The sequence below is a fragment of the Neophocaena asiaeorientalis genome, unplaced genomic scaffold, assembly GCF_003031525.2.
Source record: "Neophocaena asiaeorientalis asiaeorientalis breed wild unplaced genomic scaffold, Neophocaena_asiaeorientalis_V1.1 scaffold239, whole genome shotgun sequence".
Classification (NCBI taxonomy): domain Eukaryota; kingdom Metazoa; phylum Chordata; class Mammalia; order Artiodactyla; family Phocoenidae; genus Neophocaena; species Neophocaena asiaeorientalis.
Window position 1 is genome coordinate 37,418 of NW_020175103.1, and position 70,325 is coordinate 107,742.

Sequence of the window (70,325 nt, forward strand, 5' to 3'; positions counted from 1 at the left end):
GGATGGAGCAGCCCTTGAGCTGCTGAATAATTTTTAGGAATTGAACAGAGGTGGCTGGCAGGGTCTTGTACTACGTGTGGGGCCATCCCTTTTTTGTGAGCTCCTTTGTTTCTATGTCCTGAATGAGTGTGTCAAATGAATCTTCTCAGAGGACGGTGTCATCAGTGTAATATCATACCTGTTCTTCTGGAGAAGGGTAGATGCAGTTAAAGTCTTGCTTTCAAAGATTGTGTGCAAAGGCAAAGTACCCCACGGTACACCACGCAGGGGCACCAAGGGGTTGCACCTGGTAACACTTTCAACAACTAGGTTCTGTGGGAGGCCAGCTTTGTAGTATCAAGAAGCTGAGTGACCCCTGGTTCTTACAGGAGGATGTGATTGGCTTGTTTCAATAATTCTTCAGGCTGTCAGGAACCTGACACCACTCACCACTCAGGGTTAAGCAGGAACTGTGCCTGGTCCCTTTGATAAGGAGGGTTGTTTGGCTAGGGCCCTTATCCACAAGAACAGAGTGGGGAGGGGAACTTGCAGTTAGGCCATTCAGGGCTCCCCCAATTTTACCCAATGTCAAGGCAGCATATAATATTAAGCTCATTATAATTTTATAATATTAATTACATAATTTTAAGCCTTATACCACATCATGCAAAACATTTTTATCAGTCACAACATTCTAAGAGCTCAATTCCCAGGAGTTGGCCAAAGGTCAGTCATGAAAACAGGCCCTTCTTGGGAATGTGCAGGGTTTGAGCAACTCAGGCCTGCTGAGTTAACCTTTCCATCACAGATACTTACTCCAATATGGATTTGCCTTTTGTGACTGGTTCACTTCTCCCAGCTTTACAACTGTAACCTTGCAGAATGCCTTGTCCATCACCATGGTATGCTATACAGCATCACATCTGACAAGTGACATATTTTGCAGCAAAGGAAATGTGGAAATGGACTTATGCCCGTGGACTTCACTGATCTTAACACATGTCCCATCACCTAGAAGAAGCTGGCTTCATAAAATTGTGCAATGACTTACTTTGAGGCTCACTTACAGCACCAACTGGAAGATGACCCCCTAGGAGGTTAGGGTGCTATCCCAAAGGAAGCAATACGTGCATTAAACCGGTGGCCAACTGTATTCATTTCCTACTGGTGCTGTAACAAATTACCACAAAGCAGTCTGCAGGGGCCTTAAACTAACCCTACCCCCACTCCACACAACCACAACCACATGCCCTAGAAAACAGCCTACAGAATCACAAGCAAATGTAAGTTCCTGATATGACTTCCCTAACAGTCTCCCTTTACTCCCAGAACCATTCCCCGTGCACACCTTAGATAAGGCAGGTGCCCCAGGTCCTGCTTCTCTCTCTGTCTGCACTCTCTCTTAAACTTCCTCTGTGGCCCCTTGAGGCATGCTACGTACCTCCTCCAGCGTTGAGCCATGCTCACCATCTAGCACTCTGTGATCTACTTAACAGATGTTAATTTAACAGTCATAACGATGAGTCTTATGGGACGAAAATCAAGATGTCAGTAGAGCTGGTTTCTTCTGGAGGCTCTGAGGGGAGGATCCGTTGTCCTCGCCTTTTTCAGATTCGGATGGCCAGATTCCTTGGCTTGTGGTTCCTTCCCCTGTCTTCGAAGTACATCACTCCACTTTTTTATTTCTTCTTTTCTGTAGTCTAATTTCATTCTGCCTCCCTCTTATAAGAACACTTGCGAGCACATTTAAGGCCCACCTGGATAATCTAGGATAATCTCATCATCTCAAGATTCTTAACTTAATCACATCTACAAAATTCCATTTGTCATATAAGAAAATATTCACAGGTTCTGGGGATTAGGGTATGAGTATCTTTGAAACCCATTATTCAACCTACCCACACTGTACCCTCTGGCACCCCAAAATTCATGTCCATCCCCAGTGCAAGATATATTCACCCCATCTCAGCCATACTGAAAGTCTCAGCCCATTACAGCATGAACTCAAGTTAAAAATCTCATGTATATATCATCAATTCAGAAGACCCAAATCTCATCATCTAAATCATTAAACCAGGTATCAGTGATCTCTGGGTATGATTCATCCTGGGGCAAAATTCTACTCCAACCATGGACCTGTGAATCTAGAAAACAAGTTATCCTTCTCTCAAAATTCAGTGCTGGGACAGGTATATGAAACAGCTGTGTTTCCTATTCCAAAAGGGAAAAAGTGGAAGGAAGAAAGGAGTCACTGGTCTGAAGCAATGTTAAAAGCAGCAGGGAAAATTCCATTTGGTTTCAAGGCCCAGAAATAATTCTGTGGCTGGCAGCTCCATGCTCTGGGCCTAAGGCTCTGCCCTCAGAGTCATCCTTCCTTTTTCTGGAAGGCTAGCACATACCTGCAACTGAGTAGTTTTTGCAGCCTGTTTCTTGCTTGGGAAAAGGTCTCTGGTGCTTGGCCTCCCACTGTGGACTGTGGAGGCTCATACAAGGAGGTGGCCGCTTACTCCTGCAGATGCTGGTATTACTACTGGGGGTGGACAAATTACAACCGCTCCTGGCCTTTGGAACGCAGCCTTGGACCTTGCTAACACCTACTTTTCTATAGTCCTCCAAACAGGATCAGTTTTTCTTTCTTTAGCAAGTCATGCAATATATTTTTGCTATACTTCCACAGGGGCTTTAAAGTATCGTTCAATACGCCATCAATGAGTTGAATAAAGCTCAGCACAAGGTAAGCCACTGATATTATGCGGATAGCAATCCCCAGTGAAGAAACTGTTCAGCTCACACTGCATACCTGGCTAAGGCTGGGTGGGCCTCGAGTGAGGATAAAATTCAGGGCTCTGTATCTTCCTTGGGAGCCATTCAGACAGAGCCCAAAGAGACCCTCCACAACCCGGAAAAGATAAACTGTTAGCCTTACAACCTCCAACTGCAAAGAAAAATTGCCCTCACCCTCCTGCCAGTATCTGATTAACCTTTGGATATTGGGGGCAGCACTTTCCCGGACTTTGTACCAAATTCCCAGACAAGAAACAAAATTTGAAGGGGACTCTGGTAGCAGGAAGTCACAAAATCATCCGAGCAACTGTAAAGAAGTCCTGCCGTTGGTCTCCCTGCCTTTTCAGGACTCACAGAGCAATGGGCGTCTGTGACCAAGCTCCCCAGCGTCTCTGGCACAAGATTCTTCCAGCACCTGCCAGCCCCTGGGCTTTGGACTTTATGAACTTTCTCCCTGCGGAGCAGGACAGCCCTTTGCACAGCAGCTGCCAGCTGTTCCTGGTCCAGAAGGAAGGCTGATCCTCTGGTCAAAGGGAAAGTTGTCACTCTCCAACTAGGCATCCTCATTCTGCTATGGGGTCTACTGTGGTGGGAGTATAGATAATTTTTTTGTTTTTTAATCTTCCTTGGTTTATTAATTTTCTTTGTTTAAAACTTTTTGAATAGTAAGGGACTCACATGATTCACATAATCAAAGAGTATAAATATATAACCACAAAAATAACAGGGTTTATGGGGAAAATAGGGTTTTGGGAGACAACTCAGAATCTATACTTCTTTGTAAACTTAACACTAACAAAACAATCAATAACAATCCAAATAAAAACACTAGCATTGTTTTTAAAAGACTTGTTAAATAGCTAATAGATACAGATTATGATATGAGGTAAAGGACTTTACTGTTATTGAAAAAAAAAGTAAAGATATGTTGAGAGGGTAAGGAAAGACGGAAGCTGGTGGTTTATGGAAACAAGGCAGGGGTTCGTCACCAACGGAAGTTGCAGGATAAGCAGTTGAGACTTTGCACAAAAGTAGGTGTTGACGATGGGTGGCTTTGGCTCATTGTTTTGTGTTTGTTTCTTTTGCACTGGCCTTGTTTGGTTGTCTCGCTACCTTCTTTCTTTTATTGAAAAGCAGCTTACAGAGTTCCAAATACAACCTTGTGCCACGGAGCAAAGACTGCACCAAAATCATCATTTTCTATCACTGCAAATGGGTCCCATTTCTACTTAAAGCAGAAGACACCTAGGAAAGCTCTTGTAGGGCAGCCTAATGACATTTTTCTTCCACACTTCTGAGGGGAGCATCAGCAAAAAAATTTGTTGCCACTCCTGTGTAGAATCGTACTGCAGCAGCATTTACTAGTCTCGTCCTCAAAACATTCATGAAGGGACTTCCCTGGTGGTCCAGCGGTTAAGACTCCACGCTGCCAATGCAGGGGGCCTGGGTTCCATCCTGGTCAGGGAACTGGATCTCGCATGCAGCAACGAAAATCCCACATGCTGCAATGAAGATCCTGTATGCTGCAGCTAAGACCCGGCACAGCCAAATAAATAAGGAAATATTTTTTTTAAAAATTCATGAGGGCTTCCCTGGTGGCGCAGTGGTTGGGAGTCTGCCTCCCGATGCGGGGGACATGGGTTTGTGTCCCGGTCTGGGAAGATCCCACATGCTGCAGGGTGCCCCGCAACGGGAGAGGCCACGACAGTGAGAGGCCCGTGTACCGCAAAAAAAAAAAAATTCATGAAGATCGGGGTAATTATTTAATAAGTACTTCAAGATAGAGAATGTGTCCATACTGAGTGGAGAGGAAGGAGGTGGGGTGAATGGCATTGTCTATAGCATCATATTCCCGCAGCTTGCTCTGTTCAATTACATTTGCTACTTTGCATTCAGCTGCTGCTACTCAGAGCAAAACATTCACACACTGGGACAGTTGCATGCGACACAATGCAGCTTCCGCATTATGCTGACACCATTTCCTTATTTATACATTTGTCTGAAGAAGCGTTCATTGCCACAGTAGAGACAGTGAAGGCTCTTGCTCCCAATCCCGCCCACCATCTGCCTAGTTCAAGCCTCATCCCCAAACAGGGAACCACCTTCTTTAGTTTCTTGTGTACCTTCCAGTTTATGAAAATATCAAGAGATTCTTGGTTCCCTCCTCTTTTTTTTTTTTTAAACACAAAACTAGCCTATTATACACAATGTTTTTCACCTTGCTCTTTCCACTTGCAATATATCTTGGAGAGCTTACCAAAAGTACACAGAGAACCCCTGCATTGTGATTAGTTTTTCATTGCATGGTGTTCCTCTGTGTGTGTGTGTGTGTGTGTGTGTGTGTGTGTGTGTGTAAAATTTTAGCCAGTCCAAAATTGATGGATGCATGGATTATTCCCAATCTTTTGGTAAAGACAAACTGCAATGAACAAAATTGTACAATTTTTTTGCATGTGTATAAGCATATCTGTAGGATGAATGCCAACAAATGGAATTGTGGAATTGCAGAGTTTAAGAGTATATACACCTACAATTTTGACACACATTGCCAATTGTTTTTCAAAAGGTTTGTCCTAAGTTGGATTCTACAAGCAATAAATGAAAGGGCCTGTTTCTTCACAGTCTTGCCAATCAAGTGTATGCCAAACTTTTGGATTTTTGCTATTCTGACAGGTGCAAAATAAAATCCCTGTGTAGTTATTTGCTCCTTCTTTATTATGAGTGAGGTTGAGCATTTTTTCATGTTGAAGGCTATTTTGTTTCCCTTTCTGTGTGAACTGTCCATAGGGATCCTTTATCAACATGTAACATAACAAATATTTAATTTATTTATTTTGTCCATTATTTGTCTTCCCCCAGTAGAATGTAAGCCCCCCTGAAATTTTTGTCTCTCTTGTTCTGCTGGAGCCCCAGCATCTATAAAAGTACTTAGCACAAAGTAGGTGCTCAATAAGTATTGGAGGATGAATAAATGGATAAAGAGCATATGCAATAGATGATCCTGGGATAATCAGATAACCATCAAGAAAAGAGAAACAAATCCATATCTGGCTCCAAACATAAAAATGAATTAATCCAGGTATACTGAAGGCTTAAATTTGAAACACAAGACTTTTAAGTGTTAATAAAATAATACTGGAGATTAACTATGTGATCTCGGGACAGGCAGAATTTATTAAACTAGACCCAGAGTCCACAACATAAAGAATGATAAATTCGGCTACTTTAGAATGAAGAACTTCTCTTCATCAAAAGACACCATCAAGACAAGCCAGAAAGTCTGAGAAGATATGTGTAACACATACAATCAACAAAGAATTAGTCCCCAGAATATATGAAAAAACAAATATCTCCCATAAATCCACAAGATAAATTTAAAAACAGCCCAATAGAAAAATGGATAAAAGACATAAGAGGCATTATACAGAAGGAGACATACAAATGGCAAAAAAAAGAAGAAGGAAAAATGAAAGATTCTCATCCTCATTAATAATTAGGCAAATGGAAACTAAAACTAAAATGAGATAACATTTCACACACATCAGACTGGCAAAGAGTTGAAAGTCTGACAATACCAAGTGATGCTGAGGATGTGGTTCAATTGCAACTTCATCTGCCAGTGGAGGAACAGTAAGAAATAAAACCCCTGGGGGATAGTCTTGCCTCACTTAGTAACACGACATATATGCACATTCTAAGACTCAGAAATTCTACTCTTGGTCACATACCCTAAAAAGTCTTGCAGGTGTGTGCCAGGATACATGTATGAGAATGTTTATAGCAGCATTACCCATAATAGCAAAAAGATGGAGACAAACCAAATTCCAGGAACAGTAGAGTGGAGAAGAAAAAAATGTAGACTGTTCATATTTGAAATACTACACAGCAGTGAAAATGAATGAGCCAAAGCTAAATGCATCAAGATGGTGGATCTCAAAAACAAAGACAACGAGTCACAGGAAACACACAGTGTGATTCCATGTATATAATGTCCGAAAACTGACAAAACTAGGTAATGTACTGTTTAGGGATATCTACATGTGTAAAACAATTGCAAAGAAAAGCTAATGACTATCACAGAAAAGCACATTGACGCTTACCTCTAGAGGAGAGAGGGAGTGATACATCCGTTAGGCGCACACAGTGAAAGATGATGGAAATCTGATTTCCTAGAATGAGAGATGAGTGCAAATGTCTACTTTATTATCTTCTTCTTATTTTAAAACATATACATGCATTATATGTACTCCTTCTAACAGATGATATATTTTGGTATACTTCACAGTCTTTGGGAGGAAGGAAAAGAAATGTAGCAATCAAGTACAAACAAGATTTCCAGTCATGGGAGCAGAGAAATGGAGGGAGGGGTTGGCTAAGCAAAAATCCTTGAAAGACTTATGGTATCAAGGAATTATTTTTTTAAATGAGGGATATTATAATATGTGTGTATGCTTATGAGACTAAGTCAGTGAAAAGGTAAAAAGTGATGATACAGGAGGTGGGACATCACGGAGGCATAGTCTTCGAGAAAACAGAAGGGATGGGATCTGGCCTTGTTAGCGAAGGTGCCAACGAGGCTCACTGGACAGGAGGGAAGTCTAGGTGGTTCTGCCACAGTAGAACTTGCTGGAAATATGATGTCTAGAGTTTCCTGGAAATCTGCCCTCTGGAACTTCCCAGAAATCCACCCTCTTGGGTGCAGGAGAAAGCTGTTCACACCAGGGTGAACAATACAAAATCTCCCGAGGGGTTGCTGCTGGCGCTGTTTGTTGATGACCACCATGCATGGCAGAAGCTGGATGGTAGGGAGATTTCCTGTGCTTCAGGAGCTGGTGCTGGAAAAGCCGGGCGCTAGCTTTAGGAGCCTGGCAAGGAGCATACCAGAACCAGGAAGCAAAAATCGTTTTTCCTGTAATGACTCTCTAGTGCCCTCTAGTGACAAAGCTCAGTGCCTGCTGGCAAAGGAAAAATATTTAAATGGCTCAGGTGCATTTCGGAGCTGAGAAACAATAAATACATAACCAATCCCGTGAGGAAAGAGTAATCAGGATGACAATATCTGAACCTTCCATCAAACTTCCCATCACTCAAAGTGGGGTGGAGATCATATATTTCTTCGTGTGATGCAATAGGTACACAGCAGCACTTATGGAATATTTCTTGCCTTAAAAAATGGGACTTGAGGGACTTTACTGGTGGTCCAGTTGTTAAGAATCTGCCTTCCAATGCAGGGGACTCTGGTTCGATCCCTGGTTGGGGAACTAAGATCCCACATGCTGCACGGCAACTAAGCCTGGGTGCCGCTACTACTGAGCCCAGGCCCGTGAGCCACAACTAGAGAGAAGACCGCGCGCTGCAACGAAAGATCCCACGTGCCGCAACTAAGACGGAGCGCAGCCAAATAAATAAATAAATAAATATGGCACCCAAATCTGATAAAGCCTCTAGATCTAACTACCAGTTACAAGAAATACAGGGGATAGAGAAACAAGTTAATTGACACTATGAGGAAACCAGGCAAATCCAAAATGTAGAACATTTTACAGGATAAATGAACAGTTTTCTCCAACATATTAATAGTATAAAACTAAAGGGAGGGTGGATTGCTATAGATAAGAAAAGGATTAAAAGACATAATAATAAAATGCAATGTATTGTCAAAGTATAATTTTCAAAAACTTAAAAACAGTGGTCTTAGACAAATATAAAGAGCATTTATCAAGGAAGTATTAACAAGGGGACCAGTAAAAAAGAACTATTTCAAAGAGATTAAAAAAAACTTAATATACATGGGCACTGGACATACATCTTTTATATCTCTACTGACTAATATTCATGTACATTGTTATTGACCAAGAATCATTTGTATCTATATTATTTTTCTATAAATTCACATCTACCCTTAAAGAATATGCTAAATACCCTAAAATAATAAGTCAAAGTAAAACCTCCCTAGAGAATGAGATAATTCTTTCATGGGCCTGTTGGAAAATGCTCCAGTGTTACACAGAAAGGACACACAGTCATCATTTTGTCTATGTCCAAGTTTGGGATTTTCTTTTTCTTAATAGTATGGACTTTGTTTGCATCTGGATTCATACAACTCAAATGCAAAAAGACATCTTTAAGAAAATCAAGGAATTTGAATATGGTCTGGGTACTAAATGATATTATGAAAATATTGAATAATTAAATGAATAATTTTGCTTGGTGCAGTAATGGCTTTTTGGTTATGTAAGCAAAGTCCCTATCTGTTAGAAAAGCATGTGGAAGTATTTACAAGTAAAGTAAAACATGTCTGTGATTTGCTTTAAAATACTCCAGTTAAAAAAGAAAGTGGGGGGAGGGAATAGGTGAAACAAAACAACATGTTAATAACTGTTGAGGCCAAGTGGTTCACGATATTTTCTCTACTTTTGTGTAGGTTTGAAAAATTCCATAATAATTTTTAAAAATGTAATGATAGTATTCTGCTTCACACTCTGGGGTAACTGCACCTTCACCACATAAGGTTTAGAATTCTTAGTTTTAAAGTTAAAAGTTGAATTTCTCATTGTTTACTATACAGCATATTTTCACTAACTTTTGAACAAAAAGACGTTTATATAAACATCCCTAAAGTTGGAATATAAAGTATTTTAAAGAACAACTCAAGTCGTATAAGAGATTGGCTCAGCCTATGCCTTCTTTCTGTTTAAAACCCGGCAGTCAATGCTGTTAGCATTCAAAATGCCTTTCTTTTTCCTTTTGAAAGGGACGGTGAAGCCTGTTATTTTTTTAGCCCATAGCCAGGTCTTAGCACAAAAGCAGTCGGTTCTTAGTAGCATACATTTATTTCTTTGTTAAACCTTTGCTAGAAAACAGACATATAGGCTTAAAACCAGTTTAGCTCATGTAACTTTTAGCTTTTCCTTTAGAGACAGTCATTTATTCTGGCCCTGATAACAAGGTATCCTTCATATGAAAGATTCAAACAAATTCTTTGCCTCTTTACCAGTGGGAGCTTCATATTTTTAAGTATTTTTGTTTAGAGGCCTCTTTCCAAGCACTCTAACATTCTCCAGACCTTGAGATTTCTGAAAGCCATATTTTAACTCAATAAATATGGTAAATAGTAGGAACATACCTAACTAAATTTTCTTGCTTGATCTAAGATTCTCATTTCAAATGCAAGTAATTATATCCTTTGGGCTAGTCAATACTTATAGACAGTTTCAAAGGTTTTACATGTATTATCTCATTTAAGCCTCACAATGATTCTATGAAGTGGATATAATTATTATCTCTTATTTTTCAGAGAAAGAACCTGTGGCACATAGAGGCTGAGCAACTCTGCAGAATCACAAAGAAAGTGGCAGAGAGGAGGATCCCAGCCCATGCAGAGCCAAGCAGAGACTTGACTTGACTTTAGCCAAGCTAAACTCCTAACCAGCCCCATATGATGCTCTGGTCTCCAGCTGGTATGAACACTGGGCTGGAGGGCTGGAGGAAGGAATTTTGGCTCTGCCCTCAGAAACTTGGGGCAGTGAGTCTGAGCACCCAGTAGCTATAGGGGCGGATACCACTGTGTGCGACTACAAAACTGCCTTTGACTGTACAAAGCAAGCCTTTGTCACCATTGCCCTTATTTGGGCTTGAGAAGCCACATCAACCAAGGTGTAGTGTGGTGGGAGAGGGGAGTGCATAACTGACACTGCAGCCAAGCAGGGTCATAGGGCTTTAGAAAGCTTCTAGAAATGCCCAAGCAGAGCCCATTCATTCAATATACATTTATTGAATGACAGTCATGTGCAGGGGAGACAGGTGATGTCTCCACCCTCATGGGGCTTACATTGCTCAGGGGTGGGTGGCGAGTGGGGAGTATAAACACATTGACAAAGAAATGAACAAGATGCTTTGGAATGATGGAAAATGTATGACAAAAGTGAAGCAGACTGGATGGTGGAGGAAGGCCTTTCTGAGATGTCAAGGGAGCAGAGACATGACTGACAAGAAGGGGGCAGCCATGCCAGGGGCTAGGGCAGGGAGTTTCAAGACCAGAGGGGTTGAAGCACAGGGACTTAGGGAGAAGTGGCAAGAGGGAAGTCAGAGTGATAATCAGGGTGGTTATGTCAGCCCCGCAGGCCCTGCAGAGGCCTTCCTGTCTCTCTAAGTGGGCTGGGAAGTTATCAGAGAATTTCAAGCAGGGGAAAGGACCTCTGTGGCTGGAGGATGCACGAATGGCCTGTGGGTGGGGCAAGTACCTCCTAGAGACAAGGAGGGGACAAATTAGTAGCACGAAATCATTTAAGGAGCATTTAAAACATTTCCTCCAAAACACCAACTAAAAGAGTAGGTAGCTGGAGGGCCTATGTGCTGAACGCGGTGACTCTCCCGCTGGCCCAGGGAGACTGGGCGATTTTCATGCGGCGGTGCCTGGGACACGGCAACGACTACACAGGAGTCGAGCGAGCGGCCAGGGACGCTTGGCGTCGTCGGCTTCCCGGGCCCCAGGTGGCGTGGACGCTCGGGAGCCTCAAGGAAATCTCCCCACCGAGGATCCTGGGAACCTGAGTGTCCGTCCACTTTTCGGGCTGTGTGGTTTCTGAATCCAACGCCGAAGAGGGAAACAGCCCAGGCCCTAAACTTGGGATCTCTGTCGAATGGGGACAAAAATGCCTGACTGGTTTAAAGATATTTTATGTAAAGCGCCTCATCGTAAGCGCCTCGGAAATTGTAGTTAATTTCTGCAAATAGCCCCCTGAGACTATCTGCTTGGTAAGATTCTGCCTGGTCCAGGAAGCAAATTTAGGCCACGTTGCGGGCAGAGTCATATTTAATGTTGAGCACCTGGCAAACTCGCTTCGCCGCCTAGTGCCCTCCGACCCTCGTCCAGACCGCGGCGGGAATTGGGAAAGGAGGGATTCTGGGGTCCCAGAATCCTACGGAGATGTCTCATTAGGCCTCAAAATTCGACTCCCTTCCACCCCGTAGAGCGGGAGCACGCACCACGCACCAAACTCCGGCTGCGGCAGCCGCTAAGCCTCAGCTCCGCAAGATTTGTTTCCCTTTCTCAGCCCCTGCTGCCCCACCCACCGCTGCGGCCCAGGGATTTGCCCAGTGATCAGTGACGAAGAGGGAACTAAGGCTCCCATTGGGAGGCGGCGTTCGGCAGGGACCAATCCGGGCGCTGGTCCGGGGGAAATCTCGGTGGAGGGCTCCAAAGAACCCGGAGATTACCGGGCGGGGACGCGCCGTCGCGCTGGGTGCTGGCGGAGGAGAGCGACCCGGAACTGACCGTCGCGGGAAAGAAGCGACACCAGCCCGGGATTTGCGGCTCGGAGCCGGGGACCGGTGAGTAAGGGGCGCCCGGTGAGAAATGCAGCAAAGCAGCAGTCACACACGCGCCCCGGGGTCCGGGCAACCGAACGCGGCCGCGCGAGCGGAACGAGGCCGGGCCGCCAGGCCGGCTTGGGAGAAGGGTGAAGTTCGCGGCGTCCTCCCTCCCGGCCTAATCCTCCTGCTTGCTTGGGCCACCATTCGCTCCCTCCTCTTGGGTCTTCCTCGCTTTCCCATGTCCAGCTCAGGCACCCATCCATTCTTGTCTCCAGAGCCAGAAGTAAGCGGGGCCCAGATGACGGTCTCGTCTATTGGAGCCGCGTAGAGTGCCAGTCAGGCTCCAGGACCAGAGCCATGGTGTTTTGTTGTTGTTTTTTGTTTTTTAATTGGTCAGAATAAACCGGTTTAGCCACGTATACTTGGAGCTGTGCATTCACTTCCTCCTCCAGCCCATTAGCACATCAGCATTTTCCCTGCTGCTTTTCACCCTGTATGGCCTTAGAAAAGTGTGTAAATTTGCCTTTGTGGAGCTTATGAGAGGCAAACACTTCCAAATTCCCAGTACATTCCAGATTTTGACACCACGCCGCTTTGTGTGCACTTCCAGAGAATGATATTCGTTCGTGCATGCAACAAATATCAGTGTCAGGAACCGTGCCTGGGCTAAAAGTCAATCCCTAGAGTTACTCACCCCCCAAGCTTAAAAGAATCAGCTTTTTTAAAAAATAGACTTTATTTTGTATATTCCTCAAACTGCAATTCCGTATTTTTGAAAAAAGACTATTTTTAAGAACAGTTTTAGATTTATAGAAAAATCGTGAAGCTAGTACAGAGTTCCATATACCCCAAACCTTGTCCCCATTTATTTATTAACACCTTATATTAATATGGAACATTTGTTAACAATTAATGAACTTGTATCGATACATTATTATTGGCCTGCATCCATAATGTATTCAGATTTCCTTAGTTTTTACCTAAGTAGTTTTTCTGTTTCATTATCCCACCCAGGTTACCATATTCCAGTTAGCTTTCATTATGCTCCGCGTGGCTGAGGCAGTTTGTCAGACTTTGTTTTTTGTTTTGCTTTGTTTTGTTTTTTTTGTGGTACGCGGGCCTCTCACTGCTGTGGCCTCTCCCGTTGCGGAGCACAGGCTCCGGACGTGCAGGCCCAGCGACCATGGCTCACGGGCCCAGCCGCTCCGCGGCATGTGGGATCTTCCCGGACCGTGGCACGAACCCGTGTCCCCTGCATCGGCAGGCGGACTCTCAACCACTGCGCCACCAGGGAAGCCCCTCAGACTTTGTTTTTGATGATCTTGAGAGTTTTGAGGAATACCCCCCATGTGTATTATAGGATGCCCCTCTACTGGAATTTGTCTGTTGTTTTTCTCCTGAGTCTGGGCTTATGGGTTATTGGGAGGAAAACCACAGAGGTAGATTGCCGTTTTCATCACTTCACATCAAGGGAACATGCTTTATAACTTGATGCTGATCTTGATTACCTGGCTGAGAAGTCAGGCTTCTCCACTGTAAAGTTACTCTTCCTCCCCTCCCTGCCCTGAGCCCCACCCCCACCCCCTTCCATACTGTACTCTTTGGAAAGTAGTCAAACTGTGTGCAGCCCTGACCTAAGGAATGGGATTATCTTCTGCCTCCTTAAGGGCAACTCCATACGTATATTATCTGGAATTCTTCTGTGTGGGAGATTTGTCTCTTTTGCCTTATTTAATCACTTATTCAATCATTTATTTGTATCAGTATGGACTCATGGATATTTATTTTATACTTAGGGTTATAATTCAGTACTACTTTGTTTTGTTACAACTTTAGCCTTTGTGAGTTCTTTTAAGTTGGCTCCTGTGCTCTTTTCTAGCATGTATTTTTATAGAGTTTTTTGCTGTTGAAAACACTTTCACTTATGTGACCTCGATTGAAGTTCAAAACAGCCTGGCGAACTTGACAAGATGTTATTCTTACCTTGTAAAGCAGTAAGGAAACTGAGGCCCAGGGGCAGTAGGTGACTTCTTAGATGTCACTTCCCCCAAAGGGAGTGATAGGCTGGGCTCAGACTTGGGTGACCACTGCAGAAGACACTGCGAGCTGCAGAGGAGAGCCCGTAGTTGGAATTGAGGCTTCTTGGGGTGACTTCAGACTTATACCCCCCAGGATCAGAATAGGAGATGACATGGAGAATGGGAAGAAATTGGTTTTGGAAAACAAAGGCTTAATTTGGCTGGCATCCAGGATGAATTAAAACTTGCCAACTTGGTAAAATGCAGTGACCTTTCCCCCCAAACTGTATGTGCAGAGGGAGGAGATCTGGGTAATGTTTGTGGCCAAGAATGTCTAATCTGAGGGGAGCCCTTGGAGCCTCCTGCTGAAGCGAGATTGCAAAGTGGGAAGGGGAGTGTGGTGAGGGGGAGAATGAAGAAGATATGGGGCTCTGGAATCATGGGATAACATTTAGCCTCACAAACATTTACAGACTTTGTGCCCGATACTGGAGATACGAAAAGATCAGTGAGACGTGACCCTTGGGTTCACATCCTGATTGGAAGAAAGATGGGTAAAAATATCAATTAGGAAGTGGTATGATAGTGCTATAATAGAAATGTAGTATCTGCAGGAGCTACCCGAGGGAGGGAATTCATTCAGCTCAGAGGTGGGATGGGCACAGGAAGGACCTCACAGATAAGGGGGCATATCTGATTCAGGCTTTCAAGGTTGAGCTGGGACTGAGAAGCTCATGTACAAGAGCAAGGGATGGGGAGAGGGGACGGTGAAGAAGGGGCTGTCTTTCCAGTTCAGTGTCTCTAGCGTTAGGATTCAAGGCTGGATGGGTAAGTGGGGGGCAGATTATAGGGGGCCTGTGTGCCCTGCTGTGCAGCTTTGACCTCAGGAGCTTTGAAGCAGGAGGGTGACAGGATGAGTTCCATGTGTTAGAGGACCCTGGCAGCACTTTGTACGAGATATGCTACATTTCACCACATCTAAGATGTCATCAATTATTTTATTTCCACATAGAAAAAATATCTTGCCAGCTAAATTATGGCATGCCATTTATCACATTTCAGAGATGCAAACATGTAATGACATGGGTGTCTCAAATTTGATTAAAGTAGTAACTTCCTAGCTGGTGGTTTAGGGCCCTCCTTCCTCTGGGGAATGAATGGTTAGACTGTCTCCATCTCACTAACCCATAGATTTTGAGTTCACTGACTCCATTCATGATCTTGAAGAAACTAAATTTGATAAACAGTTTTTTTCCTGCCAGATAACCAATTGTCAAAACAAACAAACAAAACAATAAAACTGGGATACCTGATCCAAAGATATCTATGGTTATTCTGCTTTGGTGGCTCTTGATCACAGCAGTGACTTTATGTTGTGCAGTAAATATTCTGGTGTGCTTGCCAAACCTTTATTTCAATTTGTCCTGTGAATTGCCTGGATGTTACCTCCTATTACCCCTATTACTTCATGGTGATATTGAGACCCAGAAAGGTCAAGAATCTAGCCCTGGGCTGCACAGCAGAGTAGCTGAGGCTGGGTGATAATCCGGGTTTTCATCCTAACCCAGGACTCTTCACTTTAGGCTTTGGTTAGAATGACAGCTGGGGTGGAAGATTGTCTGCCTGCTCCTCACTCACAATGGAGCAGGTTGGAGATCTGTTATGTCCTGGCAGGTTATATTCTACCTGTGGGGCCCAGAGAGAACAGAATTGCCACTTAGTATCTACCTTTGCCCAATGCTTTGTCTAGATGAAGAGGCTGATTTTTCTGCATGGGCTCTTTGTATATTTCAGCCTAGTAACCATCAATAACTTCCTCTGCTGTATCTGGCAGGAATTTGGGGTGGGGATGGGGGAGGGCAGATGATAGACAAGTCCAAGCTGGCTGGGCAGAAAGGGCACTTATTGCCTCCAGTGACAGAAAAGTTCAAGGTTAGGCTAGCTTCAGGCACAGCTCCATACTGGTTTCACCCGATGCCATCAGGACCTGGTTTCTTTCACTTCATCCCTGGGTTGGCTTCATTCCTCAAACAGGCTAACCCTCTGGCTAGCCGCTCTAGCAGCTTCAAACCGTTTGACCTCACTTCTTGCAAGTTCTAGAGAAAAAGTTCTCAAGAATCTTTTTTCCCCCGTGACTCAACTAGGCCTCCTTGTGACTGGCTGCAGTTGAGTCATGTTCTCAACCCTGAAGCAAGCACTGTGGCCAGGGGGGCTTACGACTCTTTCTCTTGTTCCACCTTTGAGCTGGGGGGAGAGTGCTGCCCCAAGCACATGATCCCCAGAAAGGAACTGGGTAAAGTTAGCAGAGGAAGGAAGAATGGAAGCTGGTGGACCCCTTCCTGCAAAAGATAAACATTTACAGCACTTACTAGTTGGATCAAGGGACAATCTGATCTGCTGCTTTAGGGCTGATTCCCTGGCCTGTTACTGGGCCTTTCTTCATGCTGTTTCTTTTTATTATTTGTTTAAAGCATTAAACATACATACACACAATGGGATTCTATTTCCCGTTCACCAGATTGGCAATTTTTTTTTTTTTTAGAGTGTGAAGCATCTATTACGTATTTAATTTTTTTTTTAAATTGAGGTATAATCGACATATAACATTACATTAGTTTCAGGTGTACAACATAATGATTTGATATTTGTATATATTGCAAAATGATCACAATAGTCCTGTCTGTCACCATGTATAGTTACAAAGTTTTTTCTTCTTGTGTTAAGAGCTTTTAAGATCTACTCTCCTAGCTACTTTCAAATATGCAATTCAGTATTATTACCTATAGTCACCATGGCAGAAATTTAAAAGATGAGAATATCAGGTATTGGTGAGGCTGGAGCAACATGGGCACTCGGAGCCTGCTAGTGGGGACACGCGGTGGTACAACAGTTTGGAAACAGTTTGGCCTGATGTAGGTAAGTTGGGGATGCATCCTGCTTGCCTGGGTGTACTAGGGCATGTGAGCAGAAATGTTCACAGAGCAGTGTTTGTAATTGTCCCAAACTGGAAACAACTCAGGGGCCATAAGAAGTAGACTACATCAGGGGTTCCCTGGCGGTCCAGTGGTGAGGACTCAGCACTTCAACTGCCGAGGGCCAGAGTTCGATCCCTGGTTGGGGAACTAAGATCCTGCAAGCCGCATGGCGTGGCCAAAAAACAAAATTGGCTACATTAGAAGTAAAATTATACAGTCATAAAGCAATAAAAATGAACAAGATCGGCTCATAATCGTGTGAGTGAACCTCACACACTTGACGTAGATAGTCTCCCCCCCACCCACCCCGCCCCCCCAAATGCAGTATGATTCCATTCATTTGAAATGCTCAAAACCAGGAAAAATAAACTGTTTTGTTCAAGGATGCATACCTAGTGTAAAACGAAAGAAGAGGGAAGGAGCAATTATCACCATTATAATCACAGCCATTTCTCGGGACACAGCTTTTTCTTCTCTCCTGGTTTCTGTACGTTCCTGGAGCCAAACCTTGGATACCATGACTGGGGGTGTGCTGGTGATTGCAGCCCACTGTTCTGCAGGGAATCTGAAGAAATCACTTCTGTCTAGTACTTTCTCATCTTGCTGGAGGGCAAGGACAAGTGGCTGAGATTTCTTGCACTCGTTCAGCAGATACTTAGGAAGCATTTTGTGGGCATCAGACGCTCTGTGCCTGTGCTTTATTCACTTCCTCAGCCAGTTTTTCATGTTTCCTCTGTCAGGCATTGTGCTAGATTCTGGGGATAAGGCGGACACAGTCTCTGTCCAATGCAGTGGGAAAAGCTGGTGTTAAATAAGTAATTATAATAATAAGTAGGGACTCAACGATTGCATAGAAGTATCCAGTGCAGTGTGGCGTGCTGGGGGGCTGTATAAGGGAGAGAGCATGTAGCCTCAGTGTGACAGGTCAGGAAAGAGGAGGTGGCTTTCAGCTGAGACTTCAAGCTGGAAAAGGAGTCTACTAAGAAGGAAAGGAATGGTGTTCTATTCAGAGGGAACACCATTTTCAAAGGGTTCAGGCAGGAAAGAGCATGGCACTTTTGGAGGCTTAGAGAGGGGTTTGGTTTGTCTGTGGGGTCGAGTTTGAAGTGGGCAATGGCAGGAAATGAGCCTGGAGACAAGGCCTGGGCCTAGATTATCAGCGGCCTCACAGAGCGTGGGAAGGAGTTTTCACTTTATCCCTGGAGCCTGGGAATTAACCAGGGTGGTTACACGAGCGAACCTGTGTTTTAACACGTGGCAGGGTATGTTTGAGGGACGAAAGGAAGGCTGTGGTGCCTGGAACACTAGGCAATGAAGAGAGGAGGTTTAAGTAAATCAGGAAAGCCTTGAGGATTGTATAATCCCCGCAGTTAGCTCTGATTGCAACTTCCAAAGGACCACTCAGTTATGTCACTAGATGTAAGCTCTGGGAGGGTAGGAACTTTCCCATTTTTGTTCTCTGTTGTATCCTCAGTGCCTGGCGCTTAGTAAATACCTATTACCTGTTGAATGAATTTTGACACCCTCCTACTTAAAAGCCTCAGCAGCACTTCAAAGCCATGTCCCATCCAACTCCCAGTGGCTGCTGCTTCCATGCCCCACCCTGGGCCCTGTGGGGATTTCCACTGTTCAGAGCATGTAGTCTTGGCCTGGCCCTGGGGGTGTGTGTGGCCTGCACTGTGCCTCAGAGCACCAGTGATGCTTGACCTGTGGGGGAAAAGTAACCCACGTGTGACCTCAGCAATGTACCGCCCACCAAACTGGCATCCCCTGAGATTGCCTGGTGCCCAGCCCACAGCCAGACCTGTAAAGATATTGGGAGTCCAGGTGTCGGCAACAGGGGCATGGCCACTCCTTCTAGTGTCCAGATCCAGATCACTTGCTTTTTGCCCTGAATTTTGTCCTTTCCTGCTTTGTTTGAGGTGTCTCACAGAAGTTTACTTCTAAGAGAATTTGGTTATTTCAGATTAAGAAATGAGGCTCAATCTGGAGCCCCAAGAGCCCTTAAATGGCCTTCCCACAGGGCACGGAGCCCTAGGCTAAGCACTTTAGGATCACAAGGAAGAAGGGGCTCTTGTCTGGAGCCACATGCGTGGACTTGAGAAGCAGCCTGGAGACCAGGGTGCAAATCCAGCCCCCTCCATTCACCTTCCTGGGCCTTGGAGTCCACATCTGGGATTTGGTGTCTTCTAGGGTCCCTTGCTGTGGCATGTAGGAGCCCAAGGCAGCAGGAAGGAGGGACGAAGGTGTGGGACATCAAAAGCCATGGGAAGTTGAGGGAAGGTTTAGAACCTGCTAGGGTAGAAGTTGGCAGCTGTTAAGAAACAGGGGTCTTGAGTTAGATCCTCTCCCTCTGGGATGGGTGAGGAGTGTAAGTACCTGCCCCTTACAAGGGGTGGGCATTCGTGGCGATGCTTCCCTCAGCTAGTTTTTTTTTTTTTTTTAACCTGAATCAAACTGTTTATTAAAATTACACATAATACATCATAATCAAGTAGGGTTTATTCCTAAATAAAAATGACTTATCAGAAAATATTTTAACACAATTTATCACATTAATGAATTAAAGAAAAAAACACGTGACTATATAAAGAAAAAATCATGTATCAAGTTATATATATATATATATATATACACGTATGTATAATATATATATAGAATTCTCTAAATAGTAGGAATAGAAGTTTCTTTCCATAACTTGATAAAGTCTACCTACCAGAATTCTAACCATGAAGAGAAACCTCAGCTAGTTTTTACAACTCACAGTGGTTCTTGCAGCCAACACTTGTGCATGGCATCTACATCCTGAAATGTGTGCCAGAAATTATGTGGTGTCACCTCAGCCAGTCTGTTGACATGTGTAGAGTAGGTATTTAGGAGATGCGGAGAGCTGTAGGGGACAGGTGGATGGTGGGGCAAGGGGGACTCGAAAAGGTCGGGAGTGTCTCCAGTTCTGCCTGGTTCTGTGGAATTGAAACCAGCTTCTGGTTTACTGAAAGGACAGAAGACCTGTCCACCCCAGAGCGGGGGTGAGTGGCTTCTGGTAGAAGGTAATCCATGAAACGACTTGCTCAGGTTTCAGAATTCTCATTTGGGTAAAGGACGTAGCGTGGACCATGTCGTTGTGAAGACTTTCTGGCTCTGGCTTTCTATGGTTTCTGTCCACCCGAGAGCCAGGAATGGAGAGGAGTGTGGTAGTTTTACCCCTTATGGTGAAAACCTGTCAAGATCATCAGAATGTGCTAAAGGCACAAATGATAGAAAAGGCGGAATCACAGGGGAGCGTGGTAAGTTGGGGAGGGGTTTTGGAGAGGGTCAGTCTTGCATTGGCTCGAAAGGGTTGGCTGTGCGGCATGAGCCCAGGTCCGCCCGCGTCTCATACAGGAGCCATGCTGCCTGTCGAATCTAAGGCAAGGGTGCTTTCGCTCAGCGTCAGCAGTAATACATGCCCCTTTACTTTTGTCAGCACTCTCCAGTTTACAAAGCCCTTCCATTGAGATGACCTCATCCGAGCTTCCTGACAAAGGAGCTGGTATTAGGCCCTGCTTTACAGTTTGCCTGGGCAGAGAAGAGAGTGTAATGGATTGGGCTGAGGCATCGGCACCAGACACTGCTTCCTAGCCACGTGCTCTTGGGCAAGTTGCTTCCCTCCCTGAGCCTCAGTTTCCTCAGAAAAGTATCCTGAGCATTAAATAACATAAGATGTGTAAATGGCCGGTAAGGTGGGTCCTACAGAAATGCTGTCACCAAGAAGTTGTTAGTCGCTGGGCTATTGGGTTAGAGCCCTGACTTGAACCTGGTTTCAACCCACAGATTTACACCTCGAGTCTCATACATAGTCAGCAATGCCAGAGTAAGCCATCTTCAATATTTGTTATATATTCAGGATGGAGCCTATATAACCAAGCAATGGGATTGAACATAGAACTGTACTGTGTTTCATTTGTTAGTTTCAGCAGCCTCTCAAACAAATGCATATGCAATTAACATTGCCTTCCTTCCTCTGAATCCATTCATTTGTTCAGCACCTATGTATTGAGCTTCTACAAGTGTTGGGCATGATCATCTCTCTATTGGAGATTTTCTGACTTTTTATTTTGTTTTGTTGAACCATTTAAAAGTACGTTGTAGTCATACAGTCCTAAATACTGCAGCATGTGTTGCCTGAAAATATGTACATACATGCATAACTTCAATAAATGCTATTAAAAAATCAATAATAATTTCTTAATATGATGCAATACCTAGTCTTTTGTCAAATTTCCTCTAATTGTCCCCAAACTGTTTTTAATAGCTTTTTTTAAAAAACCAGGATCCAATCAAAGTATTTGCGTTTGATTGTTATTTCTCTTTAGTCTTTTTAACTCAAGAACAACCCTGTTTTATTTTTCATGACTGACTTTTTAAAAGTCCAGGCCAGTTGTCTTGTGGAATGTCTCCTATTCTGGATTTATCTGTCTCCTGATGATGGGCTTTAACTCATTCTTCTAACCCTCATATTTTCTGTAAACTGGAAGGTAGGTTGAAAGAGGTGATTGGATTCATTCACATCAAACTTTTTTTTATTTTTTATTTTTGGCTGCGTTGGGTCTTCGTTGCTACACATGGGCTTTCTCTAGTTGCGGTGAGCAGGGGCTACTGTTCGTTGCAGTGCGCGGGCTTCTCATTGTGGTGGCTTCTCGTTGCAGAGCACGGGCTCTAGGCATCAGTAGTTGTGGCACGTGGGCTCAGTAGTTGCAGTGCGCAGGCTCTGGGGTGCACAGGCTTCAGTAGTTGTGGCGCACGGGCTCAGTAGTTGTGGCGCATGGGCTTTGTTGCTCCGCGGCATGTGGGATCTTCCCGGACCAGGGATCGAACCTGTGTCCCCTGCACTGGCAGGCAGATTCTTAACCACTGCGCCACCGGGGAAGTCCCACCTCAAACATTTTTGGCACGACTACTTCAAAGGTGACATTGTGCAATTCATATGGCGCCACATTGGGAACCATATGCCAGAAACGCCTGTCCCTCTCTTAGCGATGCTGGATTTGGTCACTGACTAAGGCCATCACCAGATCTCTCCCTTATCAAGGTACATTAGGGAGTACCCACTGGGCGGTACTTAGCACCATGGGACTGTCCTGTCCCCTAGTACCTCGTGGTTTTAGTATCTGATGATGATCCTTGTCTTATACAATGGAGCTTGCAAGATGGTGTTTTTCTAGTTCTATCATCCCTCCTACACTTACTTACCAGCATTCTTCTGTAATCCCTGGACAGGTTTTTCATCTAGTACATTAGTAACCATTTTCATACCGTGTTGGGGGTTTAAAGATCTGTGGAAGTCCAGCATGGAGCCTGGGTTAAGAACTCCTGCTCCAAGTGATGAGGGTGCCTGATTGTGTCAGGTTTTGTGTGGATGGGGAGCTGTAGCTGAGCTCTTCATAGTCCTTTTATTCATCTGGTCATTTGCAACAGAATTAAATTCCCAGCCCCAAAGATAAACACATGCCATAACCCTACAACAATAAAAGAAACAAATAACCTTAGCCTTTGAACTTCCAAGCCCCTCAGCAAAGTGAGTTGGTGAAGGGCTCCAGCACCCATAGGAATCACCAGCACCAGGACCCTTTCCTGTGTTACACCTCCAAGTGGCTGGGTCAGGCTCGCTTCCTCAACAGACAAACCAGGGAGTTGACCAGGCAACTCCTAGGATTTTTACTACCCTTATTAACATTCTAAAAACTTTATTACCTTCATTTACCAGTTAAATTCCTTGATTCTTTCGTTTGAGCTTTGTAGGTACAGGTCTTTTCCACACTCTTAAAGTCACACATCTCTAAATCCATTGGAGCTTCCAGTTGGAGTTCATTGTCAGCAGAAAGATAATCCCTTACATTTGTACAGTACTTTCCCTTTATAAAGCACTTCTTATATATTGCTGCATTAGATCCTCAAGAAGTAGACTTTGTATTCCTGTGTCATTTTCTCTTTGGGGCTTTATTTCTAGCTCATTCATGTCACTACAGTGAAAGACCTTGAAGGCCACTGAACTCTGCTGTAATGGACTTTCACGTACATAGCCAGTAATCGGATTGATTTGCCTGCGGTTCCAAGGGCTTCATTCCAGCCTCGCAGTTACCTGCGTGCCCTGTCTGCTGGCTGTCTTCCCAGCGACTGCTTATTGCCTCCTGTGGGTCCTTCTGTGGGTCTGCGGCAGAGCAAGTTCCCCAGTTTGCCCCACGAGTCTCTCGTTTGCTTTAACTCTGGAGCTCGTGTGTCATTATGGTGGTTGATCCTCACTTTAAATTTCCACTCTTGCTGTACTTGTGCTTTGAACACTCACTGGATTTGGGAACCGTGGGTTCTGGGTTCTCTCCTAGATTTCCCCTCTATACCGCACTTATGCTTAGTATTTTCAACATAATTCTTTTACTCAACCCACTTAGAAACCCTTGAAGGTAAGTATCACTCTCGCCATTTTACGGATGGATAAACTGAGGCTCAGAGTACTTAAATGAGTTCTGTCTTGTCACACAGTGTCAGGGGCAGGAGGAAGCTGTTGGCTTAAGTGTGCTAAGGCTCCTAGCCTCAGACAGGAAGTGGGCCAGGGCTGCAGAGGTAAACAGGACTGAAGTCCTCTCTGTGCTCAGCTTCTGTGCTCCCTCTTACGGCCAAGCCCTCATCAGCACATCACGGTCGCAAGCCACCTGAGGCTTCCTCCCACGTTGGTCTCAGTCGCCCTTGTTAGCAGTAGAGCGGCCAGGCCAGCTGCACAGGGGGGCACAGCTGAGAACGAGTCCGGTGTGGTCAGGCCGTGCTCTGCCGGCAGGCTGAGTCTGGGTAGAGACCTGCTTTCTGGGGGAAGTGAACCAAGCCAAAACTTCAGCACAGCCCAAGGAAACATCTATAAAGGAGGAGACCAAAACTCAGACTCTTGACGCTTCTTGAGTCTTGGTAAAGAACCTTAGTGCGCTTAGTCCTTGGCACCTGGGATCTACAGGGAAGACAAAGGAGTCTCTTGACTCTGTCAGGGCCCCCCATGAACAGCTGTGCAGCCCATGCACTGCAGAAGTGAGGCAGCACTGTGCACATAATAGACATTGTAGGTTTGTACGGTATGACAGTTTTCCAGCAGGTAGTTATCTGGTGCCTTGTTCTATCATAATTGGTATATTGGAGCCATTTCCCAACAGATGGAAGGAAAGGGTCTTGAGGTAGGAGTGCTTTCCCAGCAGCGTGGCATGGGCTGGTGGCAGCTCTGCTCTCCCTTCTACCAAGCTACCCTCTCTGGGCCTCAGTTTCCTCATCTATAAAATGAGGGCGTTGGACTTGAGGATCGGTAAGGTCCTTTCGCTCTGATTCTGTGTGAGCCTCGTAGGAGCTGCTAAGTATCTATTGATTGACTGATCGATCGCTGGGGCTGGCAGCTTTGTGCAAGGCTGCCATTTCTGCCCCTCTGCTGTGCCTGCTCTTGACTCCGTGTCTGGTCTCCAAGGAGGAGAAGTCCCCACCAGTGAACAGGGACCCCTCTGAGCTCAGGACACCATGGCTGCGTTGGCACCACTGCGGAGCCTGGAAGAGGAGGTGACCTGCTCCATCTGCCTCGATTACCTGCGGGACCCGGTGACCATTGACTGTGGCCACGTCTTCTGCCGCAGCTGTACCACCGACGTCCGCCCCGCATCAGGGGGCCGCCCTGTCTGCCCCCTGTGTAAGAAGCCTTTTAAGAAGGAGAATATCAGGCCAGTGTGGCAGCTGGCCAGCCTGGTGGAGAACATCGAGCGGCTGAAGGTGGACAAGGGCCGGCAGCCGGGGGAAGCGGCCCGGGAGCAGCAGGACACGAGGCTGTGCGAGCGGCACCACGAGAAGCTGCACTACTACTGCGAGGACGATGGCAAGCTGCTGTGTGTCATGTGCCGGGAGTCCCGGGAGCACAGGCCCCACTCGGCCGTCCTCGTGGAGAAGGCAGCCCAGCCCCACAGGGTAAGCCCTCCTCACCCCCGCAGGGAGGGATGCTCTGCTTGGCACCCACCCGGAGGCGAGGCCTGGCGCAGACCCCTCAGAAGGCTTCTCGCTGGCCGAGGACTCAGCCCGAGTCCACCCTCCTGCCTCAGCCCAGAGCATCCCCACTGCTTGTCTTTCTACAGGAAAAAATCCTGAACCACCTGAGTACCCTAAGGAGAGACAGAGACAAAATTCAGGGCTTTCAGGCCAAGGGAGAAGCTGATATCCTGGCTGTGCTGGTAAGTGAGGCTGTTGAGGGAAAGCTCTGAGGCAGGCAGCTGGCTCCCTGGGAGACGGAGCCCCGACTGGACTGACGGCCGGGAAGCCTGGGCTTTAGCCCAGGCCCTGCCGGTCTGAGCTCTATGGCTCTGGCCTGCTTCCTCGTCTCACAAGTGACTGGGTTGCCTGGATGTCAGCTAAGGTCCTTCTCGTTCTGTGACTCACCGCAGCTGCAGGGCGTGTCTGCTCAGCAGAGCCAGAGTGTAGGGAACTGAGGAAGGCCTGGCTTCGTTCTTCCTTTCAAAGAGAGGGAGAAAGACATGGTTCCTGAGAGTGAGGGGGGCAGGGGGTTTGGAAGGAGGGAGCTGGCTCCAGGACGAGAAGTGAGAGGGGTGGGCTAGGCAAGGCCCGACCAGCTCTGAAGACGCTGTGTCTAGCGAGTCCTGCGCCTGTGGTTGCCAGTAGTTTGGAAACAGGCAGCGCGTCGTGTGTTTGATGAGAGATGGGATCAGAGGGAAAAAACTGATAAGAGGTTCCAGTTTTCTGGGGGAACGTCTGTTCGGGAAGTGGGCATTGGAGGGTGGAGGGATGCTGGGGCCAGTCCCGGTGGTGAGCAGTTAGGCCCTGGGAGAGGGACAGAGTGAAGCAGGAGACGGCCCAATCCAAGGAGTGCCTCCAGGTGCTCAGTGTGCGAGGATGCTGACCAGATCCCAGCCTGGACTCGGCAGGGAGACTTGGGGGCAAGAAAGGACATGGTCCCTGAGCATAGACGTTCCACAGTTTCACTGAGGGAAGAGGATATAGTCCTACGTGGCAGGGATGGGGTACACGCAGATATTTTACACATAATGGGGAAGATGCTGAAGAGAGGATTGGTCAGGCTTGGATAAAATTAATCAAGGAAAACTTCCTGGAAGAGGCAGCACACGACGATTGGAGTCCAGGAGGGGAAAATGTGTTTGCTCATAACGTTCCTCAAAGGGCCCCAGAGCATACTGGTTTACCTAGAACAGATAATGGCAGGCAGTCAGGGTTCCAATCCCGTGGTGTCTGAGGGAACTGACCTGACTGACTTACCGTGTCTTCTTTGAGGAAAGGAGGTTGCCACAGGAGAGCTCTAAAGCCCCTTCCAGCCCAAACACTGTAGAATTCATGAATGGGGTCAGCGAGGGGCACGAGAGGCAAAGAGCCAGCCTGTGCACCCCTACACCAGATCCTGGAGGGATATTCTACCCCGGGGCAGAGGTGTCACCCCCTTCTCCCCCTTCCCACCCCTGCAGAAGAAGCTCCAGGACCAGAGGCAGTGCATCGTGGCTGAGTTTGAGCAGGGCCACCAGTTCCTGAGGGAGCGGGAACAGCGCCTGCTGGACCAGCTGGCGAAGCTGGAGCAGGAGCTCACAGAGGGCAGGGAGAAGTACAAGACCAGGGGCGTCGGGGAGCTTGCCCGGCTGGCGCTGGTCATCTCCGAGCTGGAGGGCAAGGCACAGCAGCCGGCTGCAGAGCTCATGCAGGTGAGAGACCTCCCTGGGGCAGGGAGCCGGGAGACCAGGACAGCAGGTCTTGGCCCTGCCACTCACTTACAGGACCTTTGGAGAGTCACTTCTTCTCAGGGCCTCAGTTTTCTGATCTAAAGCATGGAGATGATAATCTTTATCCCCACCACTTATTGCAATGATTGCATGAGCATAAAATAACTGGCATGTTGTCACTTCCAAAAGTAAATTTTCTACATGAAAGAGTTTAAAATTTTGAAAAGTGTTGTAGAAATGGAAGAGAAGGTTATTAGTATTTTCGCTACTGTCCTCCATGCTCATCACTACCGTCGTGAGCCTGTCTTCTAACAAGTCATTGGCAGACACTGGTCCAGGGGAAGCTGTTTATGGTTCTGGAGATGAAGAAGCCTGTGGGATCAGGGGTCACTGAGGGAGGGCTGAGCGCGGGTTCTGTCAAGAACCCAGAGAGTCTGGAGGAGATGGGTAGCTGGGGAAGGGAGACTTCTCGAAGGCAGAGGTTTTCTCTGGGACTGTGGAATCAGCCTCAGAGAATAAGGTAGAGAGCAGGCAGGGGGCCTCTGGAACACCTCCCGGAAGAGGCAGCTTTGGCCCCGAGAAAGGGAGGGTCATGGATTGGAGAAAAGGCTGCCACGTTGAAATGACACCACAGCTCCTTCCACCCCAAGCCTCTCAGAGGAGTCACACTGCCTTAAACAGGGCTCGGCGGCCTTTGGAGGGAGCATGCTCGATCTTTCTGCCCTTGCAGGCCAGGAGAAGGCCTGTGTGATGAGCTCCTCCACTTGCATGGTGGGGCTGCTGGCCGGCAGTGGAACCGCCCAGGACCTTCTCTAGGGAAGTGCTGTCCCTGGCCAGTGGCAGGGCGAGTCAGAGGTGGGATGCTGGGGAGAGATGGCGAGTCCGCCGGGTACACGGGCCGGCACAGGTAGCCTCTGCCTGCCTCTCCATCATTGCGGATTCCGACTCATGCCTCGGGACTGGCGGGGACTTAGAACTCTTCTGGTCGAGCCCCCGCTGATGAAGTCCCTGACGACCAGAGAGAGGAAGAGTTAGTCCCAGGCCGTGGGGCAGGTCAGGAATCACGTCAGAGCTCCAGCTCGGGTGTCCTGACTCACAGGCCTCCGGCCTCTTGCTCTTCTTTTCTCTCACTTTGTCCAGAATGTCTCTCTGGTTCCTTCCTTTCCTCCAGAAGTCATTCTGTTCCCTAGAATTTCTCTCAGACTCTGACTGGGTCACTTGCTGCCTCTCCACCCCCTCCCCCCTCTCCAGGAGCGCACATCCTTCCTTTCCCCACAGCCGCTGCCACCATGTGGATGTGTACTTGCTGTGGAACAGAGCGGGGACATAGCTGGGGTACTGGGGGGGCTGAGATCCAGCCGTGTCTGCCTGGAGGGGAGCCTCTCCGCGGTCCGCCCAGAAGAGTTTTGTGGGCCAGCAGAGGCCCAGCCTTCAGTGCCTCTGAGACCACTCAGATTGAAGACATCCCTGGGGCCAGGTGGGAGGAGGGAAAGGAGAGAAGGTGGGTGTCTGATGAAAGTCAGTAAAGGAAATGTTGGTGCTGGTGGGTTTTGTCTGTGTGTTTTGTTTGGGTTTGCTTTTGCCGCAAGGGAACTGGACCGCTCACTCCTGAACTGTCATTAGTATTTTACCAGAGATTAATTGATTGTCAATGGAGAGTAAAGATGAGGCCCTACTAAGATAGGGGCCCTGATCCAAAAGTCTGGTAGAGAAATACAGGTGAGAGAGAGAAGCAACAGGACGAGAGATAAAAACAGGGAATTCCCTGGTGGTCCAGTGGTTGGGACTTGGTGCTCTCACTGCCTAGGGCCCGGGTTCGATCCCTGGTTGGGGAACTAAAAATCCCACAAGACATGCGGTGCGGAAAAAAAAAAAAAAAGACACAGAGAAACAGAGGCCTTTTGACAAAGGCGATAGAAAAGGGAAGATCTCTGAACTGGGACTATCAGGAAGACAATAAAGGGAACTAGGGGATAGGAGAGCCTCTCTGGAGGGAATTATGAAGCCCCCCTGGTTCAGCCCTGGGCAGGCCTTGCAGGGTCTGGTGGCAGGTCGTACCTCTGCCTGTTCCACTGTTGGTCGCCATCCACACCCATGAAGAACCTTGGGGTTCTTAATACCCAGCATTGCTGTGATTCCTGCCCCAGCCTCTGCTCTGACTGCCTCTTTCACCACAGCCCCAGGAGTCTGGGGGGTGAGAGACCCTCCAGGAGCCTTGGGCAGGTTGCGTCCCTCTGGAGGCCCAGTGTGTGGGGCTGCAGGTTGCCTCGGTACTCCCCAGTCTCCCATTCTGCGTCCTTTGAGAGAAGGGTTCCTGAACTGGTGCTCCGGGTCTCACCCTCTCTGGGCCACTCACAACCTTCAGCCCTTAGATGGGCCTCATTCTGTCTCTGTTCTAGCAGCTTCTGTGTCACAGAATATGCCCTCTTGGCTCCCTAACCGCACCCACCTACTGCCCATTTATTTGCCTTTTTATGTCACGTATCCCAGCAGAGCTGTTGGCATACACTGTCTCAAGATTTGTCCCCCTGTTCCCTGAAGCTGGCTTGGACTTACTTGTTTCGGGGGACAGAGTAGAAGGATTTGCCAGCAACTCACAACCAGTCTCTGGTCACTTGCTTCATGGTGGGGGCGAGGTGTAGCTCTGACCTCTTGGATGGCCTCCCCTCGAGCAAAACCCCAAGTTGTTCCTGAGACTTGCTGAAACAGTCCGCAGCAGCCACAGTTTGGCGATTCCATTTGTTTCCCAAATCCCACTCTCTCAAAGAGGTCACTCTGCCCCCACCCTTACCCAGTCCCCCTCCACACTACTGTCTTCTTCCTATAGCACCTATCACTTAATAGCATCATATAATAGATTTGTTATGTTGATTCTTTGCTCTCTGCTTCCCGCTGCTAGGGATTTGTGTGTGTGCCTCTCTCTCTCTCTCTCTCTCTCTCTTTTTTTTTTTCCTGCTCTATCTCAGGCTTCTAGAGTGGTGTCTGACACATAAGAAGCACTGAAAATTTGTGGGATGAGTAAAAGGAAGGCAAAAATTACTATAGAGTATTATGGAGGATTTAGACTTATAAAAGGGAAATAACCAGTATCTCGCAAGAACCTCCTCCCCATTCTACCCCCTCCTATCACTCAGATAGCACCATCCTCCCTCCTGTGCAAGCCGTGGCCTGTCCTTGATTATCTTTCACCAGTATGCCCAGTCTGTCTCAAACGTACCTAGAATGTGCTGCTTCCCTGGCTCCACTGTACTGCCCTAGTCAGGGCATCATTATCTCTTGCCAGGTCCATAAACAGCCTCCAGACTGCCCCCTGATGTTGGCGTTGCCTCTCTTAATCCATTCCGTACAGGATGCGCAAGTGATTGATCACTTGGGATTTTGGCTAGCGACTATATCAAACAAGTTATTTCCCTCCCAGAAACAGTTCAGACATGAGGGGTCTAGAGCTGTCAGGGCAGCTGTCCATGAGGTCATCCAGAAAGCTGGTTACTTCCATCTGGTTGTTTCACTAACCTCAAGGGACGTTGTCCTCAGCTGTTTTGTCAAAGTTGGGCTCACCATCATATCCAAAACTGAGCCAAGGAAAAAGAGAAGTAGAATGGAATTCCTTTTTTTAAAGTATGTGACCCCAAAATTATAGTCATTGCTTCCTTTCGCATCCCATTGGCTGGAGCTTAGTCACATGACCAAACCTGGTTACAAGGGGATCTGGGAAGTGTAGTTTTCTGTTGGGTGGCCCTCTGCCCAGCTATTACTCCACAGGTTCTATTACTAAAAGGAAGAAGGGGAGAATAGATCCTGGAGGATACTTAGCAGTCTCAGCCACTTGAAAAGCAGATCACATACATCACTCCCCTACTTGAAACACTTTGGTGGCTTTCTACTGAACATAGAACAAAATTTGAACTCCTTGCTATATACCTGTCCAGCCCTGCATGATGTGGCCCCTGCCCCCTTTGCCAAGCCCTTTCCCACCTTGCTTTCCTCCCACTCTTCACCTGGCCAGTACTGCGTTCTTCCGATCTCAGCACAAGTGTCATCCTCAGAGAAGCTGGCCTGTCACCCCTTCTACCGCCCCTCCATTTGCTCTGTCATCGTGATTATTTTGTTTGTTTTCTGTTTGTTTTATCCATTGCTGCCACTAGAATGTCATTTCCATAAGGAAGAACCGCATTTGTTTTGTTCACTGATGTGTCCCGGTCTCTAATAGTGTTTGGTACATATGAGTGAAGTCTTCTTTGATTCACATTGACTCTTGTACTTTCTTCCCTTCCAGGACACCAGAGACTTCTTAAACAGGTAAAAGAGTTTCCTTTCCATGGTGCACCTCATTCCCCTGTGCCTTTGTCCCCTTCCCTGTTCCTTGACCATGATCCATCTGAATGAATGGCTGTGTGATACGAGGCCAGAGGTTCCCGCATCGCATGGTTCATCCTGATAACCTTCTCTCCTGGGAAGCAAGAACACGTCCTTGAGAACTGGTGAAGACTTGCTCTGCACCGGAGCAAGTTCTCTGTATAATCCCCACTCCGGTGTCCACTGTCCTTGTCTGAGACGGGACGGGATGGTGTGAGAACACATGTTGGTAGACAAAAGGGATCTGAATGTTGAGTCTGCTGCTGGTTGTAAGTCTTGGCTCAGCCTTGCGCAGTTCACTTAGTACCTCTGAGGCCCTGTTTTTCCATTACCTGGGGATAATCGTACCTTTCCCCCCCTCTTCATAAATTGTCATGAGGATTGAGAGAAATGTGGGAAGAGCTAAGTAGCAGGTTTGTCTGTCATCTTCCCAGGTATCCACGGAAGAAGTTCTGGATTGGGAAACCCATTGCTCGTGTGGTTAAAAAAAGGACAGGAGAATTCTCAGATAGACTTCTGTCTCTGCAGCGGGGCCTGAGAGAATTCCAAGGTAGGGGTTGGGGAGGGCCTTGAGGTGGGAGTCAGGAGCTGGGGTGCTGCTTTGAGAAGAGGGTACCTGGCTCCTTCGTTTCGGATTCTCTGACCTCATTCCTCTGAGGTCTCCTGGTTGTTTTTCCCTTCTTGGGATCTCAGGGATGGAGCCTTGTCACGAAATTAATACTGTCCAAGTGAGAAACAGGTTCATAGGTTTGCTGGGCTTGAGGGTCATTGCTGTCCTTTTTTTCTCCCCAGGGAAGCTGCTGAGAGACTTAGAATATAAGACAGGTGAGTATCCAAAGGGTTGTTCCTAGATTTGCCTCAAATAAAGAATACTCTCCCCACAGAATCCTTCTGCCCCCAGGTAGCCCGTTCTCTTGTACAGCAGGGAGAGTTTCCCAGCTGCACTTCTGAAGTCCCCACCTTGCATTTTCTGACTATTCTGCTACCCTTCGTCTGCAGTAGAGCCCTCCACTGGAGCCTCTGACCCTTCCTGCCCATGTTTGGTCATTCTGTCCTCAGAGGTCCTGCCGCCAGTCCTCTTCCCTGTGACTGAGTTCCTTCTTATCTGCCCTGTCATGTGGCTCCTGTATTCGGAGCAAACTCTCTGCCCCAGGCCCCGCTGCTGTACTGCCTCTGGCCCTGCAGTCAGGCCGCGCATCGCATACCCCTGAGGGGCTTGTTCACGCTGCCACAGGTGTGGAGCGCACCCCTTGGATCGTGCGGTGTGGCAGCCCTGCTGTGGGACTGGGGGGTCCCCTCCTGGTCCGCTGGCGACACCGATACTTCTTCCTTTGTCCCCGCAGTGAGTGTCACCCTAGACCCACAGTCGGCCAGTGGGTACCTGCAGCTGTCGGAGGACTGGAAGTGCGTGACCTACAGCGGCCTGTACCAGAGAGCATACCTGCATCCCCAGCAGTTTGACTGTGAGCCAGGGGTGCTGGGCAGTAAGGGCTTCACCTGGGGCAAGGTGTACTGGGAGGTGGAGGTGGAGAGGGAGGGCTGGTCCGAGGATGAAGAGGAGGGGGACGAGGAGGAAGAGGGGGAAGAGGAGGAGGAGGAAGAGGAGGCCGGCTACGGGGACGGATATGATGACTGGGAAACGGATGAGGACGAGGAATCGCTGGGGGATGAAGAGGAAGAAGAGGAGGCGGCGGAGGAGGAGGAAGTTCTGGAAAGCTGCATGGTGGGGGTGGCCAGAGACTCGGTGAAGAGGAAGGGCGACCTCTCCCTGCGGCCGGAGGACGGCGTGTGGGCGCTGCGCCTCTCGTCCGCGGGCATCTGGGCCAACACCAGCCCCGAGGCCGAGCTCTTCCCAGCACTGCGGCCCCGGAGGGTGGGCATCGCCCTGGATTACGAAGGGGGCACCGTGACTTTCACCAACGCGGAGTCGCAAGAACTCATCTACACCTTCACTGCCACCTTCACCCGGCGCCTGCTCCCCTTCCTGTGGCTCAAATGGCCAGGAACACGCCTCCTGCTGAGACCCTGAGCCCCACACCCACCGATGCTTCACTGCTCTGGGATTCCTGGGCTCTGTGATGGGAGGGGAGGGGCCTGGCTGGAGCACCTGGAGCAGGCAAGGGGAGGGACCCCGTGTTGCTGCCGCTCCCTCCTTGTGGCTGTGGCCCCCTTGGGACCTCACTCAGTGCTGTTCCATCCATCCTGCTCTCGGGCTCCTCTCCCGCCCCCTGGGGTTCCCGTGCTGACTTCTGACCCTGAAGTCCACAGGGCTTCTCCCTCCCTCCTGCCCACTGCCTTTGACCCAGCTCTGCCCTCCTTGTTGAGTAAGAGGCGAGGCAGCACTTTCTTGCCCTGTGTGGCATCCCATGCCAGCTGCTCTTGGGAGAGACCAGTTGACTATTGCACCCAAGGCCATTTTACTGCCTTCCAATCCCATGGCTTCTCCTTTGCCCAAATCCACTCTGCTGCCTACCTCCCCTGGCACTTTAAACACGCCTCCTGCCACCCCAACGCAGAGTTAAACATACATGAAAATGTTGGAAATGAACTGAATGAAAATCCACTGAGGCTTCCCAGGCCGTTTAAGCCGCCTGGAGTGCGAGTGGAAAGCATCTCTTCACAAGGTCCAGAGCGGAGTCCATGCTTCTCTGAGACCAGGGCTGTGCGTGTGAGGTTTCCAATGCCAGGAGGTGGGACTCCCTGAAGCCATCTGTGGTCTGAGGGGAAGGATCTAGATAGATGTGGCTTTAGGGTAACAGTTGTGATTGGTGATCAATGAATTATCTCTGGGTTGGTCCTCTCAAGGAGAGTTTTTAAAAGAATCCCAGATACCCTCCTCTTGGTCAGTTCATATGAAAGCACCAGGGCAAATATCCAGCCAAGCAAAAACTCCCCTGCCTTGGAAGCCCTGATCAGTTTTTGCAGCAGGGTATGTATGAAACTTGTGTCACTGGCTCTACTCAACATCCAGCTTCTATTTTCCTAGGAGAGGGGCTGGGGAGGGCAAGACAGGGCTGTGCCGGGAGAGGAGAGGAGGGCAGCAGGGGTCCCCAGCAAGCCACCAGGTCTTCATATCAAGAGAGGGATCAAAGCGTATCCTCATCGCCCACGGGCCCAACCCAAGTCCCAGCCTCTGTCCAGGCTCCGCTAGTGCCCACAGTTGAGCACAAGCTCCTGCTGCAGCTAGATTACCTCGCAGCCTTTGTCCTTGCCCATTCCAGGCACTCTGCCAGTCCCCCCGCTTAGCCAGTTTTAACTCCTCCCCTGCTCTAAGAGACTCTTCCCAGCCGCTGTGGATCTCGGGCGTCTCTTAGCCACTACATTATCTGTAGTTGTACTCTTTGTATATATCACATGCTGCCTGAGTCACATGTACATCTGATTTCTGCCTCTAGTTTTGTAAGCTCCTTGAGGGCGGACACTGTATCTTATAGTTCTCTTGTATTCTCCATGGCACCTAGTGCAGTGCTGGGCACAGAGTAGGTGCTCAATAAAAACTTGGTGAATGAACAGCCCGGATTCGTATATATTTTATTGTAACTCAAATATTACTGACCTTCACCGTCTATGGCTACAGAGAGGTTCCGTCGATAGCAGTAGCCCAGGGCTTTTCTACTGTGCCCCTTCTGGGTCCTTTAGAACTCTGCAACTCTGCTTGCACACATGCTGTCATTTGTGGAAGTCCCCAAAGAAGAGCTCCCCATGGGACACAGATCAGCCAACGCCAAGGTTCCACCTTGCTCTTCCCCTCCTGCAGTGGTGGCCCTGCGCTGAGATCCAGCACTTGGGGAGCATGGGGCCCCTGCGAGAAGGGTAATGTCCAGCCCGGCACACCCACAGTCCTTCCCTGGAAAATAAGCAGTACCCCAAAGGAAGAATAACCTACGGAGATTCAATTCTGCCTCCTAACATTCAATCATCTCACCATTTTTTGTCTGTGTTTTTTGATTTTTTAAAAATTGCCATCTGAAAAGTAGAAGAGGGAGGATTACAGGAAGTACCTCTAAGATTATACTAATGGCAAAGAGCATATTTCCTCCCTGTGCCCTCATTTGTGGACTCATTAATGTTTTCCCTCTTAAATTTATTTTTTCTTTCTAAATACATATATGTAAAATGTGTCAATTATTAGAAATGACATGCACAATTATAATTAAGTCTTAATTTACTTTTGAATCTTGAGAGAATATTTATTAGCATAATCTGTTTTAAATTTTTTATTTTATGTTGGAGTATAGTTGATTCACAGTGTTGTGTTAGTCTCAGGTGTACAGCAAAGTGATTCAGTTATACATATATCCATTCTTTTTCAGATTCTTTTCCTGTATAGGTTATTACAGAATATTGAGTAAGGTTTCCTGTGCTCTACAGTAGGTCCTTGTTGCTTATCTATTTTGTATATAGTAGTGTATACATTAATCCCAAACTCCTAATTTATCCCTCCCCGCCTCTTTCCCCTTCGATAACCATAAGTTTGTTTTCTAAGTCCGTGAGTCTGTTTCTGTTTTGTAAATAAGTTCATTTGTATCGTCTTATTCCACAGATAAGTGATATCATATGATGTTTGTTTTTCTGCTTCTGATTACTAGCATATTCTTGAAAATTTAAATTTATTTTGTTGGTTGATGTGAACTGTCCCCTAAAATTATACACTACTAACCCTTTATTTATGAAAGAATTTCATATTCTCAGAATGCCTTTTACCCTTTCTTGGAAAGAGTTTTTATACAACAATGAGGGGTTTTTGAAACTTTTAGGTGATTATTGTATAATTAAAAGCTAATAGTTATTAAAATGGGAACATTTCCATTTGAACAAAGTATTAATGCATTCAGGTCATTGTTGCTTTGATGAGTTTTATGAGTGTCGTACTTCTACAATAAGCTGTAGAAGATAAAGTGTCAGCATAGAAGACCCTTGCAAAATAATAAAAATGTGTAATAATAAAAATGTATGATGCCATCCTAGTACAGAAAGTTGCCAGCAAGATTTATTCAACAGATTTAAAAAATTTTTTTATATTCATATTTTTAAGTTGTTTTTTATGAGCTACAGCTGCACATATGGTCAGACATATCTACAGTGCTTATTACAGAGGAAAAAAGAACAGTGCCCTGCCCTATTCCTCTCCCCAGTCGCCTAGTTCATCCTTTTTAGCAGACTATTTTGGTGCTCACCTTCATTTTTTGTAAATAACATGAGTTTGGGGCATTATCCTCTAATTTTACACTGTGGAGAAGGAAGATTTAGCTCTGTTCTCCCTGTTTCCCACCGCACACACACACACACACACTCCCCACGCATTCCCATCCCTTCAATGTAGGCCTAACATCAGGTAAGTATAGGGTTGGTCAAAAAGTTCGTTCAGTTTTAAGTAAAAATAAGACACATTTTTCATTTTCACCAAGAACTTTCTTGAACAACGTATTCATCAACTGAACGAACTTTTTGGCCAACGTAGTACTTGAATATGTTCATTACCATGTGTATGTCCAAGCGATTTACACCATGAGGTAAACCATGATTAATTTTACTTCTCATACAGGTTTTCCTTCATATTTAAAATTTTTTTTTCTTTTTTTAAAAAAATTTACTTTTGGCTGTGTTGGGTCTTGGTTGCTGCGCGGGCTTTCACTAGTTGCAGCGAGCGGTGGCTACTCTTTGGTTGCGGCTCATGGCCTTCTCATTGCGGCGACTTCTCTTGTTGTGGAACACGGGCCCTAGGCGCGCGGGCTTCAGTAGTTGTGGCTCACAGGCTCTAGAGCACAGGCTCAGTAGTTGTGGCGCACGGGCTTAGTTGCTCTGCGGCACGTGGGATCTTCCCAGACCAGGGCTCGAACCCGTGTGCCCTGCGTTGGCAGGCAGATTCTTAACCACTGGGCCACCAGGGAAGTCCCTTCCTTCATAATTTGATGTCTGAAAACAATCCTGTACACGCCTTGTCTTAATATACCTCCAATTAGTCACTATTATCGTTGTTCTACGGACTTAATGCTTCCTTCTGCTTCTCACACGTTCATCCGTGCCCCTTCTTATGGCTGCCTCTTGCATCCCCGCACCCCCCCCCCCACTTCCTCCTGGGTTTAACTTCCCTCTTCCTGAGAGGGAAATGTGAGGAGATCTCTCAGCAAAGGTTTGTGGTAAACTACCTTTTTTTCTCTGAATTTCATTTCCTCCTCATTCTGGAGCTAGAATTTAACTGAGAACGGAAATTTAGTTTAATGGCAATTCTTTCAGAAGTTCGAGGGTCAGCAGTGCCACCGACGCGTCCTGCCTGCCGGGTCCTTGACCGGACAGGAGCTCCCAGGCTTCCTCCGTGTGGCCGCGAGAAACTCCCTGCACTCCTATAATGAGCCCGGCACAGTGGTGAACCGCTTTCCCTGTTGTCCGTGTCCAGGTGAATCTTCCAGACAGTCCTAGAGATAATGATGTTTGAACTGAACAATTAAAGGTTCTGAAATCAGAGATCTTGAGATTAATAATAGCAGGAAAATCATCGCTTTTTAAAGTAATTCTCCTTGGAGATGGTGGAGTTGGAAGAGTTCTCGAATGAACAGATATGTGACTAATAAGGTTTGATACCCAGCTCTTCCATACAATAGGTGTGGAGTTTTTAAGTAAAGATTTGGAGGTGGATGGACATTTTGTTACCATGCAGATTTGGGACACGTCCGGTCAAGAGCGATTCAGAAGCCTAAGGACGCCATTTTACAGAGGTTCTGACTGTCGCCTGCGTTGATGATTCTCAAAGCTTCCAGAACTTGAGTAACTGGAAAAAAGAATTCATATGCGGATGTGAAAGAGCCCGAAAGCTTTCCTTTTGTGATTTTGGGTAACGAGGTTGACATCAGAGAGCGGCAGGTGTCTGCAGAAGAAGCACAAGCCTGGTGCAGGGACAACGGCGACTATTCTTACTTTGCAACAAGTGCAAAAGATGCCACGAATGTCGCAGCGGCCTTTGAGGAAGCAGTTCGGAGATTGCTTGCTACCGAGGATAGGTCAGATCGCTTGATGCAGACAGACACGGTCGGTCTGCATCGAAAGCCCAAGCCCAGCACCTCTTACTAGTGAAGTTAGAGAGGTTGCCTGTGCGATCTAACCAGCTCACGTACATGCACAGATAAGTACAGGGTGGAGAAGAGAATTAGCGTTTGCAGCAATGGATCATGTACTCATGAAATTAAAACTAACCATATTGCTGCCTTGTTGGTGGCAGAAGGGACACATCCATTCACAGGAGAAGCTACTTACTCAGTAACGGCACCTTACATTTATAAATTGTTAACGGTTGTCAAATAATGTTTAAATGTGCATGTTACAGAGCTAATAAATGAGATGACCAAGGCTTTATAATTAAAACAAAACACTTGAGTATTCTAGAAGTTACTGTCTTTTCCGCGGGAAAATGGAGAACTACTTTTTCTATGTGTATATTTTTATGCAATTAGCATTCTGTTTCTGGTTCAGAGAAAACGTGTCCTAAAGCAATGTTAGATATTAAAGATTAAAACCCAATGCGTTTGCACTGTAAAAAAAAAAGAAGAAGAAGAAGAAGGTCGAGAGTCTATTTCATGGCCTCCGTTGTTGCTGTTGAGAAGTCTGCTTACGGTTGACTTGCTCCTTGGGACGTCTTCTCCTTGCTACTTTTCAGATTTTTCTGTCTTTCTTTTGTTCAGTTTCTGTGTCTAGGGGTAAGTTTGTCATTATTTATCCTGTTCAGTACCTGTGTTTCTTGAATCTATGCTTGCTACCTCTTATCAGTTCTGGAAAACTGAGACTCAGTGTCTCCTAAAATGCTGCTTCTCTCAATTTTCTCTCGTCTCTCCTCCTGGAACTCCGGTAAGTCATACTTTGGAGCTTCACGTTCCATTCTTCAGGTGTCTTAATTTTTCTCTGCTTTTCCATTTCATTATCTCTCTGTCATTTACATTTATTTCCTCAGTTCATAAACTGTCTCTGCATCTGCATTTAATCTATTGTTTGACCAAGTCAATAAGACTATTTTCATTTATATTTTTATGTCTAGTTCTACTTGGTTCTTAGCACTAGATTTTCGTGTTCTTTTCTTTCCTTTTCTTTCTTTAATCATTTAAAAATTCCCATTTTTAGTCTCTTTTAGATTGTTCTATAGTTGAAGTTCTTGGGGTTGTACTCCTCCAGTTTGTGTCTTCCGGTGTGGAAGGGGATCATTTCTTCATGTGTTTTTAGTAACTTTTTTTGAGCTCCTCTTCAGCAGGGCTTTTTGAGAGCATTCTGTGCAGTGCTTCAGCCAGGGAACCCAGATGTAATACCGGTCTAATACCATTTTATATTTATTTTTTGGCTTGGGGGTTCGTATCCCACAAACGAAAACATTATCCATACATTAGGCCAGGGATTCTGTTTCTCAGAAGGATTCGCAGGAAAAGCTCCCCTCCTATCTCCTGTGCCACTGGGTGGTTTTCCCCCAACTTAGCCTTTCTCGGAATGTGCATTCCTCACAGGGACCTGGCTGTATTCCAGTCTCAGTCTCGATTCTCACAGCCACTCAGGATTTAAAGAGTAAAAAAAAAATTCCTTGAGTAGGTCAGTGTACTCATCCGTTTTCTTGTGAAACTGAAAAAAAAAAAAAAATTCTGACCACTCATAGTGCCGCTGGCGGAAATGTAATTGTTTTTTAACGTGATAGTTAGCTTACAATATGGTGAAGCTCAGGGCAAGTTATACTCATCAGCTATAAATTTAAGATGAAAATTTCAAAAACTCCCATAGCAAACCTGCAGTGCCTCTGTGAATTTACCCCAGAAGATAGCATAACAAGGAACGTGATGTGATCCTGGTGCATGCTTCAGGAGGAGAGAATGAGGCCTTTGAGGAAAACATAGCCCCTGATAGCTCTTGACCTTCTTGGGGGAAAAAAAAAAAGAGGAACCCCCCGCCCCGGGGTCTCATTTATTGGAGGAAATAGCCGTTTTCTGATTTCTTTAATTTTCTGTATTTATGTATTTTGCCTTATCTGTAAGAGGACATCCTTAGATTCTGCCTGAAGATAGAAACCTGGATCTGATCATCCCTTGAGGCTCTTCCCAGCTCCAAGATTTTAAGTCATTGTTAGCAGCAGCAGCAGCATTGTTGATACTTGACTGCACCAGGCAATGTGCTCGGCACTTCTACATGTATTGTCTCATTTATTCCTGATAACAATCCTAAGCTGGCTTCTTGTTCCCAGTTTTCAGACCAGGAGTCTAGAAGCTCAGGGAGATTAAAGTCTCACCACTAAAGGTCACACAACTAAAACCTGAGTCAGGGTATGAATCAAGGTCTTCCTGTTTCTAGAGCCCATGGTTTTCACTGAGCACAAAGGTGTGAGGTCATTGCTTTCCCAAGAGACCTAGAAGGAAGTATCTGAAATTAGTCCCCATTCCTATGAGATACAAGGTGATACTTAGAGGGTAGAAGCAGTACTCACTCTTCACTCCCTTAGATGGACAGCTCCCTGAGGAGAGGAGGTAAGTCACGAGGTCTCAGAGTTAGAAGGGATCCCATTGCTCTTTGGGCCCTGGGAAAATTGGATGATTTTTCCAAGGTCAAGGTCATTGACTGAGCCAAGATCAGAACAGTAGGCATTCCCATCTCCAGGGGGGCACCTTGACTTGTTTGCATTCACTGTTTCTTCTGCATAGTTCTTAGAGCCACTCACCCAGTCTCAGAATCCCTGTACAAAGAGACTGCTGTGAGGGGATGGTGCTGGTGGCAATGGCTTTATTGTGATCATAAGGATGATTAGCTCTTGTGTCTTCTCTCTAATGGCGGTGGGAGAGAATTTACAAAAATAATATTCACTGGTGATAGCCCCGTAGTCCCCAATTAAAGATAATCTACACGGCAGTTCTCATTAGTTTAATTTTTTTGTTCTTCTGTGAATTAGAATACACTTTTTTTTTTTAAATTGCCTACTCTGACCCCCGGCAGTGAAGCTGCACTTCTTTATGAATTCAGGGGACATCCAGCCCTAGAGATGCAGGAAAGTTGGCCGTGATCAGAGGCCACTCCTGGCTCCATTCCTACCTTCACCCGTGGCTCTGAGTGTCTGAGGTTCTAGTTCTGCTACCTCGGTTATGTTTGTCTTAGAGTGCTGGACTTATCCCAAGTTTTGGACTTTGACCACAGACTTCTTTATCACACATGAGAAAAAGAAAGGATAATTGAAGATTTCCTTACTTCTATTGATAAATAGGTTCTGTTTGGTGCACATTTGAGTGGTTTATGCCAGTGTAATTCTGACTCTGCAGACCAGTCATCTGAGACATCAATCACTGAGCTTCCTTCCAGGGTCTCATTCTAAGGGAATTTGCCCCAACTTCACGAGCAACCTTAGCTGCCTGCTAAATGCCAAGCGCTGTACCAGGCCTATTACATGTTGTGATATTGTGATTTATAGGAAATATGTAGGGCTTCCCTGGTGGCACAGTGGTTAAGAATCTGCCTGCCAATGCAGGAGACACAGGTTCGAGCCCTGGCCCGGGAAGATCCCACATGCCGTGGAGCAATTAAGCCCGTGTGCCACAACTACTGAGCCTGCATGCCACAACTACTGAAGCCCGCGTGCCTAGAGCCTGTGCTGCAACAAGAGAAGCCACCGCAATGAGAAGCCCGTGCACCGCAATGAAGAGTAGCCCCCGCTCTCCACAACTAGAGAAAGCCCGCGTGCAGCAACGAAGACCCAACACAGCCAAAAATAAATAAATAAATACACTTATTTAAAAACAAATATATATATATATATATATATATTTGGTCATTCAGATGTATTTCTCATATATGTTTGGTCTTTGTACACAGTTTCTGGCTCACAGCTCCCTAAACCCTCAGAATTTCCTGAAGGATAAAAACAATGGTAGCATCTTTTGTTATAATATTTGATCTTTTGTCCTCAGTTCCTGAAAATGCTTCAGAGCCATAAAGGTGAAATGGATGGCTTGTTATGAATAACAAGCGGCTTTATGTTAATGAGGTGACCTTTGGAAATCAACTAAGGATTGGGGCTGGTTGCCAGGGAAACCAACCAGGAAAAGGGGTGGAACTTTCAGTCTCTTCCCCTGATTTCCAGGGAGGGGAGAGGGCCTAGAGGTTGAATTGATCACCAATGGCCAGTGAGTTAATCAATTGTGCCTGTGTGATGAAGCCTCCATAAAAACCCAAAAGGGAGGGAGTTCGGAGAGCTTCCAGGTGGGGAACAAGAATGCTTCCATGTGCCACTGTGCTGGGCCCCAAACTCCACAAGAACAGAAGCCCCTTTGTCCGAGACCTCACCCTATGTATCTCTTCATCTGGATATTGATTCATGCCCTTTAATATCCTTTGTAATAAATCAGTAATCTAGTGAGTGAGCAGATTTCCTGAGTTCTGTGAGCCACACTAGAACGTTGATTGAACCCAAGGATGGGGTCGTGGGAACCTCTGATTTATAGCCAGTGGGTCAGATGTACAGGTAACAACCTGGACTTGCAACTGGCCTCTGAAGTGGAGGATGGTCCTGTGGGACTGAATCCCTAACCTGTGGAATCTGATGCTATCTCCAGGTAGATAGTGTCAGAATTGAGCTGACTTGTAGGACACGCGGCTAGTGTCCAGAGAATTGCTGGTGATGTGGGGAAACCATCCCATCCCCCCGCTGCTGCCCCACATTGGAATTGGGTTCCAGAACCATAGTACGTTGATAATCCATTTAAAACTCATAATAATCTGATAGAACAGGTTTTTGGTTTTTTTATTTAAATCTCTTTTTCACTTGAGGAGACTAAGATTCAGAGGCATTAAGTAACTTACCAGGTACCTTGGCCACAACTATTGGCCCTGAGATGGATATCTTATCAAGTGTCATCCAGACACACTGGCTAGTGACTTGCAACCTGGCACAAAAATCAGCACTGAGCCAATCAAAAGCCTTTCTCTGGAATTTGGAGTTGGAATAGCTACGGTAGGTTCTGAAGGGTGAGAGTTGTGATCTTGTGGTGGTGAAAAAGACCTTAAAAACATAAATCACAAAGTGAAAATTTATGAAATTTATTACAAAATTCGAGATTTTAACCTAATGAATAACACCATTATCAAAGTTAACAAATGAGTCGTATTTTCAAGTCTAAAATGAGCAGGTTAATGTCTAAATATGCAAGAAATTCCTGGAAGTCAACAAAAGGAAGATGGAAAACTGAATAATGAGTGAAAGACAGATAGAAAATTCCAGAAGATATGCACCCTCACGGGAAGTCAGAAAAAAATAAAAATAAAACAGTAGTGAGAGATCACTTTACAGTCAGCAGGTTTCCAGAAATTAGCAAGTTTGATAGTACCTATTGTTGAGGTGAGGTGGGGTGTTACCGAGTCCAAGCTCCCGCTCACCACCCCCACTACAGGCCGAGGAATCAGGAGGCGAGGTGTTGAGGCAAAGAATACAGCTATTCGGAAAGCCGGCAGACTGAGAAGACGGCAGACTAGTGTCTCTGATAAACCATCTTATCGGGGTCTGGATGCCAGTTTCTTTTATAGAATCAGAGAGGGAAGTAAAGCAAAAAGGCAAAATAGAGAGGGAGAGGCAGTGAGGAAGTAAAGTAAAAAGGGCCATCAGTCTTGTGAAACGTGTCCTGGAATGGCCAGCCTCGGTGAGGGGATGTGTTAATTTCAGCCATTTACAGGTGGGCAGGGTCAGATTGTCTCCTTGTGAGCTGAACAAAGGCACTTTAAGTGTCAGACAGAGGAGCAGGGTTCCCTGAGTCAGGCCATTATGTGTGTAAGTCAAAGAAACAGATCCAACATGGAGTCTGATTTAGCTCTTCCCTGTTACAGGGGAGCAGAAATCTCAGAGCCCCTCTGGCGGAAGTGTAAATGGATATAGCCATTCTGGGGAGCAATTTGGTGGTAATTAAGGAAATTAAGTGTGCACATACCAGCCATCCTCTCCTGGGCTGTATCTTAGGCTCTTACACGGGGAAGAGTATTAGGCTGTTCATCACAGCATTGCATTTTCTCCCCCCGGCCCCCCCCCACCGCCGCCACACTGCGAGGCATGTGGGAAATTAGTTCCCTGACCAGGGATCCAACCCGTGCCCCCTGCAGTGGAAGCACAGAGGCTTAACCACTGGGCCACCAGGGAAGTCCATCACAGCATTGCTTGTTGTCATAGGCAGATGGAGGTAACCCAGAAGCCCTTTGCCAAAAGAAAATATAATAAAATGCGGTGATGTGTATTGTAGAATACGATTCTGCAATAAGAAGCTATAAACCAGATGTATATACAGCAACACAATTAGATCTTAAAAATAATGGTACTGGGTTTTAAAAAGTAAGAAACAGATCTAGTGCCGTACTATTTATATATTCAAAGATCCCTCTGTATCCAAGGATACATGGAAAACACTAGAGAGTAGCTGCCTGCAGGGGTGAGGACAATGTGAATGAGAAATAAAAGAGAAAATATAAATAAAACAAGAAGACCTTGCATGGGCTGATGATTACGTACCTAGAATGAAGGTGTATTATTGAGTTAACTCTAAACTGGAAGCCAGAATAAAAGAAAGAACTGAAATGAGCAGGAAAATAAAGGGCACGAGTAAAGCCAGCAAGCCTGCCCATAGACTGAAAAATGCGCTCCACACGCAGAGCCAAGCAAGTGGACCAGAGATGATGCATTGCCGTGGCTCCAGTTCCCATCACATCCAGCCTGCTTTAATCACCATTCTTGGGCTTCGGAGAGATGTCCCTCAAGTTCCCTATAATCACCCCTCTGGTCCTCTAAGGCACCTCAAGTGTATGTAATCCAGCAGACTGGCAGCTCTTATGAGGGCTCTCTCTCTCTCTCTCTCATTTTTTTTTTTTTGTGGTACGCGGGCCTCTCACTGTTGTGGCCTCTCCCGTTGCGGAGCACAGGCTCCGGACGCGCAGGCTCAGCGGCCATGGCTCACGGGCCCAGCCGCTCCGCGGCATGTGTGATCTTCCTGGACTGGGGCACGAACCCGTGTCCCCTGCATCGGCAGGCAGACTCTCAACCACTGCGCTACCAGGGAAGCCCTCTCTGTCATTTTTTTTCATCCCAATCTCCCAATTCATCGCCCCCCCCCACACACACACCCCTTTCCCCCTTGGTATCCATACATTTGTTCTCTACATCTATGTCTTTATTTCTGCTTTGCAAATAAGATCATCTTTACCATTTTTCTAGATTCCACATATATGCGTTAATATATGATATTTGTTTTTCTCTTCCTGACTTACCTCTCTCTGTATGACAGTCTCTAGGTCCATCCACGTCTCTGCAAATGATACAGTTTCGTTCCTTTTTATGGCCAAGTTATATTCCATTATATATATGTACCACATCTTCAGAATGACCATCATCAAAAAATCTACAGACAGTAAATGCTGGAGAGGGTGTGGAGAAAAGGGGACCCTCTTATACTGTTGGTGGGAACGTAAATTGATACAGCCGCTATGGAGAACAGTATGGAGGTTCCCTAAGAAACTAAAAATAGGACTGCCGTATGACCCAGCAATCCCACTCCTGGGCATATACCCAGAGAAAACACAATTCAAAAGCATAATTCAAAAATATACACACACCCTAATGTTCATTGCAGCACTATTTACAATAGCCAGGACATGGAAGCAACCTAAATGTCCACCAACAGAGGAGTGGATAAAGAAGATGTGGGATCTCTTTTTGCCTCCTGCCCAGTAGTGGACAGAACACATCACTCTCACATTCCCAGAAAACATCAGTGCTAACAGAAGTATTGAGATCAACAGAGATCGTGCTGAGGAACCTGTAGGGGAGATACAAGGACGGATTTACAGCACAAACACTGCAACACAGATATCCTCAGACTCTCCAGGGGGGCCACAAAATGGATTATTTTCCTCCAGGCAGCTCTCAGTCCTCATTCTTGGGTCTTGGCTACTCCTAAACCTTCCCCTCAGGCTTCTAAATTCACTTTTATTTATACAGGGCAATTTTATTTTGACCCAGAGCCTCTAAATGTGCATATCCACGCCCCTATGTTTCCTGGACCACCCTAAAATGAGAAGTACTAGAGGCTTGGAAATACAGTGTAAGTCGTTCATTTGTTTTTTCTCTTTCATACTCAACCAAAAAGTCTTGTCTGACGAAAACACTAGCTCAGAGCAGAGAAAATGAAACAAAGCCCCATCATGACCTGTCTGTTTGGAAAGTCTGAGCTTCTTCGTAAGGTCACTGGACTGAGGCACCGAGGACCAGGATTCCACTTCCTGAAGATTACAAAGACCAGCTGGGAAACCTGTCAGACAAGTTCCTTAAACCTGTGCCAGTTTTCTCAACCACAGAACGAGAAAAACAAAGTAAGTCCTCTGTATTTCACAGGTTCGTTAAAAGGTTCAAAGGAAGATGTGTATTTTTGAAAAATAACTTTTGACTTGGGTAATGTTTGACAAGTGTTAAAATGAGGCACGCGCTGCATATCGTTTTTCTTTGAGGGGGAGGATTGCGAAGAGTATTTATGGTATAATCGCATATCTGTTAAAAAAAAAAAGCTAAATACACTTGTCTACAAAACTGGCAGGATAAACAGAAATGTTTTACCAGTGGTTATCTACAAGATGTGATAAGAGTAAGTGAATTGGAGAGAGGGACTTTTAACTCTTTGAAAATGTTTGAATCTTTTTAAAACCAGGAGTACAGTATATACTACTTTTATAATAAACATTAGGCAAAACTACTACTGTTACTACTACTACTAGGTTGGACTACCAAACAATTTGATTTTTTTCTGGGTTAAACACAGCATGGTTCTGCCTGTCACACAAGGTGACAGAAGAAACCCTAATACCTCTGGCTTCGTTTGTATCAAGGACTTCTATTTGCTCAGTTAAATTAGGGGTAATTATTCACATCCCAGTGATTCGTATTACAATTTTGTAATGAAATTCACATATGGTACCTGCCCTTAGAGTATCTTTAAGCCATCTGACCCCACACTTCAGGAGCAGGGCTCATACTATACAAAAGGTAATCGTGCACATAGATCTATACTAGAGGGAACCTGACTGGGGATGAATGTAGATTTTTTTGGAGTTTGGGGTGGGGGGGTGGGAATGTAAGTGTTACACTTGAAAGAGAGCTAGAATCAGAAAGGGTGGAGGTGGTGTGAGAATCATCATTACAGAGATTCATACTTTGTGAAGGTATTTTAATGTGTGGTTAGTTTCTGTGTCCAATAATAGTAACAACAGTAGCAATAATAAATATTTAAGAGGTTAGTTAAGAACTGAACACAAGCCTCGTTTTATTGAAGAATGGGATCTGGCCAGACTGCCCTCGGGCAAGTCCTGAGTAAAAGAACAGGCAGGATGTGTCTGGGTCACAGAGATTGCACTGGCTTTAAACCTTTCCTTCAGCCCCATCAGCACTGATTAGACACATGAAACGCAGGAGCCTGGGTGGGTGGCGCACTTAATGAGGACATTCTCTATGAGAAAGAGAAACGAGCGGAAAGGAAGGTGACCTGGGTCCACCCAGGGCTGGATGAAGAGGCCCTAAGGTCTGTAAAGGCGGAAGTATCTCCATGTGTAAACCCAAGTAAAAACAGGCAACTGAAAAAATTAGTGCAAACTCCACAAAATGCTGCTTTTTCCCATGACGGTTATTCTGAAGCTTTAAACAGTTTTTAGATTTTTTTCCTCTTAAAAACCTACTGGCTCCCCAGCTTTGCTGGTGTCCTGGGCACAGTCTCGCCTGCCTCTGGTTCTCCACTCGGAGGTGCACAGAAAGCGGGAGCATCAGCAGAGGGGACCAGGAACGTCAGGGAGTTGAAGGACATAAGATAAATAAAGTGAAAGAATTACAAAGCCACAGGGACGGAGATCCTGTGTCCTCCCGCAGTCTTGGGCACGACGCCCAGGGGTTGGAGCTGGATCCCCGGGCGCTGCACCGCCCTTCGGACGCTCAGCCTCAGCCTTTCAAAGTAAGGCAAGAACCTTTTTTCCAGACAGCGAAGAAAGGATAGACTTTGCCGGAGAAGGAGGCGGTGAAGGTGAAGATGGGCTCCTGGGTCTCGGCGTTGAGCAGGGCCAGGTGCCCCGCCTCGTAGTCCAGGGAGACGCCCACGAGGCGCGGGATCTCGCTCAGCGGCAGGTCGGTGCCCGGCGAGGTGGTGGCCCAGCACTGCTGGTGGGAGAGGATCACCGCCCAGACGCCCTCCTCGGCGCTCAGACCCTGCTTCCCTTTCCTCCTCACCTCCTCCCCGACCACCCCCACCGTGCAGCCGCCGCCGTCCCCCAGCTGCACCTCCACCTGCCAGCGGTGGCGCCCCGAGGAGAAGCTGGGGGAGCCCAGCACCACCGGGAGACCCTCGAAGCGCAGGCGGCTGTCGGGCAGGTTCTGCTTCCACCGGGTGTACTTCACAGACTTCCTGTCCTCGGAGAGGACCAGGCCCTGGCTGGCGGTCTGAGGGTCCAGAGTGACAACCCCTATTGGGAGGAAGGCGTGGCCATCAACAGAGCTGGCAGCACAAAAAATGCCCCTAGAGCACGTGTGCTGTGAGTGCGAGGCAGAAGGAGCACCGGCCTTGTGCAGCCTGCCATTGTCCCGGCTTCTCAGAACCTCAGTTCCCCCTTTTGTTCCAGGAGGCAGAAGATGACAGCTCTACCTGACCCGCAAGTGGTGCTGTGCTATAAGGCTTTGCTTCTCAAAGTAAGGTCCATGGACCAGGGGCATCCGCTGTTCCTGGGAGCTTGTTAGAAATGCAGAATCTTGGGCCCCATCCCAGGCCTAATGAATCAGAATCCACATTTTAACAAGATCCGCAGGTGAGTTTTCTGCACATTAATTTGAGAAGCAGAATGAGGTGATGTTTTGGGAATAGTTTCTAAATTAAGCACCAATTTAAAAGTAAATGCTATTTTAAAAATTGTTCAGTATTTGTCCAAGTCAATAAAGAGTCCAGCACAATGCTGGACAAAAAATAACAAGCACTTGATAAATATTTTTGAATAAATAATATCTATACAAGTAACTAATATTAATTGAGCACTTACTATGTGCCAGGTTTCATACTAAGCTTTTTGCATACATGAATTCATTTATCTTCAGCTACTTGTGGGGTGGTACTATTATATTTTCTATTTTATAGATAAAGAAACTGGGACAAAGAGGCTTAATGACTTGTTAGTGTCTCATAACGAGCAAAGAGAACCCAAGCAATCGGGCTCCAGAGTTCATATCTTTAATTGCTCTGTTTGCTGCCTTGGATTGAAAGGATGAATTCACAAACAGATAAAGGAAAGAATGGCTCCCGAAGCCCCCAAGTGTTTACCTGTATCTGTTTCCAGATGATGCACCAAGTTTTCTGAGGGAAGCAAAAATAGAAAGATCTGTGACTTATTATTTCTTATAGGGACCCAAAAGGGTGGTGTGGTCTGGGAACAATGTGACATCAGGGACAGGAGAAGGCTTGGCTTCTGCTATGAAAGAGATGTAGTCCTCACCTTCCTGCCTCTCAGTGCAGTGCCCGTCCTTGGGGAGAGGAGGTGCTCGAGGGAATGGTCTCCCTGGGCAGAGGGGGATCATAAAGGAGGGCCTAAGAGATGGAAGATGTCTTGAGCCAGGTTTGGAAGGTGGGGAAAGATGGAGCTGGATGGAAGGCAGATGGGCAACTGATGGGAATGGGGAGAGCTGCTGCCCCTTCCTGTTTACCTGAGAACGCCCTCATCATCTCTGGGAGGGTGAGTATTTTCCTGTGGAGATCGCGGATCTTTTCGACAAGGTCAGGAGAAATGGCCTCTGGACTCACAAAAGTCTTCATCTCATACCTGCAGACAAATTGGTAACCAGTTAGGTTCTGATTCCAAAAATAATGTTTGGGTCATCCAGACCCAATGAGGCTAAAATCAGACTAAAGAATCTTGGCATCTGTGGTGAATAATTAGATTGAGTATCATCCCTTTATCTTTGCTGGAAATGTGTAGCTACTAAAGCAAGAGCATTTCAGCTAGACCTAAGAGGAACAAATGGTAACCACTCAAGAATTAGAGGTAGGTGCTTTAAGAGAATGGACCTGTGGGGACCAAAAGGGAAGAGATCATTAGCCTCTAGAGGGCGGTACAGTACCATTTGAAAAACAGCCTCACACAGTCTTTCTAATTTGTTGTGCTGTTCAGTACAAAGGGAAAGGGATTGTGCAGGGATGAAAAAAGGAGATGAAAGAAATCCTATACTGCAGTGAAAAAGCCCTCAATTCTGATTCCAGCTCAGTCTTTGCTTGTCAGTCTCTGTGTGACCTGGAGCAAGCACTTCGCCTCTAGGTTTTAGTTTCTTCATCCGACCAGAAGACCTTGAAGGTCCTTCTAGATCTAAATCTCTGACACTCTTTGAAAGTATGTTTAGAGAACTTCCCGATTCATGGACAGCTGAGTTCAGCCCCCCTACACATACATGGGCACACAGTATATGAGAAGTCTTCCCTAGCTGCTGTGTCTCTGCTCAGCCCACGGCAGACTGCTGATGCTTAGAAAAGAAAGGAGCCCTGCTATTAGTAATGCCTCTTAGCTGCTGGTTGCTGTGCTTTTATTGTAGCATTTGCAATTTTGAAGAAATGGGAAAGTTGAGTGGGAAAAATGATTGAAAGAACAGACTGGTCTTCCCAAGTTTTGTGCTTATCATATCTATACAATATATTTCCCCTTAGGCTATTTATTTATTTATTATTTTTTTTAGACTGACATTTTAAACGGTGTTAAATACTGACTTAAGCACTAATAATTTCAGGGATTAATAAAATGTTCCTGGATCAGCCTAACGTAATTATTATTTATAACTTCACTTCTCAGGGAAAAAAGTGCGTCCCCAATACCAAACAATCAGTTTTAAAAGAAACCTTAGAATACAAACCTTAGTAAATTGGGGCTGTTTATGTATGAGTGGATGAGAGAGTGTATCTGTCGGAGTGCTTTTGCTTTTCTGAGTAGCCACCTGTGGGGGCGGGGTGGGGGGAGTCAGTGAGTGCCCCTCCCCCTTTGGTCTCAAGGTCAAGTGTAAAGCAGGTGGGACTGGGCAGTGGGCCCTACCTGCTCTGGTTGACTCTGACATCCTACAAAAGAAAAAGATACACTTAGTTTCCATACATCCTTCCCATCAGGGATTCTGTACATCCTTTCTTCCTTAGCATATCAGCTCAAAACTCTCCTCCTCCAGAGAGGTGATCTTTCTAATTACCTACTCATCAGACTGTTCATTTACATCATGCTTCCGTACTAATGTGGGACTGTGTTGTCAGTTCATCTGAGCTGCTTTCTCTGTCTCAGCCTCATCCTAGGAGTGTGTTCTGCCTCCAACAATTAGGAGATGGTGGTTAGCAGGGACCAGGCCTTCAGTTATCAGCCAGACCTGATGTGAAACAGGATAATATAATGATAATCACAACAGGCACTGTTTACTGAGTCCTTTCAGTGAACCAGAGACTACGCTAAACATTTTGCATGAATTTGTTTTTTCATGGTCTTTGCAACAACCCTATGAGGGAGGTGCTATGATTATCCCCATGTTTAGAGAGGTTACAAGATTTGCCAATGTCACACAGCTAGATGAGCTGACACTCAAGCCCTTGACTACAAAGTTCACTCCAAAGCCCTTGGTGTGACCATGGTGCGTGACATGGGAAAGTCATCCAACCTTTTTGGGACTACATCTCTGTAACCTCTCTGGGCCGAAGGAACCCAATAATCAGTCCCTCTCATTAGAAGTAATCTCTGCTTCCCTTTCCTATCTTTCTCCAGCATCTTCCAGCCCCCAGTATGGTGTTCCCTTCCTGTGGACTCCCTCTGCTTTCCCATGAGCTGGTGGGCTGTCTCTCACTTGTAGAAGCTCACTTGCTGGTTGCTGACACTTCTCCTCCAGCTCTTTGACCTGGGCTCCAAGCCGGGCGACTTCCTCAGAGAGCTTCGAGATATACTCATCCCTCTCCTTCCAGATCTGCTGCTCCAGCTCCGTCAGCCTGGCCAGCAGGAGATGCTGATATTCCCCCAGCTCCTGCTGCAACCTCTCAAAAGCTGCTTCCACCTGCTGCTTCTTGCTTTCAATCTGAGTCTACGAGGGGTAGAAAGACAGGCCTGGTTAGGGAGAAGCTCACAGAGCTGGGTTCCCAGAGGACCATCTATGAACTTGATTAAAAGGGATAAGGAGTAACTAGTTCCAAGATTCATTCTCCTAAATAATACTGTGGTGCAAGGAGGTAGGTGTCACGATAAACTTACCAACGATGAGGGCGATGCTCTTGTCTCACCTAGAGATTCTAATTATAACGCACATTATACTCTCAGAGCCATGTTGAACTTTTCAAACATCCTTCCACATCTGCAATACCATCCTAACCCTCCCATACCATCCCTAGAGTCAGGTGGAGATGATCTCTTAGAGAGCAATTGAAGCGAAAGGAAGCTGTGATTAGAGCATGGTGTGGCATTGTTCTTAGCCACCGAGGTCGCCATCTACAGGGCATATTTTGATGGGAGTTGAGGGATGCTGGAGACATCTTCCTGTCCCCAAACTCTGTCTCCTTGGTCAAGGGACCAGAAACTCCCACACTGTGGATTTCCTCCCGGAAAATTTTGTAGCACGAGAGAAGAGATGGGCGGGAGGCAGATATCGCCTCACCATCAAACTACTGTCCTCGGGGTCAGCCTTGTGGTCAGTACTGGAATGCAGACACTGATATACACTTTCTGGCCCCAAGCTTCCTATCTGAAGGCAATGCTTTCAGGCGGACAGACTGTAATGGGAAGAGCAATGGATAAGGGTCAAGAGACCCAGGTTCTAGCCATTTCATTATGAGACGGCTTTGCCGTCTGACCTTGGGAGCAGCACTTTTCTGGACATCAGTTTTCTGCTCTGAAAAATAATGGCTGGCAAGACGGATCCGGGATTAGAAGATGTCAGAACCACTTCCCGCTTTCATGTTCTGGGATTCTATAACCTTGACCCCAAATGCCCTTCTGCCGAGGCAGGGAGGTGAATAAGAACAGTCAGCCCATTCTTCCCAGCTCGGCAACGGATACTAGACAACAAGCTTCCCCAGAGTCTGTTAAGAAAACCCCTAGATGGGTATTTCCAAGTGGGAGAAATGGGTAAATTGTTTTTGTTTAAATAAAGTGAATTTTAAAAACAAGTAAAGTGTCAAATAACTTGATTCTGAAGTTTGACTACACAGGTAGACTTATGAAATGCATTTTTGAGCACTAAACGGAGCATGGACATAATTTTCAAATACTATTTGAAAATTATTATTTTCAAATAATAATTAAATTAAGTTATTAAATTAAATTACTATTTTCAAATAATATTATTTAACACTTAATATTTCAGAAAACATTATTTAACATTGCAAGGTTTTAGGCCTAAAAAATGTGCCATTAACTTTATGAAATCCTACAGGTCATATTTTCTCAGCACTGGGAATAATAATTTAAAAAACCATCAGTTAATGTATAACCAATAAATACTACCTAGCTGTATGAAAATTGAACTTAGGATCATTTTAAATAGCTACTGCATTAGACAGAAAATCCAAACTGAGATTACTTTTACAGAATCAAAGAAGTGCTAAGGAGGAAGCATTGAAACTAGAGACTAAAGACTAAATTCACCTAATTCTACCAAAACTACCTTAATGTTACAGGAAACAATGTATACATATGTGAAAACATCATGGTGCACACCTTAAGCATATGCATTTTTATTTCTCAATTATACCTTAATAAAACTGGAGTTGGGGGAGAAAAATGCACCCTTACAAGAAAGGAAAGAAAGACAGTAATTCTGGCCATGTACATGTGTTATTCATTAGAGTGGAGGATTATCACTTCAGAAATTTGTGCAAAACATAAAAACACTTTCAAGAATTAAGAAAATAGTTACACTCTACAAATAACGACGTTATCATATGATATATGGGGGGGAGTGGTGTTCTAAATGAAGAAAATCAGGATTTCTTACAAGACACTGTTCTGTCACAAATGTCTGTGTGAAATATTTTACTCATGGATGCTAGGTGGATATTTGATGTTTTAGAACAAAATTATATATATTCCCAAAAGTCATTTAATGCAGACAACTAAAAACTCTCAAAAGTTACAAGAATCCTTAAAACGTCCAACAGAGCTGATGGGAAAATTTGGGAACTTCTTAGGACCAGAAGTAAACAAGAGAAGGATCCAGAGGAGTGATCAAACTGAGAAGCCAGTGTTCCTTCCAGATACTGGCTGATCACATGGCCTCACTGCTGTTTGGACCATCCACCCTGCCTGCTTGGAACAAAGAAAGAAAGGCGCTGACTGGAGACATCCCAGATGTGGGATCCCCAAAAGTGAGAACCGCAAGGAAAGCTCACAAGAAAATAAGCTAACAGGATGAAGGGTCAGAAGAAATTAAACATCACCTAAACTTCAGATATTAGAAATATGTTTAAAAGGTTTAAAGACAATGGGAATAATAGGAAAAATAATTAATTTGAAAGAGAAAAAAAAAAGAAAACTGAAAAAGCATATTTGGAAAACAACCAAATAGAAATCAAACAGTTGAAAATTAATTAAAAAGAAAAGAAAAAAAAAGAAAACCCCCAAAGGAGAAGGTGGCCAATAATGTGGCCTTTACCAGGAGCACTTGGAGCTTCCGGTCATCCCGGCTCTTCATGTCTTCAACGTCATCTCTCTCCATTCTCAGGGCTTCCAGCCGACTCCTGAGACGGTCCTGTGGAGAGAAGAGTGGGCAGAAAGAGGTGGCTTAATTCATAATTCAACTCACAGGTATTAATTGTCTACCATGTTCCAGGCACACCGTTAAGTGCTGAGGAATTCAAAGGTGAAAAAGGCCCAGTTCCTGTCCCTACGAGACCACCATCGGGACTTGCTGGCGGTCCAGTGGTTAGGACATGGTGCTCTCACTGCCCGGGCCCTGGGTTCGATCCCTGGTCGGGGAACTAAGATCTCACAAGCTGCACAGCACGGCCAAAAAATAAAATAAATAAACAAATAAAAATAAATAAATTAGAAAAAAAAAAGACCACCCTCTAGAGATGGAGTCGGTCACAAGTGATTAAAATACAAATGGACAGGGTTTCCCTGGTGGCGCAGTGGCTGAGAATCTGCCTGCCAATGCAGGGAACACAGGTTCGAGCCCTGGTCTGGGAGGATCCCACATGCCGTGGAGCAACTAGGCCCGTGAGCCACACTACTGAGCCTGCGCGTCTGGAGCTTGTGCTCCGCAACAAGAGAGGCCGCGACAGTGAGAGGCCCGCGCACCGCAATGAAGAGTGGGCCCCGCTCGCCACAACTAGAGAAAGCCCTCGCACAGAAACGAAGACCCAACACAGCCATAAATAAATAAATAAATAAAATTAAAAAGAAAAGAAAAGAAACTCGTTTAAAAAAAAATACAAACGGACAGATGCAATAATCAAGGTGTGCACACAGTGAGATGGGAGCACAGTGGAGGGGACACTTCTGCCTGTAGGGACAAGGGAAATTTGTCGAAAGCAGAAACCGGTTACAGTGGACCTTGAAAGATAAATTTCCAGTTGGGTAAGAGACGGGGAGGAGCGTACTTAATGCTTCTGAACTGTACACTTAAAAATTGGTAAAATGGCTAAAAAAAAAAAAGAGTCAGGAGAGAGGAGAGCTTTCCAGGAGGAAGGAACTGCATGTGAAAAATATTAGAAGCAGGAAAGAATGTTAAAAAAAAAGAAGCAGGAAAGAGTGTTAATTCAACAAACAGCAGGTACATAACGGTCAGTTTGTCTGGACACATGGTGCCCGGGCAGGGTGGCTGACAGATAAAGGCAGGATCCCGACTCCAAGTGGCCTTGGATGCCTTGCTAAAGACTTGAGATTTCTTTGGGCAGTAGGGATCCACGGAATGATTGTGAGCAGGGCAGCGACATTACGGGCTTTGTGTTTTGGGAGGCTCTGCCTCGCAGCAGATTGGAGGGTGAGGGGAAAGGTAAGAATGCAGACAGGGACCTTGTTGGAGCCTCTGGGTGACAGATGGTGAGAGCCTGGATTCGGCAGTGGGGGAAATGCAGAGGGAAAGATGAGAGATATTTCTGCGGAGGCCACTTCCAGACCTGGTGACTGAGTGACAAGAGAGAGATCTGAGTGGCAGACAGGAGTGCATAATGTCCCCAAGACCAGATGGGCTGCTGTACTGCCACACCTCCCTTTCTCAAAAAGAAGAGCAGTGCTTGTTGGATGCCTTCCCCATCCCTGTCTTCCCTCTGAGCTCCGGCAGTCAGGGCCTTGCTAGACCCCATATCCAGTCTGGATCCAGGGAGACAAAGGCCACCCTGCCCATGACCTGCAGGACAGCCTGCTCTCCTTCCTTCCCTAAAGAGTGAAGCCATGGCTACAATTCTCTGTGCTCCATCACCACAAGGTCTTCTCGGGGCTGGAGCTGAATTTCCCCAAGACGTGAAAGGCCACGCACCCAAGTGGAAGGAACCACGTCCCCCTCAGTCTGAGACTGCCCCAGGGTCCCAACAGCCTTGGGGTCCCCTGATGTGGAAGCTGTGCCCTTCATGAAGATCCCCGCCCTATTCCCTTCACCACCTTGGGGTACTGTCCTGCCTCAAACAGCCCCAAGCTGACCCTACTTTTCTTACCCGGTAGGGCTGGATGGCCTCGTGCAGGAGGCCCACAACGTGGGCCTGGTGGGAGGGACCCTCCCGGCAGAACACACAGAGGAATTTGGCATCATTCTCGCAGAAGAAGTAGATCTTCTCACCATGCTCCTCGCAGTAAGTCTCCTCCAGAGGGCCCAGGGGCACGGGGACCAAGAGGGTCTCGGTCTGCTTCTTCTCCTTGCAGAGGGGACAGAGCAGGACCCTGCCGGAGGGCTGGGCACCCATCTGGGAGGGTGGGGGGAGACAGTGCCAGCAGAAGGTGTGTCCACAGGTGGCGGTCACTGCATCCTCCAGGGGCCCTTTGCACTCAGAACAGGGGGCCCCTTTGTGGGAGGGGGTGGAGGGCATCATGGTGCCTTCCCCAGCCCGTCCATTGAGGCTTCTGTCTCAGTCCACATGAATCCTCTTTCCCTGAAATGGAGTCACTTTTACGAGTCACAGAGGGAAAGGAATGATAGGCTGAGAGAGGGGAAGTCAGGAGTGTCTGGACAGAGAAGCCACCTGGCTCCACCTCTTGTGCTTCCCAGAGTCCTGGCCACCACCTATCAGCTGAGTGGGTCCAAACTCCAGGGCATCTCAAATTACCCAGCATTTTCCGACAGTGGCCCCGTCATCCAGTTCTCCACTCCTTCTGATCCTTCCGGCTCCTGGGGTGGGGAGCAGAGTATGCCATGAGGTCACAGGGAGATGGGGTTTCCTGGAACCCCTCCCTTGACCACAGTGGGGTGGCGGGAATTGGGGAGGAGACGCTGCTTCCTGTCTGGCTGAGCAGGTGGGAGCCATAACTTCTGGCTTTGAGGTATGCACACAGCGGCAAAGCCCAGCCGGAGTGGGAGATGCTGACTTCCGGGAGACTCTGTTCCGGGGGCTCTGCTCAGATGCCACAGGTGTGATGGTCACTCACCGGGTCCCTTCCTCCGCCCTCCTTTCCTTGTCTCAGCTCCTCGACTCTGGCTGGTCTCTCCTAAACTCCTACCCCCCACCACCTCCCAGTGCCAGTGTCCCCACTGGAGTTTGGGTAACATTGTACTTCAATTTTAGTTTTTAACTGCAGCGGGGAGAAGGCGAGAAAGCATAACACAATGTTGATATAATTTAGAAAACTCTGTTAATCAAAAAGATAAACAGGTTCAACCACGTTTATCTAAGGCTTAGTATTTTCATATTATTACATCCAATCTGAAAACAGTGCTTGGGGGCAGGTGATGATTACAGGAAATGTAAACTGAAAGGTAAAGTGACTTCCCCAAGGTCACAGAGCTAGAAAGTTGCAAGGCTAGGGTCAATCCAAGCCTCCTGGCTTCCAGCCCGTGCCCTTCCTGAACTGCCAGCCAAGACAATGATCAAACAGCCATGGTTCTTCATCCACTCACCTTCATCTGTGGATAAAACCAAGGAAATCTCCTTCCATTCTCCCACTGGATGATCAGCACCCCACCGTGTTTCGCTCCCTTTCCACTCCAACTATTTTGTACATCACCTCCCCTCTGCCCCAAAGAGTGCAGCCCCTGGAGCTGCACTGTCCAGCACAAGAGCCTCCAACTGCACGAGGCTGCTGAACACTGAGATGTGGCTGGTCCCGTATGTGTAAAATATGCCCCTTCTTAAAGACTTAACACCAAATAAAAAGGGTGTAAAATGTCTCATGACTAATTTTTTCTGATTACATATTGATACTACTTGGGGCTAAATAAAATATTAGTTAATTTCACTTTTTGCTTTTTAAAATATGGCTACTGGGAATCTTTTAATTGTACACGTGGCTCACATTGTATTTCTGTTGGACAGCACGGCTCAGAGACTCACAGATCTGAGTGTAAATTATGGCCTCCCACCTCCCTACCTGTGTGCCTTGAGCAAGCTAAGTAACCTGGCTGAGCCCAGCTAATATCTTAATAGCACCAAGGTTACAGAGCAGACAGGAGGAATAAATAAGATCATATGTTTAAATCGCTTATGTTAGCGTGAGGAACATGGCCATCGTAAATTAATGATGGCTGCTGTTATCTTTCTTTCTCCTCCCCCAGACAGAATACATTCCAACCCCTTTGGAAGCCTATGGCAGGCCGGTTGGTGAAGCTGCTTGTGCCCTGTCTCACCACCCCTGCCCTGGGCACAGCGCCTTATCTGGGTCCCCACACTCCCCTGGGTCGGCTGATACCTCCAATCTCCCTGGAGACAGCTGGTCATACTGCAGGGAGGCTGGGGTGGCATTACTGCTCTGTGACCCAGTCTCCCTCCTGCTCCCAAAAGAAGAACAGTCTCTTCCAATTGTGGATGGTTAAGATACGACCACTTTCCTTCTACTGCGAGTGTCTCTGGATGGACAGGAAAGAGCAGGAACCCCCAGGTCATGGGCACCAGTCCAGAGAGTAACTGAGGTCATCTCTGGAATGCTGTGACTGCTTCTTCTGCCCCTCCTCTGCTATTTCTCTGTCTCTGCTGTTGGAGGGTGTGTGTCTGTTCTTTTGGGAGGGGGAGAGCAGAACCCTGGCTGCCAGAGATGCAAGTGGGTACCTTGCTCTGTGCGCACACGTATGTGTGTGTGACCATGAGGGTGTCACTGGGTATGTAAGATGCCCCTGTGTCTGGCCATGTGCACATGTAGGTGTGTGAGTGTGAGGTGTGTGTCCTCATTGTTCTCCCAGCCCTTCTCCCCAAGCTGAGCAGAGAGGGTGACCTTGAAGAGGCCACAAGCGCAGCAGCACTATGGCTTCGGCTGCCTCTGTGACCAGCCTGACAGATGAGGTCAACTGCCCCATCTGCCAAGGGACCCTCAGGGAGCCGGTCACCATTGACTGTGGCCACAACTTCTGCCGCATCTGCCTCACCCGCTACCTTGAGATCCCCAGCCCGGACCCCGAGGAGCCCCCAACCTGCCCACTCTGCAAGGAGCCTTTTCGCCCAGGGAGCTTCCGGCCCAATTGGCAGCTGGCCAGCGTGGTGGAGAACATTGAGCGTCTCAAGCTGGTGTCCCGGCTGGACATAGAAGAGGAGGACATCTGCCCCGAGCACGGGGAGAAAGTCTACTTCTTCTGCGAGGATGATGAAATGCAGCTGTGCGTGGTGTGCCGGGAGGCCTGGGAGCACCGTGCCCACACTGTGCGCTTCCTGGAGGATGCGGCTGGGCCCTACAGGGTAGGAAAGGGGAAACTGAGAGGTTCCCAGGGTGGGTCTGGGATTGGACTGGACTGAAAGAATCAGAGCAGAGTTGTGGATTATTTGGGCCACTCTGAAACTTAATTCCATCTGCCTGCTTCTGTGATTACCCAGGCAATAGACCCAAGCATGGAAGATCATGTGTTTGTGTTTTAAGTATGCCCTATGTTGTTTACTTATGGCCAATACATAATAATAGCTCAATAAATACATGTTGAATGAATGAGTCACCACAACATGAACGTATGTGTCTGAACCATGGATCAGTCAGGTGTGTCTGAGGATGTCTGGGTTTGCACTTGAGGAAATGATTGCACAGTGTGTATGTGTATTAATGTTTGCATGTTTACCAGCGTGTGCAGTGTGTTTGAGGGGATCTGACTACTTGGGTGTGTATGTGTAACTGACTGCTCTTGTTTGTAGGTAAATTAGTGTTTACATATATGCAGGTTGGGTAAATATATATGGTGTATAATTTTACCTGTCATTAAATGAGTGTGTACTGGTTTTAGCTGTTTATGCATTGTGTTTTATTACAAGTGGCAGTCTATGTATATGTGTCAATTAGTTAATTGGCATGTATTGTTAAGAGTTCTAAATATATTTTGCAATGTGCTTATATGAACATTTATGTGTGTATACCTGTTCTTTATTCTACAGCAAGCAATTTTTGTTGTTGTTGTTTGTTTGATTTGGTGGGGGGGTTGGCCACACCTTGCGGCATGCAAGATCTTAGTTCCCCAACCAGGGATCGAACCTGTGCCCCCTGCAGTGGAAGCTTGAAGTCTTAACCACTGGACCATCAGGGAAGTCCCCTAGAGCAAGCAATTTTAAAAACAATTCATTGGTTATTTTTTGCATTATCCTAGTTTCTTGTTCCCTCCAGAATCATACCCAGAAAGTTGATTCCATTTATAAGAGAGCTTGTTCGGATGTGTTCTGTTTGGGATATGTGAGAAAGTTGGGATAATTTCGAAGAAGGGCGTATCAAGCTCAGGATAGATCCTTGATACCATTCATTAAGGCAAAAGAAGTTAGGGTGTTTAGCCTGAAGACAGGAAGGCTCAAGTGAGAACACAGAGTCATAGCTTATGATGGCACCGAGCTAAAAGCAGAAAGCCCTAATCAAAATTCTTGGAGGACAAAACAAGAGGAAGAAGACCCAAAGAGCGTAAGCTGTCAAGGACCATAAAGGCCCAGGCTTGTCAGCTAAGAGAACGACTCCTTCCCTTGGGTCATTCCATTCCTGGAGGCAGAGATGACATCTCTTAACAAATCATTGTTTCCGTCTTAAATATTTTTTAAAAATTAATTGAAGTATAGTTGATTTACAATGTTGTGTTAGTTTCTAGAGTACAGCAAAGTGATTCATATTTTTCAGATTCTTTTCCATTATAGTTTATTACAAGATATTGAATTTAGGGCTTCCCTGGTGGCGGAGTGGTTGAGAGTCCGCCTGCCGATGCAGGGGACACGGGTTCGTGCCCCAGTCCGGGAAGATCCCACATGCCGCGGAGTGGCTGGGCCCAAGAGCCATGACTGCTGAGCCTGCGCGTCTGGAGCCTGTGCTCCGCAACAGGAGAGGCCGCGGCAGTGAGAGGCCCGCGTACCACAGAAAAAAAAAAAAAAAGATATTGAATTTAGTTCCCTGTTCTGTACAGTAGGTCCTTGTTGTTTATCTATTTTATATAGTAGTTTGTATCTTCTAATCCCAAAGTACTAATTTATCCCTGCCCCCATCTTAAATATTTTATGCTCCTTCTTCCCAGGAACAAATACAGAAGTGTCTTGAGTGTCTAAGAAAGGAGAGAGAGGAGATTCAAGGAATTCAGTCAAGAGAAAATCGAAGGATACAAGTCCTCCTGGTAAGTCATCATCCCTTCCCTGGTCCTCTTCCCTTCCTCAGGGTCCAGTGCCTTTCTGAAACCAAGGCAACATAGCATATAGGGCTCTGAAGTCATTCTGCATTTTTGTTTTATTATTTATTTATTTTTGGCTGCATTGGGTCTTCGTTGCTGTGCGTGCAGGCTTTCTCTAGTTGTGGTGAGCGGGGGCTACTCTTCATTGTGGTGCGTGGGCTTCTCATTGCGGTGGTTTCTCTTGTTGCGGAGCATGGGCTCTAGGCTCATGGGCTTCAGCAGCTGTGGCACGCAGGCTTCACTAGTTGTGGCTCATGGGCTCTAGAGCGCAGGCTCAGTAGTTGTGGCACACGGATCTTCCCGGAACAGGGCTTGAACCCTTGCCTCCTGCATTGGCAGGCGGATTCTTAACCACTGCACCACCACGGAAGCCCCATTCTGAGTTTGAATCCTGAAATGAATTAGCTCTATGACCTCAAACAGCTCTCTATGCTCAGTTTATTTTTCTGTGAAGTGGAGATTAAAAACGATCACTATCAGGCGTCCCTGGTGGCGCAGTGGTTGAGAGTCCGCCTGTCGATGCAGGGGACACGGGTTCATGCCCTGGTCTGGGAAGATCCCACATGCCGCAGAGCGGCTGGGCCCGTGAGCCATGGCCACTGGGCCTGCGCATCCGGAGCCTGTGCTCCGCAACGGGAGAAGCTACAACAGTGAGAGGCCCGCGTACCGCAAAAAAAAAAAAAAAAATCACTATCTCACTGAATTGCTGTAAGGACAGTAATGTACCTTAGTGCCCCGCACATTGTGCGCGCTTTGTAAACGGCAGGAGGTGGGGTGTCCTCACCACCTCCCGTACACCTCCTCCTGGAAATGGCATGGCAGGTGTAAAGGAAACTATGCCATGGTTCCAAGTCTATCTAGGGACCTGGGGAGTGGGGGGCTCTGACTTTACCACCAAACCTTGGAGAATGTGGATCTGGAGGGAGACGGGAGTGAATTAAGGAAAAAGAAGGAAAAGGAAGTGGAGGAAGAGGAGGAATAACTTCCTGCCTTCTCCTCCTGCCCCCTCAGACTCAGGTGGCCACCAAGAAACAAAAAGTGATTTCTGAGTTTGCACATCTGAGCCAGTTCCTGGAGGAACAGCAGAGCATCCTCTCAGCCCAGTTGGAGAGGCTGGATGGGGACATCTTAAAGCATCGGGATGAGTTTGATGTCCTGGTCACTGGGGAAATCTGCCGGTTTAGCACCCTCATTGAAGAACTGGAGGAGAAGAAGGAGAGGCCAGCAAGGGAGCTCCTGATGGTGAGATCTGAGCCCCGCCCCCGTCCACCTGTGCTCACCTATGATTTGTTGCATCTTTACCTGTCTAAGCCATCTCTTCTTCACTCACACATCCTTGTATCCCAAGTGGAAGATGGGTCACAGGACCAGAAGTTCTGAATTCTAAGAGTCCTTGCTTCCCCAAGAGCTCCCTGGTTGCTTTGCTCTCTGGTCTTGGTCTCTTCATCCTATCCATCAAATAGGGGAGATACTTTGTTTATTTATCTCAAAAATACTTTATTTGTGAGGATCCAACAGTAAAATGCAAGTGAAATTAGCACTCTGAGAAGCATCAAGCACTATATGCGAACAAATGTCAGGTGCTATTTCCGAGGCAAACTATTCTCTGTGTCACCGCCCACCAGCAGGAAGTTCTTCTTCTTCTGTTTCCCTTCCTCACACTGGAGGAGAGATACTGGGGTCCCAATTAGGCATCAGAAAGGCAGCATGATTTAGGCGGACACGTTGGGGACTGAGAAGCTGGAGACATTGGGATGGGACTTGCCTTTGCCTCTAAGGGGCAGGTCACTTCACTGTCTGGATCTTATAAAATGAAGGGGTTGGGCTCTAAGATCCCTGAAGCCTCGTAAACCTGAAAACTCTGTGACTCCATGGATCTGGTGTCCTTTTTCTATCTAGGGCTGAGAATATGGTATTTTGTCTTTTCTCGTGGGAGGGAGAAATGGAAACTGAATCCCTGCTTTCTCTCTCTTTCTCCTAGGATATCAGAAGCACTCTAATAAGGTAAGATTTCCTCTTCTCTTTTCCCACATACATAAACATACACGCACCCCATGCTGGTTATTACCACACAAATATACATTCTCACATTAAGGATGACAACTCACATGTAAACTTTCACATACTCAAATGCATTCCCATGTACAGCCAGCTGTAGATACACACCCCTGCATGACACTGCCCAAGAGGGGACAGTGTGGGGAGGGAATGGATCCATCCCAGAGGAATCATGTCTGTCCATGGGAACTGGCACCTCCAAGACAATCAGAAGGTGACCAGCTGAGTCTGGAGGCATCACTAAGAAGGATAATTCCCAGACCCCACCATTTCTGTGCCCCTAGATGTGAAACCAGAAGGTGCCGGAAACCAGAGGCTGTATCCCCTGAGCTGGGCCAGAGGATTCGGGACTTCCCCCAGCAGGCCCTCCCGCTGCGAAAGGAGATGAAGACGTTTCTGGGTAAGCGGACCCCACGAAGCACAGGTGGCTGTGAAGCCTGGATTTAGGAATGGCCTCCATGCCCCGCTGCCCGACGTTTGTGTGACCTTTGACAAGGCTTGCACTCTCCCAGTGCCTTGGTTTCCTTATTTGCAGGTCTTTATAAAATCTGCTTATCAGGATGTGACAATGAAGTTAGATAATAAAGGTGAGGATTTCTGGGAAAAAATGTAACTGGTTTGAAAAATAATGAAACAAATAGATCTAACCGCTTGCCATGAAGTGATATATAAGATAATGATTAACAAAATCTGTCATTGTCAATAATTTTAAAAATCCCTAAAAATCCACAATCTGTCATTGTCAGTAATTTTAAAATCCACAATCTGTCATTGTCAGTAATTTTAAAATCCACAATCTGTCATTGTCAGTAATTTTAAAATCCACAATCTGTCATTGTCAGTAATTTTAAAATCCACATTTGTAATACATGATAAGTTTCTGATGATGAACATTGTTAATTAATAACCAGCAAGGGTATTTCTCTGTGCCCTGTGGTAGCTGACTTCCCTCCCTCCTCTTTTCCTTGGCTTCCCTGCCCCTGTTAGTTTGGTCCTCAGAGTTGAATTGCCCCTGTGGGGACCATGACCCCGTTTTCCGGGACAGGGAGTGGTGGAAGGAGAGGGTGTGGAGGGTTTGAAATGAGAGTCAGGAATGTGGCTGCTCGCCAACACTTCCCTCTCCTCCTACGTGACATCACGAATGATGCCACCTAGTTCTAAATGACCCACCCACAAAAATGTCACCTTAGAAGAGCTTTCCCCCAAGTCCACTTCCTACAAGTAAATGGCCTGGCAGTGAAGGAAATTTTACTCTAATCAAAGGCTGACCTTTGACTATCCCCAAAATTATTTCCAAGCAGAACGAGAAATAAATTAACCCACTTATCTGTTCATTAAGTCGATGTTTCTTGAGCATTTACTGTGTCCTAGGCTCTGTGCAAGGCACTGGTCACTGCCCGCTCAGAGCTAGGTGGTGCGGCTCAAAGTGGGGCTCCCAGCCAGCAGCAGCAGCATCCCCTGGTAACTTGCCAGAAATGCGAATCTCAGCCCCACCCCGGGCCACCTGAATCAAAAACACGTGTGTTTTAGCAAGTGTTCTGGGGACTCTGATGCAAGTTCAAGTTCAGAACCACTGGTCTAGAGGATTCCAGCTTCCATTCCTCTCTTTGTCTCTTCCCTTTTGGGGCCTCAGTTTCCTCATCATTAAATGTTCTATGGTTCGGTAAGACTAATGAAAGCGCATCCTGTTTTATTTCCTCTTTACAGAAAAACTCTGCTTTGAGTTGGATTATGAGCCAGGTAAGCAGCCTCTGTCAGGATGGGAGGGAGTGAGGATTCTAATCTTGGAATGGGCAGATAATTTTGCAGGGTTCTACCCTGGGCACTGTAACAGTCAAATACATATATATCACATACATAAGTGTACATATACACATAATGTCACACGTGACACTGATATGTGTCACTGCCTTTGTAATGCTTGTGGGAGAACCATGAAGAAGGGACAGGCACACACACATACCACATCCCTGGCAGGAAGCTCATGTTCTGATCTGCACGTGATGATGGGATAGAAAGATTAAATCAGGATGGGACAACGTCTATCGGGAAGGGCTTCCTGGATGCGTGGAATTTGATCTGGGTTTAGAATCACATTTTTAGAATTGTCAGGAACCCCTACTCTCTCTCAGGTGTTATTATATTTCATAGATGATAGGAGTGCAGCCTGCAGGTAGGAAAGGAATGAAGAATGGACCCCATTCAAGGGCACTGTTCCCAGTCTATCAGCCGAAGACCCTGGGAAGTCACAGAGCTCTTGGCAGGGACTCCTAACTCATGGACATATCTGAATTTATGAATTTGTCCCAATTTATGGATACTAAAAGTATCACTATGCAGGGGTCCGCAGAAGTATTTTTGTTAAAAGGTGATCCTCAGACTCTGTCTGATTTTAGAATTACTGAGGCAGAATGAATAACCCGTGGGTGAGCCAGAGAGTCTGGGTGGAGTGAAGACTGTATAAATGAGTCATAAGTGCCCAGAGAGTGATCATGAAGTTTGGACTGAGGGAAGAATATTTCCACCCTCCGAGATACAGGAGGGGGAGGACGTGATGTGTCAGCAGCAGGAGATCAGAGCAGGCATGCACAGCTTTGGGAGTCAGCCAGTTTGCAGGGAGAAGAAGTGCTTTCCAGGGGAAGACACAGAACCAGATGAGAACCCGGATGTCCGAACTAACGAACCAACCAACACATCCTCTGAAGCAGGCATTAACAAGCACAGGAATCAGCTGCGGATCTTGCTAAAATGCAGATTCCATCTCAGGTGGTTTGGGGTGGAACCTGAGAGTCTGTTACTAACAGGTTTCCAGGTGATACCCATACTGCAGGTCTTTGTAGGCACTATATACTTTGTTGGTAGTAACGCTAACGCGGGTGTCAAGGCGGGTATTTAGGCCTTTCCTGAAGGTGATAGCATGTCTGCTGACATCTGTGGCCCTTTTGGTTTTCCCCACAGCTCACATCTCTCTAGACCCCTGGACTTCCCACCCGAAGCTCCTCTTGTCTGAGGACCACCAGCAGGCTCGCTTCTCCTATAAATGGCAGAAGTCACCAGACAGCCCCCAGCGTTTCGACCGGGCCACCTGTGTCCTGGCCCATGGTGGCTTCACTGGGGGGAGACACACGTGGGTGGTGAGTGTGGACTTGGCTCCCGGGGGCAGCTGCACTCTGGGTGTGGTCAGTAAGGACATCCGGCGGAAGGGGGAGCTTCGGCTGCGGCCAGAGGAGGGGGTGTGGGCGGTGAGACTGGCTTGGGGCTTCGTCTCGGCCCTGGGCTCCTTCCCCACCCGCCTGGCCCTGGAGGAGCAGCCCCAGCAGGTGCGTGTGTCTGTTGACTACGAGGTGGGCTGGGTGACCTTTGCCAATGCCGTCACTCAGGAACCCATCTACACCTTCACTGCCTCCTTCACCCAGAAGATCTTTCCCTTCTTTGGGCTCTGGGGGCGAGGGTCCAAGTTCTCCCTGAGCTCCCTAGAGGGTGCAGCTAACCTCCCCTAAGCACAGGGTCCAAAGAGAGGGCCCAAGGACTTGACCCTGGCTGGGTCACCTGTAAGATTCAGAACAGTAGTTACTGCTTTAGATGATGTGATAGAGTCAGGACTTTGGCAAGGGACAGGTGGGATGACCTTCAGTCTGATCAAGCCCTTGCCTCAACGACCAGTGGATGGGACTCAGACCACTGCCAGCCCTCCTCACCACCATCCCCACCAGGCACAGAAGTAGCTGTGTAGAGGAAGGCATACCGGATTTGGGGCCAGAAGACTTGGGTTCTAGATCCAGCCTTGTAATCAACGAATTATATGATCTTAAACTAGGCATCTCACTTCTCTTCATCTTGTTTTCTCCCCCAAAATATTAGAGTTCATTTACTCATATCCTTAAGAAATATTTATTGTGTGCTAATTATGAGCCAAGCAGTATGGTAGCCACTGGTGATATGAAAAGAAAAAGAAAAAGAAAAAAATTTTGTCCTGTAGATAAAGGAGCTCAAGAGAAGAGACGGAGACAAAAGGAGGAAATGATAGCACAGTGTGATGGGCGCTGTGATAGGGGTCTGACCCGGATACTAGGGAAGCCAAGAGGAGGGGCATAACCCATCTTGGAGGTAACAGGAGGTGAGTTGGAGAGGGCTTTCTGGAAAGGATGAGTCTAAAAGATGAGTATAATGAATGACGAAAGGAGGGGAATAAGCCTCTTAGGAAGAAGAGACAGCAGAGAACTAGCTGGATGATCTGTGACCCCTGGGACACTGGGTCACCTCCACTGTCCTCGCAAACAGATGTGCTGCCACCCCAACTCTTGACACCACTCAATGCCTCCTTCTGGCTGAAATGAAAATTCAGGGCCTTGGTGGGAAGGGCACAGGGGAAGTATCGCTATAAGCCACAACCCAAGGACCACACTCAACCCCTGGGGAAAAGTGTCTTCCTGATCACCATCTGAGGTTGAGAAGAGATGAAAGGAATGAGATGGTGGAAAGGACTGAGTCTCAAATAGCTCAGATGTGGGAGCAGAAATAGCACCATCGTAAGCTCTGTGCTGGGTAAAGAAGCCCAGGTGGAGGCAGGGGGTGAACTGCATGACCTGGGACTTTTAGCCCAAAGCACTGGGACTGCTCTAGGGCTGGACAAGAAGTGCCATCTGAGGGGTGGGGCAGAAGAAGGGAGAGAATTAGGGATTTGTAGATGTGTGGATTTGGGTGGTGAGCCGCGGGGGAGCAGGTTGCATTTGCAGAAGCTGTGGCCACGGGTGGTGTGAAGAAGTTGATTATCCATGACTCCAGAAATCCCCCTGCCTGGTGTGATTCTGGGACAGGAACAAGCACTAACACGTGGCTGCCTAGAATTTGTAAAATGACTTCCCTCGTCCCAAGGGATTTAAAATCCTATGCATAATAAAAGCATTGTCTTAACATATTTTATTTTCTAGTTCTTATTGGAGGTGTCATTTATTCTGCTTAAACATACCCTTTACTGTCAATCTTTTTAATACTATGTCTGTTGAATCTGCTTGGATGTAAACTAAAATGTTCTATCATCTCCCCACTGAGGTCCCTGGGAGGAGCAAACCATCCAGGTGCAACCTCTAAGGGGTGAGCACAATGTATTGAGGCCCAGGGCTTGAGGTCACCACAAAAGTTCTGTTGTTCATCCTCAGTTTAGCAGGTAGAAAAGACGTGGAGACCAGGAGCCAAGGATCGGAGGGAGGTTCAATTGCTTTCCCTGGGAGTGTTCAGTATTTCATATAAAACGTATATTTAAAAAAAGACACACACAAGTCCCTAAATAATGCTAAAACATACCCAAAGCCCCCAGACTTGGGATTCCAACAAAGAGTGGATTGTATTTTTCTGTTGATTTTTCGTAGGTTTTAGCTGGGTCTTTTCAAATGACTATTAGCCTCTAGGGTATATATGTATGAAGATCCTGGCCTGTTGGAGGTCTTTACATGTATTATGTCACTTAATCTTGGTAACCCCACCAGGTAGCTCCTATTATTATCCACATTTTAAAGTTAAAAAGCTGAGGCCAGGTGAATTTGGGTTACTTCCTCAGCCAGATCAGGCAGCCAGGATTTTGATCCATGTCGGACTTTAGAGTTCTTAACTACTGTGCTGCCCTGTTCAGAAACGTGTGCCTTGGTGTGAATATTTTACTGCTGGCCACACTTCCCATGAGGGGTTTGGATTCAGGAAAAAATGTTATATTTCTTACACTGAGAAGTAAAACCGCTAGTGAGTGAAAATATTCATGTTGGTCTATCAGCACTTGCTCCCCTCCCAGGGTAATTTTACTTGAAATTCACTTGTTTGGATTGTGGACTCAGCGCAGAGGAAGTGGATAGATCCTAAAACATGATGACCTCAAGATAAGGCAGCTCCGTGAGCCTCCATGCTCTGCTTGTCACAGAGTCTGAACTCGGGGTTCCCTCCCCCAGGGAAGTGCTGAAGTCCAGAACCCCAAGCTCCCAGTCGCCCTCTCCAAGACTCCAAAGGAAACGTGCACACCTGTTGGGACATCCACAGGTTTAGCCGACTTTTTCACAACTTACACTGTAGCAGCTTCTACTACAGGGAATGGAGACTCACTCAAGTTAGTTCAAATATTAAGAAAGTTTATTATAAGATTGGACATGCAAATAAGGAAAATGGGATTTTTCCACTGTTAGGACTCGAGCCTTGTGGGAAGCTCTGGTGGGGTGGTGGGAGTGGTGGGAGATACAAGTAGTTCCCAAAGGAAGAACTGGAGATTTAAAAACGCTAATAATAATTATCAACACAGAGAGAGTTCACTCTGGCCAGTCACTGGAGTAAATATTATTTTATATATTAACTCATTTAATCCTCACAA

At 46.6% G+C, this 70,325-nt stretch overlaps 3 protein-coding genes and 1 pseudogene across 3 annotated transcripts; 3 read left to right on the top strand and 1 right to left on the bottom strand.

The window, feature by feature from the left end:
- The first annotated feature begins 11,958 nt into the window (after positions 1–11,958).
- LOC112412554 (tripartite motif-containing protein 26) lies at positions 11,959–34,676 on the top strand. The gene is made up of 8 exons (XM_024764284.1): positions 11,959–12,096; positions 24,549–25,036; positions 25,201–25,296; positions 26,557–26,787; positions 31,082–31,104; positions 31,596–31,711; positions 31,954–31,986; positions 32,505–34,676. Exons 2-8 carry the CDS (start codon positions 24,599–24,601, stop codon positions 33,188–33,190), a joined length of 1,623 nt encoding a protein of 540 aa, XP_024620052.1. The 5' UTR covers positions 11,959–12,096; positions 24,549–24,598; the 3' UTR covers positions 33,191–34,676.
- A 2,927-nt stretch (positions 34,677–37,603) lies between these two features.
- LOC112412598 (ras-related protein Rab-9A-like) lies at positions 37,604–38,340 on the top strand (annotated as a pseudogene).
- A 9,781-nt stretch (positions 38,341–48,121) lies between these two features.
- Positions 48,122–57,185, bottom strand: TRIM15 (tripartite motif containing 15). Its single transcript, XM_024764287.1, has 7 exons — positions 56,817–57,185; positions 54,815–54,910; positions 52,022–52,252; positions 51,235–51,257; positions 49,865–49,980; positions 49,485–49,517; positions 48,122–48,639 (listed from the first exon to the last, which is right to left on the bottom strand). The coding sequence occupies exons 1-7, from the start codon at positions 57,183–57,185 to the stop codon at positions 48,122–48,124; spliced, it is 1,386 nt and encodes a 461-aa protein (XP_024620055.1).
- A 1,842-nt stretch (positions 57,186–59,027) lies between these two features.
- Positions 59,028–67,918, top strand: LOC112412555 (tripartite motif-containing protein 10). Its single transcript, XM_024764286.1, has 7 exons — positions 59,028–59,975; positions 61,766–61,861; positions 62,927–63,157; positions 63,897–63,919; positions 64,258–64,373; positions 65,681–65,713; positions 66,932–67,918. Exons 1-7 carry the CDS (start codon positions 59,547–59,549, stop codon positions 67,471–67,473), a joined length of 1,470 nt encoding a protein of 489 aa, XP_024620054.1. The 5' UTR covers positions 59,028–59,546; the 3' UTR covers positions 67,474–67,918.
- Positions 67,919–70,325: the final 2,407 nt, after the last annotated feature.

Coding starts and splice junctions, on each gene's coding strand:
- LOC112412554 (XM_024764284.1), top strand. CDS start 24,599: ATGGCTGCGTTGGCACCACTGCGGAGCCTGGAAGAGGAGGTGACCTGC. Junction 26,788..31,081: donor CGGCTGCAGAGCTCATGCAG/GTGAGAGACCTC, acceptor CTTCCCTTCCAG/GACACCAGAGACTTCTTAAA. Junction 31,987..32,504: donor AGACTTAGAATATAAGACAG/GTGAGTATCCAA, acceptor TTGTCCCCGCAG/TGAGTGTCACCCTAGACCCA.
- TRIM15 (XM_024764287.1), bottom strand. CDS start 57,185: ATGCCCTCCACCCCCTCCCACAAAGGGGCCCCCTGTTCTGAGTGCAAA. Junction 49,981..51,234: donor GTCAGAGTCAACCAGAGCAG/GTAGGGCCCACT, acceptor ATTTGTCTGCAG/GTATGAGATGAAGACTTTTG. Junction 48,640..49,484: donor TCATCTGGAAACAGATACAG/GTAAACACTTGG, acceptor TCCTCCCAATAG/GGGTTGTCACTCTGGACCCT.
- LOC112412555 (XM_024764286.1), top strand. CDS start 59,547: ATGGCTTCGGCTGCCTCTGTGACCAGCCTGACAGATGAGGTCAACTGC. Junction 59,976..61,765: donor ATGCGGCTGGGCCCTACAGG/GTAGGAAAGGGG, acceptor CCTTCTTCCCAG/GAACAAATACAGAAGTGTCT. Junction 65,714..66,931: donor TGAGTTGGATTATGAGCCAG/GTAAGCAGCCTC, acceptor TTTTCCCCACAG/CTCACATCTCTCTAGACCCC.